The sequence below is a fragment of the Gossypium hirsutum genome, chromosome D12 (genome assembly GCF_007990345.1).
Source record: "Gossypium hirsutum isolate 1008001.06 chromosome D12, Gossypium_hirsutum_v2.1, whole genome shotgun sequence".
Taxonomy (NCBI): Eukaryota; Viridiplantae; Streptophyta; class Magnoliopsida; order Malvales; family Malvaceae; genus Gossypium; species Gossypium hirsutum.
Window position 1 is genome coordinate 57,873,181 of NC_053448.1, and position 72,089 is coordinate 57,945,269.

The 72,089-nt window shown below is 34.7% G+C and overlaps 4 protein-coding genes across 4 annotated transcripts; 1 reads left to right on the top strand and 3 right to left on the bottom strand.

Annotated features, from left to right (window-relative positions):
- Positions 1 to 12,643: 12,643 nt before the first annotated feature.
- Positions 12,644 to 13,345, top strand: LOC107946937 (14 kDa proline-rich protein DC2.15). The gene has a single exon (XM_016881447.2). It carries the CDS (start codon positions 12,745 to 12,747, stop codon positions 13,156 to 13,158), a length of 414 nt encoding a protein of 137 aa, XP_016736936.1. The 5' UTR covers positions 12,644 to 12,744; the 3' UTR covers positions 13,159 to 13,345.
- Positions 13,346 to 15,759: 2,414 nt separating this feature from the next.
- On the bottom strand, positions 15,760 to 16,755 carry LOC107946938 (36.4 kDa proline-rich protein). Its single transcript, XM_016881448.2, has one exon. The coding sequence runs from the start codon at positions 16,701 to 16,703 to the stop codon at positions 16,026 to 16,028; it is 678 nt and encodes a 225-aa protein (XP_016736937.1). The 5' UTR covers positions 16,704 to 16,755; the 3' UTR covers positions 15,760 to 16,025.
- A 3,737-nt stretch (positions 16,756 to 20,492) lies between these two features.
- On the bottom strand, positions 20,493 to 22,783 carry LOC107886105 (NADH dehydrogenase [ubiquinone] 1 beta subcomplex subunit 8, mitochondrial). The gene is made up of 4 exons (XM_016809942.2): positions 22,509 to 22,783; positions 22,319 to 22,405; positions 22,083 to 22,178; positions 20,493 to 20,823 (listed from the first exon to the last, which is right to left on the bottom strand). The coding sequence occupies exons 1-4, from the start codon at positions 22,644 to 22,646 to the stop codon at positions 20,767 to 20,769; spliced, it is 378 nt and encodes a 125-aa protein (XP_016665431.1). The 5' UTR covers positions 22,647 to 22,783; the 3' UTR covers positions 20,493 to 20,766.
- Positions 22,784 to 53,825: 31,042 nt separating this feature from the next.
- On the bottom strand, positions 53,826 to 55,669 carry LOC107946940 (L-lactate dehydrogenase B). Its single transcript, XM_016881450.2, has 2 exons — positions 54,804 to 55,669; positions 53,826 to 54,457 (listed from the first exon to the last, which is right to left on the bottom strand). Exons 1-2 carry the CDS (start codon positions 55,410 to 55,412, stop codon positions 54,014 to 54,016), a joined length of 1,053 nt encoding a protein of 350 aa, XP_016736939.2. The 5' UTR covers positions 55,413 to 55,669; the 3' UTR covers positions 53,826 to 54,013.
- Positions 55,670 to 72,089: the final 16,420 nt, after the last annotated feature.

The following is a 72,089-nucleotide window of genomic DNA, read 5'->3' on the forward strand; positions in this document are numbered from 1 at the left end:
AAAGCTTAAGCATCATTTTATGGCCACTAATTTAAAAACTAAACTCTTGTCATATATGACGCTAAAGCCAAAACCTAAAAAATTCCAAAACTTTACTGTAAAAAAAAAACATTGAATTTAATGCTTTGGACTGGGGTGGGCTTGTAAATTAATAAGAATATTTTAAAAAATCCAATGGGTGATTGAACCGATCAAGTCATCAATTCGTTGGTTCAATTGATTGAATCAATTCAACTAAAAATAAATAATGTAACTTTTGACTCTTAAATTTGACAACCAGGTTCAATTTGATACTTGTATATATATTTTTTGTTTGCTTTAGTACTTGAACTTGACAATTAGGTCTATTTTGATCCATGAACTTGAAAAATCTAACACTTTAATGATATGACACTCTGAGTTTAAATTTTTTTTAAAAATTAGATGATGTGGTACAATCTCAGAGTGTTATATTCAGTATTTTAATAATTGTACTGAATATAAAACTCTGAGATTCTACCACATTATCATCTAAATTTTTTAAATTTTCAAACTCAAAGTCATATTATCAAAGTTTTAGATTTTTCAAGTTTAGGGATCAAAATGGACTTAATTGTCAAGTTCAAGAACTAAAATGAACCAAAAAAAAGTAGATGTATCAAAGTGAACCTAGTTGTCAACTTCAGGGACCAACGTGGACGTACTTGTTAAGTTTAAGGGCCAAAAGTTACATTATCCCCATTGTTTTCACAATCATTAACACAATGGGCTTAAATGAATAACAATTTTTTAATTATATATGACTTCAATGGTAAAATGTGTATTTACTAGCGAATAATTAAAACGAACATGAAAGAATTTTAAAAAAAATTTGATAAAACCTTCTCTTCATGGATTATAAACTATTTTATAATGTTATTTTTATCAAGAAAAGTCAACCAAAATATGATCATGAACGAGAGTTTTACCTAAATATTATAAAAAAATAAAAAATAACTAAAATATTATACATTTTTTATTATTTACCAAAATAATACAAAAAAAATAGAAAACCGGATGGGATTGGTGGCACCAAAGGTGTCTTTCCCATAGGCGGCACCACTGGTGTTATAAACACCAGATCCGTCCAGCTAAAGGAGAAAAATAAGAAGAAAAAAAAGAGAAAGAGGAGGTGCTGCTGGAAAAAGAGAGAAAAAGAGAGAAAGAGAAGAGAAAAAAAGGTATTTTTTTAAAAATAATTGATTATCTTGTTGTTATGTTTTTTTGTATAATTTTTATTATTTTTTATTGTTAGTTTAGTTATTAAGATTAATAAAAACTCAAATTGATAGTTTTAGTTAATATTATTATTATTAGTTTTTAGGGTTTAGATGTTACTTAGTATTATTGTTAGTAAAAAACTAGTATTATTATTATGGTTAGTTATTATTTTTAGTAAAACACTAATTATTATTTTTAGTTAGTATTATTTTGAGTATAAATCTATTGTTATTGTTATTGTTATTGTGTTAGTTATTAGGGTTAGTGGTTAAACGTTGTTCATGTACAAAATGATAACTGAAAAAGTATGAGCTTAAGGATGAAAAATTGCATATTGAAACATTAATTTTTTTATTTAAGTAATTTATTTACCGTTGGAGATATTTTTTGAGATTTTGTTTATTTTTTGACAGACTGAATATTGAAGATGGATAATAAGTTTTTTGTATGTGTTTATTTCGATGGAGTCATCTTGACAACAAGTGTTGGATGTGTATTTGAATGTCGGCAACAAATAGCAATGAGATTTAATAGAAATGTCTCGTTGGATGAAATGAAGGCAAGGATTAATGCAAAAATTCTTAGACGTTGTAAGAGAAAGATATCAAAAATTTTCTACAAGTTTCCAGTTTCGACAAATCCGGTCAAATTCACCAAAATGGAACTTGTAGACGACGAAGACGTGGAGACAATGGTCGCTCTTTACTGTGGGAATGGGAGTAACAAGAATGCACCGATTCACTTACTTGCTGATTTAGCCGGTATGGAGCAAAATGAATATGTCAATGCATCTGATGAAGAACACGGAGCTCAAGAACCGTGGATGGTGGCTCCAATATCATACGTTGATAGTGAATCGACTATGGGTGAGATCGGTATCGATCTGAATATTACACCCGATATTGATGTGGTTGGTGGTGAAGAAGAAGGTGGTAGCGATCATTGGGATGAAGAGGCCGATAGTGACGGTGATCCCGATGTGGACAATGTACCTGACGATAGTGACGCTGAAGATGTCAACAACGATGGAAACATTAACGCTTCTTCGGTCGGGGACCAGATGCGACGTATTTTGATACACAATAATCCTGGGCCACACATGTCGCTCATAGACCCCGACGCAGCGTATGTAGCTGAGTTTCCGGAGTACCCTGAAATAGTTCATCCTCATGGGCTGGCCGTAAATTCTGATCATGATGAGTTATTCATAGGCCAGAGATTCAACTGTAAAGAATAGTACGTATTTGCTATTAAACGGTACAGCATGAACATATCAGTGGATTACAAAGTCGCAGTGTCTACTCCGACAATATATATTGGGGAGTGTTGGAAGGTAGCGAAAGGCTACAATTGGCAGGTACGAGTTGCATTCATTAAAAGTTCTCAGATGTGGGAGATACGAAAATTTGTTGGTCCTCATACATACACATCAACACGTATGACAGAAGATAAAAAAAAACTTGATTCGAAAACTATCTATAACTGTATCATGCCAATGGTGAAGGCCATACAGACCATTAAAGTTTTGGTACTGATTACTGAGATGCAAGCACGATTCTAGTATCGAGTATCATATCAAAAGGCATGGACAGCTAAACAGATAGCAATGGAGCAACTGTATGGGGATTACGATTCGTCGTATAACGAGCTATAAGGATGGATAGCTGCTATGTGGGAGTACATACCGGGGACTATGATTGAGTTGCAGACAATGCCTTATTAGGGCCCGGACGACCAGTTACAGTCGGCAAAAAGGATTTTCCATCGGATGTTCTGGACGTTTGATCTATGTGTGCGGGCATTTCCCCACTGCAAGCTATTTGTGCAAGTGGATGGGACCTGGCTATATGGAAAATATACACATATCCTACTTCTTGCGGTTGCTCAAGACGACAATAGAAATGTGCTCCCGATAGCATTTGCCATCGTAATTAAAGAGAACTTGGAGTCTTGGGAATTCTTCCTCACTAACCTGCGGAGGTATGTTTTTAGCAACGATAACATTTGCATCATCTCCGACAGAGGAAAAGGTTTAATTACAGCAATTAGGCATCCTGGTGTGCCATGGTGGTCCATTTACTACATCCATCACATTGCGGCTAACTTACACAAAGATTATAAGAATGCAGACTGGAAGAGACAAGTCGTGGCAATGGGTAAATGATAACCTTATATTTTCAATATAAGTTGTAATGTTTTATGTTATCGAGTTACTAGAACTTATTTTTTCTTAATACGTATGCAGCGTACGAGTTAGAGCCACATATTTTCCGCCAAAGAATGATCCGACTTGAGAGTGACTTGGAGGGGCAGAAGAACACATCTTTCCGACAATTGTTGGGCACAATAGAGCCGTGGCAATGGGCTCAAAATTTTGACGAGGGCTTTCGTTATGGCCAAATGACAAACTTAGTCGAGGCGATCAACGCTATCTTGCTGAAAACACGTCATCTTCCGATTGCATCTGTCTTTTCTGCTACATTCTACGGGCTAGCTACATTGATGCTAAGAATGGGTCAGCAACAAGTCGACCAAATGGAGGCGGGACATGTGTTTGACGAACATGTAAGGGATGTAATGTTGGCAAACCGTCGGATGGCGAGGTCAATGAATGTAGAAATATATTCACAACGACTGGAAATGTTTCGAGTTACTAAGACCATCAGTCGTCGACCTGGTATACCAACTAGGTCCTATGGAGTTGATCTCCGGAACAGACAGTGCAAGTGCAGGAAGTTCGAAACACTTCATTATCCATGTGCGCATGTCGTGACAGCGTGTGATAAAGTCAACCTTAATGTTGAAAAATATGTCGATGATGTGTACACGATCGAGCTCACATTGCGTGTCTGGGAAAATGTATTGAACAATCTGTCGATGATGTGTACTCGATCGAGCTCACGATCGAGCTTCTCCCAGACAGAGGGCTACGCAGGAATCTAAGAGGTCATCCGCAATCAAGCAGAATCCGTAATGAAATGGACATTAGGGAGAAATCAGACGGTAAGCGTTGTGGACTATGCAAATTAAGTGGTCATAGTCAGAATAAATGCCCTCGGCGAAACTTTCATGTTGGACAGTCGTCTGGATCGGGTCGGAATTGACCTAATGCTGTCAAATTATTACGTGTAATGTTATAAAAAGTATAATTCATTTGAAATAATTAAAATTATTCAGCTTATGCTTATGCTTAAATTGTCCTTAAATTAAGTTATAAAATAGTATATGGCATTTGGAATTATTAAAATTATATCGAAAATGGAGCCATTTAACCTTAAATTCAGCTTTAATATAATGCAAAATTAGAATAATTAAATTTATACAAAACAGTTCCGTAGTAAGCATACCTAAAATTAAAATAATTAAATTTATACAAAACATACAAACTTTGTAATGTACAAAAAGTGCAATAAACCCCTAAAATTGATGGTTCGATGGTGTGGTCCTAAGGGTATACTTATTCGGAGGTCGACGGTCACGTTCTGGGTGTTCGCGACGATCAACATCATCATTCGGCACAGGTAGGGGTGTGACAAACATAGAGGAAAAATCCTGTGGCTCGTTCGGCATCAACGAACTTGAACCAGAAGGAGTCCCATGATGTTGCGGATATGGGCCGGACGGGCCGGGCATGCCGTACTGCGGCGGGTAGGATCCAAAGAGTTCAAACTCGTATCCATATTCGCCCCCTAAGAAGCTCGGAATATAGTCACTACCCGCAAAATCTGGATGATAGCTATCTGAATCCACATGTGAATGTGATTGTTTGGGATCTGGTTAGGGCTCCTGCTCGGGCTCTGCTTCCGGAGCATAATATGCCACAGGCTCCGCCTCCATCGGGGTCATTGGGTACGATCCCCCAGGTTGCTGCATGTGCTGAGGGACTAGAGTCGACTGGCCTCCAATGATATATAGCTTCCCGCAACTATAGTACCATTGTATGTAATCTAATGATGGTTGCGAATCGGAAGCCATAACCATTTGAGGTCTTCAACGCATCCAATCGTTCCACAGCGAAACAAATTTTCGGTGCTTAATGCGCCATCCAACTGCGGTTTTCCTCTCTTATTCATGCTGTGAACCACCCCCACCTCGCATGGCGGATCTGGGATATGTTGGATGCAGCCAAACTGTTGTAGCACTCAATCCCCGTGATACCACTCGACTACATTGAAATTTATAATTAGTGCGTTATTGCACCATATTTCAGAATGAACGTATACAGACGAGGGTACCACATCTGTAATTTCGGTCCTACAGTATGGCATCCATATAAACTGCATGATTAATGACATGGTTATAATTAGCCATAACGTGTGAGTAAGATATAGAAAGTAAGATGTCATGAATATTAGAATAGTAGCTTACCCCTTCCCCAGTATGCTGTTCGATCATGAGTGGTATATCGAGACAGTGTGCGATCTCCCAATACCCAGATAAAGACTCTACCTATAAAAAACAAATATAGGGTTTAGGGTTGGTAACATTAGTCAATATACTATGACTAGAAATAATGACAAGTTATATTTTATCACCTGTTTACTAGTGGATAAACATACGGTTGGTGACTAATCGATGCCAAAAATGGCATTCGATAGAGCACCCAGGACTGCAGTAATGTGAGGTATCTGCCCATGTCTACAACATCTGGGTTTGTCGCCCGACAAAGCTCCCGGTATAACACTGCTAGAACGGCGGAGCCCAGCTATACGAGCGGACATTGGACAAATCAGCTAATAAGGGAAAGTACATCATATGCACATTGTTGTTGTTTGCATCGGGCATCAGTACTCCCCCTAGGATATGCATGATGTACACTCGAGTAGCGCACATTAGCTCGCCTTCAGTGGCATTTGCTGATAACTGTCCAAATTTGGCTTTCAGCTATGTAAATTTTAAGCTCGTAAAATTTGACTCTTCGTCATCTGGCGAGTCTCCAAGTAGCTGATAACAAAGTGCAGCCGGATCGGTAAATGAAGATACTCCCGTTACGAGAGTCCCGTGGATTGGGAGCCCAAGCTGCATCGTAACATCCTCCAAGGTCACCCTGCACTCCCCACACGGAAAATGAAAAGTGTGGGTCTTAGGACGTCACCGCTCCACTAGCGCAGATAATAAATCATAGCGCAAGTCGAAGGTCAGGATCGATGCTGCTGACCCAAATCCAGCTTGCTCCAAGTACAGCATCAATCGTGCATCCGGAGCTTTCTTTAAACCATTCACACGGCCCCTTATTACTCGGTACGAGTCCTGATATTGTTAAATTACAAAAAAAAATATTATGATAACATGATATATTTCTATATATTACGTATATCCTTTTTAAATAGAACTCGTGATTAACAAATAATAAACATACAGCGTTATTAGCCGCATCAGATATGTGTATACCCTTTTGAATCAATGGAGCCATTGCCATGCCTGCAAGTTCAAAAAAAAGTTAGTTATTTCTTTCAATAAAAATATATTATTTTCATATTTTATTATTTTACATTATTTTAGTACATTATGTTTGAAGTGTATTAGTTATTTCTTTTTTTCTAAAAAAATTTAGTAAAAAACTCTTATTTCGGCCATTTGTTCGTATTTTTTCCCGAATTTTATTACTTTCAATAAAAATATATTATTTCTGTATTTTTAAAAATTATTTCTGAATTTTATTACTTTCAAAATAAATTTTTAAAAATTTAGTGTAAAAATAAACTCTTATTCCCACCCTTTGCTCGTATAATTTTCCCGAATTTTATTACTTTCAATAAAAATATAATCTTTTCGTATTTTATTATTTTATATTATTTCAGCATATTTTGTTTGAAATATTTGTATTCATTATTTCTGAATTTTTAAAAAATTTAGTAAAGGACTCTTACTTCGGCCCTTTATTCGTATTTTTTTCTCCGCATTTTATTACTTTAAAAAATATCATAATTTCTAATTTTATAATTTTACATTTTTTCAGTATATTATGTTTGAAATTTATTAATTTAGTGTGTTTTTTAAATTAATGTAGTGTAAAAAAAAACCCTTATTCCTGCCTTTTGCTCGTATTATTTTCTCGAATTTTATTACTTTCAATGAAAATATATTATTTTCGTATTTTATTATTTTATATTATTTTAGTACATTTTGTTTGAAATATTTGTATTCATTATTTCTGAATTTTTAAAAAAATTAGTAAAAGACTCTTACTTCGGCCCTTTGTTCGTATTTTTTCTCCGCATTTTATTACTTTCAAAAATATTATAATTTCTAATTTTATAATTTTACATTATTTCAGTGCATGATGTTTGAAATTTATTAATTTAGTGTGTTTTTTAAATTAATTTAGTGTAAAACAAATTCTTATTCCTACCCTTTGCTCGTATTATTTTCCCGAATTTTATTACTTTCATTAAAATTATATTATTTTCGTATTTTATTATTTTATATTATTTCAGTACATTTTGTTTGAAATATTTGTATTAATTATTTCTGAATTTTTAAAAAATTTAGTAAAACACTCTTATTTCGGCCATTTGTTCGTATTTTTTTCTCCACATTTTATTACTTTAAAAAACCATAATTTTTAATTTTATTATTTTACATTATTTTACTACATTATGTTTGAAATTTATTAATTTAGTGTGTTTTTTAAATATACCATTTTTTTGGATTTTATTACTTTCGGTGAATATACAATTTCCGTTTTTTTCTTTTTGTATTTTATGTTTTCTTAAACATATTTTTTATCATTTTATTTTTAATGCTATTTTTCTAAAAAAAACTAAATACAACATCCTAAATAAATTTCATAAAAAAATTCCTAATCAACATACAATGTACATAATATGAATTTTTCATGCTAAATAAATTTCATAATATATATATGCTAAATAAAATAATAAAATATATACAATGTACATAACATAAATTTTTTACACAAATATTACAAAAAATTTAAATTAATAAAACAAAAATTACTTTTCCTTCTTTCTTTTCCTTGCCTCTTCTTCTTCTTTCTTTTTTTTTTCTTCTCCTTTCCTTTTCTTTCCTTCTTTTTCTTTCTTCCCTCTCCTTTCCTTTTCTTTCTTTTTCTTTCTTTCTTTCTTCTTCTTTCCCTCTCCTTCTCTTCCCCCCCCACCACCAGCCGAATGGGGACCATTATAGGGCCAGTGCCGCCTCTGCCAGAGGCACAACCGGTGCCGCCTCTAACAGCTCCTCCTCCAGTGTCCCGTCACATCAATCACAGTCTTTTTTTCTGTTTTTTTTGTATTATTTTGGTAAACAATAAAAAATGTATAATATTTTGGTAATTTTTTATTTTTTTATAATATTTTAGTAAAAAACCCGATCATGAACCATAAAGGTGATTAATGCAATCATATATTTCATAAATGGAAGGCATATATATCTACCGATAACTACAAATGAGCTTTATAGTTTATACCGTATAATTAATTTCATTCGTTAACAAGCAAATGAATAGCCTCACATTGTCAACCCAAGAAAGGAAAGAAAAGGTCACAAATGGATAACAATTATGGTATAATATGTATTATTAAGGATGGTGTGTAGACTAGAATAAAGAATACATTTCATGTATTCCTTGGAGTTCTCCAAGAGCCAATGCATCTACTATAGTAGACAAGATATGAACAAGTGGCTGTGTCATAGGCTCTTTATTAACTTCAAAAATGGAATAGATGAGAGAGAATCAATTAATCCAGTTGTAACATTATGATTGGGTGCTGCACCATAGAAGAAAAATAAATAGGGAGGGTCCCCAGTTGAAAACATGCTAGTGGTTTTACCCTAAAAAAAAAAAAAGCGTGCTACTGGTTTTGAATGATAATTTATATCCTAATTCGTGGATGGACGGCACAATCTCTTATAGGTCAAACAAACTGATTATCAATTAGCAGTTTTGGGTTAGTCTTTATATTTTAATATGTTCTTTTTTTAGGCTCTATAATTTTTACACTTTAGTCGCGTTATTAAATTTGTGAAGTTATGTTATTAATTTTAAAATTTCATATGATTAATATATTATTAGAAAAAATTTAATTAATAGGTTTAACAACTATCGTTTGTATCAATATTGAAAATTTGAAAAGTATAATATAATTAGAAAGCAAAGTCTAAATCTATAGCTTTACAAATAGTATGCGACTAATATAGTGAAATTTAATCAAACAAATTTAATTGTTATTTTTTGAATCTGAATTGAAATTTTAAAATTCGAAAAATAAAATAATTAAAATTAATCAAATTAATATGTATAAATTAAATTCATAATTTATGCTGACTAACCATAGAATTTGACCTATAAAAAATTAATTGGAGACTATAAATTACAAGAAAAAACTATCATTATTAAGACAATATTGGGACCCTAATTAACCAAAAAATAAAAAGAACAATATTAGGACTTAATTAGGGTAACCAAAGATTTCATCGTCCACCACGCATTAATATTTTTGAAACCAACACGAAGTCATATTTGATGTGGCAATTAAACCGACATGTTTATCGTATCCTTTGGTACATTGTTTGATTTGATTATGAGATGACACACTAACTCAGATACGTGGTCAAGACCAACATTATGGCTTGACATATAGTTAAGTTAGTTATTAGGGATCTAGCTATTTTTAATTCCTTAATGATATAGGTTTTGGAATATAATGAGATAATCAAGATTAAATTTATAGTGTTATTTAAGCTTTGTTTGTTTCATTGAAATTAGATTTTGAAAAAAAAAAAATTTTTGCATTTTTTTGTGTTTGTTTCATAAAAAACAGCTTGATCAACAAAAAATGACTTATAGATCAAAAAAAAAAAACAAGTCGTTTGTGTTATTTAGTTCCTGTACTTTTATTTTCTAGAATTTAGTCCATCTACTTTTCAGATTTGAAAACCAAATCCTATTGTAAGCATTGTTAGATTTTTTTGTTAATTTTGTTAATGTCACATTTTTAAATAAAAAAATATTCGATATTCATGCAACTAAAAAAATGATGTTATAATGAACATGACTTTAACAAAATATTTTTAATAATGCAAACAGCTAAACCTGAATTTTGATATCTATAAAGTAAGAATAATCCAAAAATAAAAGTACATGAACTAAATTCCAAATTTAACCTAATATAAAAATAAGAATATTTTAATTATATAAATATGAGTATTTGTTTAAATAATGCTTAGCTTTATTTATCCCTTATAACTCTAATGTGTCAATATATACTCTCATATAATTTAAATTAAGTTTTAATTAAGTATTATTTATTATTAGGTTTATATATGACATTGATTATTACAAGATATTTTTTTATTATAAAATAAATTTTGATTGTTAAAAGGAAATTGCACTATAATATTTTATAACAAATATATTTATGTCATATTTGTTTTACAAAGAACAATATAAAATATAAATTTATATATATAATAAACTCAATTAAATCATGAAAATTCAATAGAATCTTAAATGTATGTTTGTTTTATTGAAAACAACTTTTATGAAATATTTTTAAGAAATCTGTCAAACAACCGAAAATATTTTACATGGATTCATCCAAACACCACAAAATATTAGCTTTTTCAAAAAAGCAAGTCATTTTTCAGAAGCCATTTTCAGTGAAATATTGAAATCATAAACGGGCAAAACCTTTTTTTTAAGAGGTCAAAACTAAATTATATTTTTTTGAGAGTTAAAATGTAATTTCGTCATTGTATTAACTTAAATATTTATAATTTTTCAAATGATTAAATAAATTATTTTATCAATTTTTTGGAAGGCCTGAGTGCAATCTTACCATGGATAACATTGTTGAATGTTTTTCTCTCCCTTCTTTAGATGGTAAAGTTACGTATTTATATGATATGGTTACTGTTCATTAATGTGATATCCGAGTAGGTTTCATGCATGTCAACACGTACCCTATTCTAGGTTTAACACGCGTTTATACGATGGGAATTCGCCTATGTGATAGTGTGCGATGTCACATTGTGCGATCTTACGTGCAGGTGTGTAGAAGTCAACCCGGACCCAATCAAATTATGGGTCGATAATAGTGAATATCATAACAAACATATAATTTTATAAATTTTAAAGCGTGATTTTTGCATTTTAAAGAGTCAGAGCTCTTATGTCACCCATTTTCTGGAAAAAAAAGAAGAAGAAGAGAGTATATCTACAATTATTGATAATCACAAGTGCTAAGAGAAAATATATAAGGAAAAAAGAGGAAGATGTAGATTCCAGGAAGCTGAGTTGAGAGATGCAAGGAAGGAGTTTGATTATGTAATAATTAGAGCAATGGAAGATAGTAATTAAGCTAATACCTAAGGAAGTCCACAACTGGGGGAAGTCACAATAATTGGGTGGACGCCATTCGCCAACAACAATTTTATTTTTCTCTTCACAGCCATTAATATTAAAGGGTGGGAGAGAAAAAAAAGAAAAAAAGATTAAAGTAATTACAAGTCTCGAGTTTCGCTTCTCGGGCATGAATGGGATGTTAATTAAAGAGTAAAAAAAGAGAGAAAGCACTCTAGTTTGGCTCCACAATGCAAGTTAAAGACACTGATGAAATGATCGAAGGAAAATGAAAGAAGTTCCAAGTCAGTCGAGTTTTCGCTCCACAGATATGGCCAACACCTCATCTGGCCTTCATGTATGGATGTCATACTTATCAAACATAGAAGATGAAAAACCCTCGTGTTTTCACTTCATAGTCATGGCATCAAATATTAAATATTACTATTTGTCCTAAAAATGTTTAGTGTTCTATCTCTACATCTTTGACCCATAAGAGTTATCACTCGTGTCATATTTTATGTTGCTATTATATTTACATAAAATTCAATGCATGGTATGAATTCAAATCTTATTATTTACATTCCTACTCTTAACATTGTATAAAAAGAAAATATGTTGCATTCGTGTTATTTCTATAATGTTCAAAAGTAGAATTCTACGATGGTGATGAAATCTCTCACTTGGGCAAATTATGGGGTCTTATAAGATAGTTTTGCCTTTGTTAGTTCATTGATTAGGGCTTTGATCCAATTAACTTAGAGGAGCCAATGCAAAGATAGGTGGTGTATATTTGGGCTCTCATATGAGATTGGGTTTGGGAGACCCCGAATAATGGGCCTTTTTCAGCAGAGATTGAATGATTGACGTAACATGGCAATTTGCTCCCCCACCATACAATCACAAACATCCAAACTTACACCAAAAATTCTTATTCTTGTGCCAGCTAAAATCATAATTTTATGTCGGCCGTTGTTTGTTAATATAATAAAATCCCAATAACTTCAAATATATGCATTCACATTTTACTATGTATATTAATTAGCTATCGTCAAAATCAACCGACTTACCCTCCTTTTCCGTCACTATAAAACCCCCCCAACCTTTACTCTAGATTCTCCATCCTATGCTACACTCTCTCTCCTATACTCAACTTCTTCCACTTAAAAGCAAGTTAGCTAGCTAGGGTTTTGTGAGCCAGAGAGATGGGTTCAAAAAGAACGGCATCACTAGCCCTCTTCTTTGCACTCAACATCCTCTTCTTTTCCCTGGTGAGTGCTTGTGGTTCCTGCCCTTCCCCCAACCCCAAACCTAAACCTAAACCAAAGCCAAACCCCACTCCCTCCCCATCTTCTTCTGGCAAGTGCCCTAGAGATGCTCTTAAACTCGGTGTATGTGCTGATTTGCTCGGTGGCTTGCTCAACGTCACCATTGGTACGCCTCCTGTTCAACCCTGCTGCTCTCTCATCCAAGGTCTTGCTGATCTTGAAGCTGCCGTTTGCCTTTGCACGGCAATCAAAGCTAATATTTTGGGCATCAACCTTAATGTCCCACTTTCCCTCAGCTTGCTTCTTAATGTCTGCTCAAAGAAAGTACCCTCTGGCTTCCAATGTCGCTAAATCAGTTCTCTAAATTCTTTCTCTTCTTAGTGCTGCGTGGTTTTGATGTTCTTAAGGTCTAGTTTGCAGTGATCAATGTTTTCTTGGTAACTGGTTGTTTAATTTACGTTGTTGTAGTGTTGTTTCCTTTTGGATTGATACTGAATAAATGTAACACTATATGAAAAAGAAGTTTAATTTCTTTGGATTTATGTATCTTCATGGGGAATGAAACATTAGTATAATTCAGCTCTTTTTAAAAAAATATATAATATGCCGACCATCTTTCATCACAGAGTAGAAGCATGTCTAATTTCTCAATGCTCTAATGCTACAGTGTCTGGTCCCGTGGCCGTGACTCTAGTGGCAAAAACATTTTGTATATAGGAAGCATTCATTTCTTTTGTTTATTTTATACTCTACAGGTTGAAATCACCTGGTTTGTCTCCTATATTATCCTTTCTATTTTGTTACTTGTCAGTATCTTAGTGCAAGCCGCATGTAACCAGCTTGTTATTATTTCAATTAAATAACATGATATTTAAAACCTCCTGTGGCCATGAAGAATTATAAAGTACCAGAATTATTAAACCTCGTGAAGGTTAAGGCAATAGTGTGGAATATGTCGTGTAATAAAAGAAGCAAAAGAGAGGGGGAACATGCTCGCAGCTGGGGCATGTTTCACTAACAGGGCCCGACAAGTGTAAACAACTAGGACGAGATGTTTCAATCGTTCCTACGGTTCTCATCTCGTTTATTGCTTGGAGTGGGAGAGATAATTGAAAGTACCATTCAGCCAAGTAGTATGAGTAAGATTACGTTTTGTTTTCATTAAAATTTTGAGTAAATTAATTTTGGAATGTTAAATTAAAAAATAAATTAATTTTCTGTTAAATTTTTTTATTTTTATTGTTAAAAATGGATACATATACACGTTAACATGAGGTAATAGTGACGTGTTATGTGTTACTGTTTGATTATTCCATTAATAACACCAATTTTTAATAGTATAAGTTGATGAACTTTTTAACATAATAAATTAGTTTGCTCTTTAATCCAATATATAAAAATTATTAATTTACCTAATTTTTAAATGAGGCAAAATACAATTTAACTCTTAATAACATAATTGTAATATTTTTAATATTCATTTTACGTTTGATAGTTTGTCTACCTTTAAAAATATAATATATTTTATGGGTACATAATATAGTAATAAACTTTTCTAGTAAGTACTAAGTGGTTTCAAGAAAGTAATTAAATGAGAGTGGTATGGGTCATGGCTCATGGTTTTGAGAGCCGGTAGAACCGCCCACTGAAGCACAGTTTGGAGCCCGTGACTAATATGAACGCGTTCTCAAACGAGGAAAAAGAAAAAGGAAATGATGAAAAAGAAGGTTCATTTCACCTCAGCCTCCCTCACTGCACCAAAAGAAAGGCAAAAGATTCCTTTGGCCTTCCCGTTCTATTTCCACTTACTGCAATATCCAGAGATTTGAAGACAATTAATGATGGTCTTTTATTTCATTTAGTTAAGCATTTTTTATATTCTTAAATACTAATTGTTTTAAGAATGTAATATATCACATCACTACCTTGTTATTATTATTTTTATGGTAAGTTTCTGGTCATAATGCAATACCTGAAAGGATTAAATTATTAAGAAAAAAAGCATGAACGACAACTAGATTTTAAACATCAATAGGAAATTGGAAAATTATGATTATTGTCAAAGTCGTATTCATTACCATTAACCTTTAATTTCTTGCATTAAGATTCTTTAGCCAATAACCCTCCCAATCCCATTCTTACACCTATCAAATCTTAGTGATAAAAAACGAGATTCCATCTGCTTAACACCTATAACATAATTAGAAATATATATAAAAAAGATTTAAAATAAAATATAACCTAAAAAAGGATTATAAAGCAAGACCCGTGAACTGATTTTTGTCGCCTATTATAACCATCATAATCCAATAATTAAGTTTTCATAATCTCCTCGATACATGCATGTGGATATTGATTTTTGAGAGCTGAGATGGATATCCAACTCATCCTGATTACTTGAGATTTAGGTTGAACTTTGATGCGTTGGAAATTTGATTAGTTAATGCTAAAAATGAAACTATTTTCGTCTTCGTTCGAAGGAAAATGACGTCCACAAGCAACGAAGTTCTATTTAGATAATGTCCATGAATTGCTATTCTAACGATAATAGTGGCATTATGAGTTTGAAGATAATAATGTTCTCTGTAAGTGCAATTATTACAATAGATTCTTCCATAAATAGTTTGCCTGTCCATAACTATAAGTAGTTGAAGAATATATATGTTATCTACCATGATGTCTAATTACGTTAATTTTTCTTGCAAAGCCGATTACGTTAATTATTATTACTATATTAACCCAAGGGGAAAAATATGTATAGACTTCTCTAATATCTAACATAAATACCGTAAAATTTTTGAAAAATTAGCTGTAAATCATAATATAAAAGAAGCGAGTGAATGCATTTAGGTCTCTTCTAAGTTAAGTACCACCCAAGATTATTAATTCATTTTAGTTGAGTTAAATCATGATACTTTTAAATGCAAGTTCTATAAGTTCCAGCCCTGAAGATTAAAGGAAAAAACGCTAAATCAATTGAAAATACAACAACAATGGTGAAATCATAAAACGACCCCAACTCAAACCTAATGACGGAAAAGTACAGATTTTCTTTTCACAATTTCAACGGGTTTTTTGGTAGTTAATGGAACAGTTAAGAATAGGTGACCAAGTTGGCAACCCTGCCTAAAAGCTGAACTGACTATCTGACTGTCTTTTTACTTGTGCGTCGGGAGAGAAAGTGTGACGGATAGCCTAATAAGTAATGAATGTGGCGCTTAAAGAGGAGGACAAATGAAACCAGGTGGAGGGTTTTTCCCACAAGTTATTAAAGCTTGAAGAGCAAGGGGAATGAAGATGTTAAGGTTTAGGAGCTTAAGCCTTATGGCTGTGCAAAGACAAACGGCTGCTTCGAGCTCTAGTAGACCTCCCAGCACTGGGCAGCAAGCATTCTCAACAGGGTCTCCTAACCCAATATGCACCAATCCTCCAAGCACATCCACGCACAGTCCTAGCTTAAGTGCATTAACCGGGCATGTTGGTTGGGTAGTTGGTGGAGCAGGAGTGCTACCCCCACCACCACCACCACCACCACCACCACCACCTCCACCTCCACCTCCACCACCGCCACCGCCACCTCCTCCACCGCCGCCTCCACCAGAAGGTGGGTAAGGAGAAGAAGGTGGTGGGTTTGTAACAGGAGGGTTGGTAATGGGAGGGTTTGGTATTGGTGGGACAATAACTGGTGGCCTTGGCGGCTTTTTGGATGGTGGTTCTACCTGTGGGGCGCCTCCATGTTTTGGTGGGTGCTTAGGTTTAGGGTGACCCGGGTGTTTTGGGCGGTGGTATGAGGGGGGGTGTGGACTTGTACAAGGAGCACAAGCATAAATGGGTGGCAATGATACAAACATGAAAATCAACAAGATGAAAAACATGGCCGTAAGCTTCCAACCCATGACTTAGGGTTCCAAGATATTCCCCCCGTTTGAGTTTTGATAGGATTGGATGAAATTGAAAGGAAACTATATATAGCTCAACTTTAACGTGTCAGTGTAACCCGTGACTATGGCTAAGAGTTTCAAAACAGCGAGACCCCTAAGAAGGTACCTGAAAGAAAAAACATGGAGGATACGGTTCCCAAGAGACGAAATTGAAAAACAAATTGAAGATTTTGGAAGGTTGTAAGTTGTTTGCAAACTACAATGTCCTGTCCGTGACTGTTGAACAGATGAGTTTGAATCCGTGAACAAGTGATTGATTTCTGAGCCGGAACAGTAGAGGTTCAGTTTCGCAGATTTCTATGACCTGCTTATTTGTTTGTTTCGTACACTAGTTACTTCATTTCCTTTAACATCGTTTTGAAAACCTTTGCTAGGGTTACTTCTGCAATTTCTTATTTTATTCTCATCAGATTCTGCAATTTCGTTGTGATATCTTATTAAGAAATGTTGTTGTTGGAAGAAGGAAGAGAAATAATTTCTATAAAAGATTTTGGTGGAGGAAGAGTACTTATGAATATCTTTTTTTTGTTCTTTAAAACATTCAACTAGTATCATTTCACTACTATACAGAGGTATTTATAAAAGCTTGGAACATCCCCCAAGCATAAATAACTTAAGAAGGGTTAAGTACATTCCCTATTCATATCTAAAGCCAATTAATAAATACTTACATGATCTAAAATAATTTGAAATTACAATCTCCACCAGCTTTTGCATCTTTCGAAAAGGAAAAATAAAATGTTCTTGTAATATATAAATTTTCGACCTGAATAGTTACGGCCAAGCATCCTCTATTATTTATGCTGTGCTTACTTGTAAGATCAGTAGATGGTACGGCCTAAGTAATGTATCAGAGCAGCAGTCATTCGTGAGCTAGCTAAGGATTTGCACTTTGCACTTGCTGTGCTTTCAATAATTGAACATGTGAAAGCTCGTCTTTTGTTTTCAATTTTTTTATTAATTAGATTCTGTAGATGGTACTCGCGTCCTACTTGTTATAATATTAACAGCATTAACTAAATTAAGGTTAAACATTGTTTAAATAAGTTGCATTGAAAAGAAAAACTTTAATTAAACAACTAAAATAAGTTCAAGTGTTGAGACTTAAAGTGTTCAAATTTGAGTCCCAGTGTATGTGATTCTCTTTTAATTTTATAATAAATTCTTAAAAATATAAATATTTTTAACATAGCAGTGAACATGATCAAATCTACGTCTAGACATAGATGATTACCTAAGGTGGGTATGGGATACTACACGACAATTCTCCGTTCAGTTCGCCTATATAAAGTGATTACCAAAGAAAGCTTTGACACCATTGATAAAGTTTCGTATGGCTACTCAGCAATGGTAAAATTATGACGAATGCGAAAAGGGTTTACTGACACGTGAAAATGAATGGGGAGTGCCCGTTTTGCTTGAATATAATGGAGGATGCAAACAATGTTATGAGAATTTGTAGTGCTGTTGTTGTTACTTGGGCATTGGTTGTGATACCTCAAAATATGAATGAATTTTTGTCGATGGAAATTAAGGGTTGGGTCTTTGTTAATTTGTGATTTCCGGATTGTTTTGCCAATGATGCTATGGATCGGGATGTGCTCTTTGAAGCCATTTGCCGGAACTTATGGCAAAGATGTAATAGGTTAATCTTTGATGAAGATTTCTGTGATATGGAAAGTGTTCTGCAAAGGAGGAGCCAAAGGCTGAATTTAGAGGTCATTAGGAGTCGGGGTAGTGAGGGGATGGAGTTGGATGGAGCTAACCAATGTAATCATCGACCTAAGGGTGGAGAAGACCGCCTGAAGGTTGGTGGAAAGTGAACATTGATGGGCCAGCATGACAGAATGATAATGTAGCAGTAGCCGGGGGTAATTAAAGGAGTTTTTCTAGGTTTTGGCAAATTTACGTTTCAAAATTTTAAGCCAATTTTTTTGTCTTCTTTTTGGTTGAAGTCATTAATTAAGATGAATAAGAGCCTAAATCGAAGTTGTAAAAACTGATTAAAAATCAATTTTAAATTCATTTTTTCCCGATAATTTTAATTAATCCATGAAAAATAAAATATGAGATAAAAAGATAATTAAAAATATAAATAGTACAATTCAAAAGGGATATTATTATAAATAAATTTAGTCAATTAATTTTTTAGATATTTTTATTTTGATCACGTACAATTTAATCTGAAAACATTTTAATTATCCAATCATTAATTCACTAACGGAGTTTGGTCATGTCCACATAAGCAGTAATTTTACGCAATAAAAAAATGGGTTGAAATAATGTGCTTAGGGGAATAAGAAAACTTCGAAGAAAAACAGAGGAGCATTGCCCCTCCATCTTTGGTGAGGATCCATTGAAGCATGAAGATGTTGATCTTATATCAAGTTGGTATAGCCAAGCTGAGACAAATGCTTCTATAAATCTGACTAGCAATCCAAGTGAATATGGACATTTTCGCTCTCAGATAGATCTGGGTTCCAATTTAGTAAATGGCGATAATAATTTTGATGACTACTCCTGGGAATTTAAAGGAGAAAACCAGAATTCTTCACTCAGTTGTGGAGATTCATATGAAAAGTAGACTATCAAAACAGAGTTAAATGATTATTTAGGGAAAACGATTTTTATAGAAAAATGATTAGAGGGTTTGGGGACAATACTGAAACATAGATGATGGGCATGTTTGGGAAATAATAGGATTAAAAAAACATCACCCATAAATGGTAATGAAACAAACCCCATCCCACTATGTTAAAAGTACCATTGTAATGCTAAGCAATCAAAATTGTTTGTATTTTAGTGATTTCATTTTAAAACATATGTGCGTATTTTTAAAATATTTGTATGGGTATGCCCTCATTTCTTCTAATTTTATTTTAAATATATAAAATTGTAATGATGATGTTTCTACACTACCATTACCCATCAAATTAATTTTAAAATTCGAATTAAATACTATAAAAATTAATAATTTTTGTCAAATACAAGTACTCAACTGGATCAAAAAATAATACAAAATGTCAAACTCAAACATCAAATAATACAATTTTTTATAATACTTTCTGCCAAGTTTTTTATTTATTTAAATCTATCCTAAAAACACATTACATTTTTTTATATTTTATTTTACCACACTAATGATCTTAACCCAACTTTATATCTGATTTCCAGTTTCTGGTTACAGCCCCAGATTTGGATTTGGATCCCTGGATTCTGTAAAACCCCGCTGGGTTTTCAACTTGGCTGGCTTAACAAAAATAGAACAATCATTGAATAATGTGGACACAACATCTGCATAGAAATATAATTATGATATTCCCATCAAAAGTAAACCTATTGGTTGAAGTAATTTCATCTATGGCGATATTAAAATTAGATCTGTAGGCTTATTTGTGTGGTAACATAACATATGCATTGTATAAAAAAAAGTCCTTAATTGTTTTCCATCTTTATGATCAAGTCCCTAGCATGATACACTCTTAAGGTACACCACATAGTTACTGTACAATCGCTACTTTGATTTTGCAAGTTCATAGCTAATACAGAAATGGTGCAATGCTATTTGTAATTTTGTTTAATGCCTGCTATATATATTTAGCTAATTCAAACAATGATTCCATTTAATCAACACATAGTATGTAATTTTGAAATGGTTCCGCATTGAGACGTGGGAATGGACAAGTCATATTATAAATTTATAATATGTGGGAAAACAGATTTCATTGGAAAAAGGAAAGCAGAGAAAGGAATTTCACCCTTTGTTTGCCCTTCATTGATGAACATAAAAATGGCTTAGCACCAATAATCACACACACACACACACCACATTCTGATTCTCTCATGATTTAGCACCAATCCTAAAATGACGAGGAGGAAATGCATATTTGTTCAAAATGTTTGCTTCAGCAACAAACCCACAATCCATTATTCAACTGTTCAGAGTTCCAGAAGTAAAATGAAACACATGGGGAGACAAGTGACAACAAGAACCGTACAATTGCTCATACAGATCTACCTATGGTTCTCCACCAAGCTCCACTCGCAGGTTGTCATATGGATATACTTTAGGTGCCTGGTTAACAGTTGGAAAAAAAAAAAAAAACAGTATAAGTATCAAAATATGTTCCCAACAAATAACACAACTCTAGGGGCGTGCTTTGTTGCAGAGAAAAGTAAAACAATGGATGGAAAAAGGAAGTGAAAAACTGAAAACAAAATAATTTGAATGTACTTGATACAAAAGAAAAGTGAGAGGAAAGAAAATAAAAAAACATTTACTATTTTCAATCCAAATGCATAAAAATAAATCATTCCAAACTGGAATGAAAGAGGGGGGAAATGAGAAAATCTAAGTTAAGTATACGCATATTTACCAGATTAAACGTTTTTTTTTTTTAAATTCCTCTAATTTTTCGATTCTACCAAGGAATGAATGGAAGAAAATTAATTTTCCTTTCCATTTCTCCATTTTTCTTGCCAAGCACACTAATGGAAAGAAAAATATATTTTTTCTATATTTCTACCCTTCAATTTTTCATCTTTCCTTTCCTTTCAACCTTACCAAGCAAAGCCAAAGATTATAACAAACTAATTAGTCCTTGCAAGCAAATACAATATTAAACCAAATTTAACAAATGCATATCAAATATACTGCTGTCCAGAGCAATGTCATGCTGAGTACCTCTCCAGAGAGCTTATGTTCTGCTATTTATCAAACAAACCACTTGAGATATCCAAGGTGGTGAGATGGTAAGTACTTTCGAATCCCTCATGTATAGGAATAAAAGGAAACTATCCTACAAGGGTTTTTTTGCAAACCCCAAAATACATTGTCAACTTTGCTAACTCAACATTTGATGAAGGCAGACAGCCAAAAGCAGTCTCCATTCCAAAGGCAAGGGTTCATTAGAAAAAGAAGCTAGGAGAACCAAAGACATGGATCTTAAATCATAAACTTGAGCAAAGTTCTTAGAGCTATAAAAGATTGTTGAAAACAGGCTAGAGTCCTGAATCGTCTACAAAGAAAGATATTCTGTTCTAACGTGTGTAGTTAGTATAATTCAGATAACCGATCCCCAATCCTCTGATCGCCACTGACTTGAGCATGAGATTCAGTTTTTCTAAGCAGACAAACAGAGCGACACTATGGTACCATGGCATTTGATTCAATAATATCCTCTATTTCTACTTTTTCCAATTTGGGATATACCAAAAATCGTCACCAAAGCTACAAAATGATATCACCCGCATAAAGAAACTTAAGAGCTATAAGGAAAATTGAACTGAACCAAGGCAAAATCAAACAATCAAGCCATTGTTTTTTTTACTTACAAATGGAATCTTAGAGGCTTTATCATTCCACCAAGCTAAGAATCCCAACGATGCAAAGAAGCTCAAACCACCACACATCCAAGCCAATGCCTCATACTATTCTCAGAGACATAAAATAAAAAATCAAACATAAGAATAAACAAGGGAGGGAAACAGAATCTCAATTTCTTTAATTAATCCAAAATCCCGCAACGATAATCACAAAATGGACCTTAAAAATTCGAAAAATTTATTACCTTTCCGACAGTATCAGCGATTCGATCTATGCAAGGTTCTGGGAAGGCAGTTCCATTGTCCCAAATTAGCTCGTCATTTACAGGAAGCTGAAGCGTCAAAAACAATGTGAAACTATTTTAGGGTTTTGGGTGAATTGTTTTAATATAGTCAAGGAATAAATCAGGAAAACAATAGATTGATTAAGCTTACAGGCTTGTCGGGCACAATATGTTTGCCAACAGGGAGACCCATGCCGGAACGGAGACGGAGAGAGGAGGCAGCGGAGCGTGAAACGATGCCGTTTCCGCCCATGATCTTTGATGCTACATTGCTCAATCTTCCTGCCATTTTTTTTTTCTTCGCTTTCTCCAGAACCGAACGGTAGTTTCCTTTTGGGTTAATGTATGGTAGTGTTGGGTCTTGATATCACCCAACCCGATAGGCCCATCAGTGGTATTAGGGAATAAACAAAATGGAACGGGCTCGTTGTCCTTCAATATGGACCTGTTTATGTACAAGAGATCATAATCATACTACAACAATAGTTGTATAAAAAATTAATGGTCGACTTGAGATTATGAAATAAGAGGAGCACTGAGCCATCATAAAATCGATTAAAAATATATTTGAATCAGATTTAAAATTTTAATTTTAATTTTATAAATTATAAAATAAATCTTTATACTTATATTATTTATTTTTCTTATTTTCTTATTTTTTATGATTTTTTAAATATTTACAACATTTAAAAAAATTAATTTTATAATTGTTGATTTGAGAATTGATAGTTTAACCAAAATCAGTTGTATAATGACATATGACATTCAACATGTCATCCATGAAAGCAAATAAAATTTAAAGAGATATACATTTTAACATCCATTTGTTGACAAAGTAATGAAAAAAAGAATTGACAAAAATGGACCGAAGTCCACTACCTCAATTAAAATGAATTAAGAATTATACAATTATAAATATCGTTTGGACACTCCATACCGAAAGACAAGTTACACTCATTATTCATGGTAAGCTTACAAAGGTTATTCCCCATTTTATTTCTATCGCGCCCAATTCACTTAACATCGGCTTTGACGAAGAGCTCAATCATGCCTCTAGTTTCTTTGATCCGATGGCCCAAGACTGTAATATCCTCATGGTGTTTTCGAAAATTGTTGACTAAGCTCGCACAATCAGACTTGAAGATAAACCTTATTGAAGTTAAACGGGCGGGCCAAGGTGATGCCCTCACTTAGCTCCGCCCACTTTGTAGTCATATGATCCCTTTATAACTTGCATTGCCACCAAAAGCGAAACCATTATTATCACGAATAATAGCCCCAAATGAAAAAGATAAAGTTAGCAGGGTAGATTAGCACACGATAGACATCAAATTGAACAATTTTTTTTATATAGATACCACATTATAAATTGGGTACAAATTCAGGATCAAATATGAAACTATAACCCACCATCTTTTAATGCTTGTTGAAATAACCAGCTTTATCTCATCATCTAATTTCCAAGATTATTAGAATAAAAAAAAGGTTAAAAAACCAAATACTAGTAATAAAATAAAAGGTCATTTTACAATCTAGTTAATTAAGTGATCGCATCTTTTTTTTCTTAATTATCGGATAATTTAATTGAAAATGTAATTAAGAGGACACTAATTAGTCGATTATCCGATCTTAAAATGAAAGAAACAATTTAGTGATATAATATTCCAAGAATAGTCTCCCAAATCATATTCATTAGGAATTGCAAATCTAATGAAGATATTTGCAATTTTTAGATTTATATCTAAATATCATCCAAAATGAGAAAAAAAGCTGATCACAGACAAAGTCGTATGCAAAGGTATCGTGAGATGCACAGATTGAAATAATTATATCCATAACATTTTATTTCATGGTCATAAATGAAAAAAAAAATCTCTGATTACATAAATAACCAGAATCGCGAAATTGGAAAGGAAGGTGATAACCATTAGCCATCTCGTCCATAAAAACATTATTCGCACAAACGATGATTCATGCATGACAAAAAAGACCTAGACTAGACAGTTTGCCCAAGCAGATAAACGAGGAGATAATGACAAGAATAGTGAGAGCGGTTTCGTTAGCAGTAGTAGGTTCTGGTTGGCCGACATCCACAGCCATTGAGCAGTAGCTCCAGTTGAACGGTAGGGTCGGCTTCAACGAGACCCAAGTTATTGGCCTTGACGATAGCGCAAAGGCAAAGCGCCGCTTTAAGAGCTACCAAATGTTGAATGTGGGTGCAGCATGGGCTATCTTTGGCAAGAATTCCCCCGGGCCTCAACACGTTGACGCAAACATTCACGTTATTCTTTGGGCATTCGGAATGTTTAACAATGTTAGCGTTGGCCACTGAGAAAAAGAGCAGGTTAAGGGAGAGAAGTAGGATTGCTGAAACCTTGAAAGCCATTTATCAAAGGAAACACAAATTGAACTTAATTAGTGCAAAGGTTGGTCTAGCTGAAGAAAAACGTTGAGTTCAGAGAGGCTTTTTATAGATGGGAGGTAGGGAACAGTTTGGGTTTTGAAAAAACAAATACAAAATGGTGTCCTAATATAGCCAATTTCGAATCACGATCTTCGATAGGCTTTAGATGCTTTGATTTTCGTTTTTTTATAATTTCCCTAGGTTTTGTTTTAGGTTAAGCTAAGTGTAAGACCCAAATTTTGCCCGGGCCCAGACCATAAAACCCAAATAGACCAAGACTAATAAAGAATTAACAGACCATTACAACAAAATTAACCCAAAAACAGACCCAATCCAAATGCCCAATAATGATAAAAACCTTAGAGGCCCGAATGGCCCAAAACTATACTAGTTTTCAGCCAAACAAAAAAAACCTAGCCTCATGCTTTGTAGCTGCCGCCGCTTCACCTCCCCTCACGCATGCACGCCTCTGACCGGTCGCCACTCGCACGCCTCAGCCTTGGCCACCACGCCCCACGCGTCTGACACTCCCACCTACTCCACTGTGCCCATCACCTGCAACAAGTAGACGCAACAACAAAGAAAAAATAATGTAAAAAACAAAATAGAGATAAAAGCATTGGTAATCGGGTTATAAAAACCCCAAGCACTACTCATGTATGGGGGGGAAGAATCGAATGTAATGGGGGACTTTTGAAAGAGAAAAATAAAAAAAGAAAGGGTTATGAACACAGAGATTAATCAAAGAAACGTTTTCAAAAGGTTTCATTTTTTCATTTCCTATATTTATCATTTATTTTATGTATTTATTTCGAATCTATATACAAATATATAAAAAGGAAAGATTTTTACCCGTATTTGGCGTTGGTACCCTGGGCATACGCTTCTCTAGTCCGAAAGCCGGCGGATCTCTAGAGATTCGGTTAAAACTTCGACGGAGGAAGCCAAAGGTTGAAGAATCTTTGTGGTTTTAAGAAGTTTGGGGTTTAGTTTTTGGTTTTTCAAGTCCTAAATCTTGTCTACGTGAAAAGGGGGTTCAACGGGGGAAGTTTTGAACTCTCCGACCACCGCGTACGGTGGCGCCGTCGCCGGTGGTCGGCGGTCAGCATGACGGCCGGTAACCGGAGCCCATGGCCGGACATGGGCTGAAAGAGAAGGGAAGGGTGATTTTTGTTTTTTTTTTTGGAAGGAGGAGTTTTGTAAACTAAGTGATGAACCTACAGATTGAAAAGGAAGGAAATTTTTTTTTGTTTTAAATCATTCCAAATGACGTCGTTTGGGAGGGTGGGGTCTGTGCACTTTCCCTAAAAGGGAAATTTATGCGTTTAGTCCTCCTCTTTCGCAACCTCGTTCAATTAACCCCCATTTTCTATCTTCTTTTGTTTTTTTTTAAATTTGGCCCTCAGATCTTGTTTGGTTTTCGTTTTGATCCCTAATTAACTATCCAATATTTATACTTTTATATCCCGAATTGTAATTTGTTTTTGGAAATATCCTAAATCTATTTAATTCATTTATTACCCTTTTTAATGTTTCATTTATATGTTATGTCAAACATTTTATATGTTGTTTATTTACATCTATTCTAACTTATTTTAATGTACTATTTATTCAAATTCTCATTATTTATTTTAACTAACTTTATGTATATATGTCACTTTAATCTATTTTATATGTATTATTTATTTCTTTATTCCTTACCTATTATATATGTATACATATAGTTTATTTCAAGCTTTTTTTTATATATTTATAATTCTTTAAAAATCGTTATATATTTATTTCAAATTATTTTATATTTTAAGTTATTGTATATTATGTATTTCGAATAACTCTCTTTATATTACCTTTGAACTATTAACATTATAAAATATATTTATATTGTCTATTTTTAATTCTTTTACGTATTATATATTTTAAACTTCTTATTTATTACTTTTAAATTAAATTGTATATTATTTATTTTAAAATTATTTTATATACCCTATTTTAGACCCATTCTACTTATTCTATATTTTACACTTTTATTTGTATATATATTATCTATTTTAAAATTATTCATATAAATTTTTTTATTTGCTTTGTATAATATAGATTTTAAAATTCTTCTACATTATTTATTGTAAACTCGCTTTATGTTATTCATTTGAAATTGTTTATCTATTTACTTTAAAATTTATATATATATATTATCAAATTTTAAATTATTATATCCATTTTAAATTGTTTGTTTACTTGTTATTGTATATAATTGATTTTTTATATATTTACTTTTTGTTATTTTTGCTCGTATTATTTTTACTCGCATTATCGTAATTGTTATTTCGTCACATCAATTTTTACCCGAATTCGAAAAAAGGGAAAATTTTGGAAATAAAAGCAATACTCGATACTTGGGATCTTCGAGAGAATTGGGCCCTAACGTGCTGGGTTCTAATTTTCTGTTGAATCTAAATGCTCGAGAATGCTCTTTAATAAAAAAACATAAATAAAAACTCATTATCGGGATTTCAATATGTTGTGTCCTAACGCGTTGGATATGATACGTGGTTTTCTCGATATGAGGATTTTTCGAAAGTAAAGGCAATATTCCGTATTTAAAGAATTCGAGAAAATCGTGCCCTAACTTACTGAGCTTCGATTTTTCTCGTTGATTCTAAGTAATCGAGTATCCTTTTAAAATTAAAATAAATGAGGTTTAAATAAAGAAATGAAAGGCAAGCTTACTCTCAAAAATACGAGGTGTCGTGTCCTAACTTACTGGATGTAATATCTTGTTACTTCGAGATAAGGATGCATTTTCCATTTTGATTTATTCAAGTAATTTTAAAAAATAACACATATAAGGAGGGATCATATTTTTAAAATTCTTTTCGAGTTTTTAATTTTCGACACTAAGACACTGATTAATCAACTAGGTACCAATTTTGGGCGTATCGAGGGTGCTAATCCTTCCTCGTGCGTAACCGACTCCCGAACCCATTTTTCTGAATTTCGTAAAAAAAATCGTTGTTTTGATAAAATCTAAATCGTTTATTAAAAACAACCGTTTTACGAGGTGACCCGATCACACCTCATCAAAAAAGATTGGTGGCGACTCCCATTTTTCGTTTTATTTTCAAAATCCAAGTTGACCCCGTTTTCATAAAAAAAAAATGGTGTCAACAGCTTGGCGACTCCACTGGGGACAATAAGAGAGTCAAGCCACGTGTTGATTATTTCTTGTCTTTTTGTTGAAAGTGGAAAATTCGATTTAAATTTACGATCCTCTCATTGCATCTCTTTTGTTTTGAGTTATATTTTTTTTATCGTGTTCTGTATTTTATTTTATACCTCTACACATTGCATTGCATGACCGCTGGTCATACCCTTTTAAGTGGGAGTGAGAAACTACGCCTTCGTGAGGTTTTCACCTCCGCATGGGATAGTGAATCGCTTCCGGGATACATCCGTACCTATGTCTTCGTGAGATTTTCATCTCCGCATGGCCATAGGGAAATGTATTCCCTTGAACTGAACTCGGTCCATATGAGCCTATAATGGGTGAGGATCGAGGAATCTGCTGGTTCAGGTACCCTTACTTTAGAACCAAACCCCATGTAGTGAACCTTAGGAGCCCACCCTAGGTAGAACCACTTCGAACCCCTAGTATTCACCCAAATAGGTGTTCTATTTATTCTTGCTTGCTTTTGCTTTGTACTAACATGTTTTCTTTTTGTTATGATTGCATTGCATTTTCATCATAAAAAGAGGTGTTGATTCACGTTCAATTGCTAAATAGAGAGCTTGTCATAAGAAGATGGGTTTCTTGATAAAGTGGATAACGATACGGTTGTCCTAATACGGTCCGAGAAGATATAACAAAAGAAGGATGATAGTTCAGTAGAGGACTATACGACTTTGCCTCGTTGCCTGAAGACTCAAGATGATAAAGATTATTCGAGAACCGCTAAACTTTTTAAAGAGAAGCCAACGAGCATCACAAGGATGAATGAGTAACGAGTCGCAGCCCAGATGAAGAAAAAAAGATAGAAGGGATGTCCCTTTTGAAGAGTTCGGGAGATTTATCTTAACGCTCGAATGAAGAAGAGGATCGAATGTCCCCGCCTATGACGGAAAAGCCGTATATATATCTGCTTTATGTAAATAGATTTGTTTTCTATTCCAGTTGTTCTAATAGAATTGAACCAAGAATCAACGTTTCTTTTGGCATTCATTTCATGCATTTGCATTACATTGCATCATATGCATTAGACTTTCACGAAGTGACCCTAACTAGGTAAAATTATTTCAGTTACCCTGGAAACCAACAAAAATCTAATCAAATATCACTACGGTACTCGTCGCCAAACGAAAGCAATGGATCAAAGGTTGGAAAGATTGGAACAGTTGCAACGAGAGATGCAAGATCAGATGCACGAACGACTGGAAAAAATCCAGCAAGACATGTTTGAATCCCAGAACACTGTGATGAACCAAGTAAAGCAATTATTGACTGGAAGGAATGACAAAGGAAAAGGCCCTTTAGTTGATGCTGGGGATGATCACGATGACCCTGCCTATCCTCCAGGTTTCACCCCAACTAACATCCAAGCGCAACCAGAGGTGTACCCGCAGAGGGCACCTGTTACCATTAGATCCCAATACCAGGTCGGTGCCCCAGCATCGATGAACTTTCCAACAGGCTCGGGTTCTAATCCCGGTGATAATCCTACCAACCCCGTGTTTCCTGATCTCGATAATATGGCAGAGATGGAGAAAGCGAAAATAGACTTGTCAAAACAACTTGAGGACCGATGTAGATGGCTAGAGGAGAAATTTAGAGCCATGGAGAACACCGACTACCATTGTGGAGTCGACGCCAAGGACTTGAGTTTGGTACCTGATCTAGTACTCCCTCCCAAATTCAAAATGTCGGAGTTTGAAAAGTACAACGGGACTAGTTGTCCTGAAGCTCATATAACTATGTTCTGTCGAAGAATGACAGGATACATCAACAATGATCAACTGTTGATCCACTGCTTTCAGGACAGTCTGATCGGGTCTGCAGCTAAGTGGTACAACCAGTTAAGCCGCGTCAACATCCATTCATGGAAGGACTTAGCACAGGCTTTCATAAAGCAGTACAACTATGTGACAGATATGACACCCGATAGAATCACATTGCAGAATATGAAAAAGAAGCAAAGTGAGAGCTTTAGGCAATATGCCCAAAGATGGAGAGAGGTCGCGACACAGGTCCAGCCACCTCTTTTAGAGAAAGAAACCACGATGCTTTTCATCAACACTCTGAAAGCACCGTTCATTAACCACATGTTAGGAAGTGCTACCATGAGCTTCTCAGATGTAGTGATGTCTGGTGAAATGATTGAAAATGCAATAAGAAGTGGGAAGATAGATGCGGAAGAATGCATCAAGAGATCAACCCCAAAGCACAAAGACAATGAGGTGAACAACACGAGTACATATAGCAAGGGTTATTCAAAACCAATTACGGTGAATCAGCCAAGAAAAATGGTCGCTAACCAACAAGGCTCATTGAGACAAGAACCTGGAGTGAAACCAGGTACTGAGAACCTCCAGTTCACAACAATTCCAATGTCATATGAAGAGTTGTATCAAAATTTATTCGATGCGCATGTTGTTTCCCCTTCCTACTCAAAACCCCCACAACCTCCATATCCAAAGTGGTATAATGCGAACACACAATGTGACTACCACGCAGGAATTACGGGGCACTCAATAGAGAATTGCATCACCTTCAAGAAACTAGTTGAAAAACTCATCAACATGGGTATTGTCAAGTTGGGTGACTCATCTACGGCAGAAAATCTGCTACCCAATCATGATTGACAATAAGGTGAATGCGATGTATGAAGAGATGTTGGGAAGTGTTCACATCAATGACATGCATGAAGACACAATTGAAGAAGGGACTTTGTTAGATATCGACCCTTATAAACTTGGAAGTGTTCTAAATAAATCAGACTGTAAAAGAAGTCTCTGTAGTATTTAGAACCTACTTAGAGTAATATTCAGAATAAACTTGTTGCTTTTAGCCTGAAGCAATATGAACTCTTTTTGTGAAATAGGCTCATGTCTGAACGTCGTTATTTTAATGAAATGCATCTTTGCGATCATTTTTGAGCTAATATTCTTTCATTCTTTATGAATAATTATTTTTAATCTTTCATTCTTTCTTCCAAATCATTCATTCATTCAAAATCATACTGTACAGATAATTATTCTTAAATTCGTACATTCTTTGTATATTCTTTTGCACCTATAACGGGTCCCTGAATATCAACGACATGAATGACACTGCTACAAACTCAGAACCTCCTTTTGAGTGAGACATGTGTTTAGAGGAATCTCATGACTTCGAAGAGGACATAGATTGTGGCCTATCTCCGTACTTATTGAGGAGGGTAGAACAAGGTGAAAAACAGATTCCACCTCACGAAAATCAATGGAGTCCATGACTTCCCCTATGTGGGGCATGAAGGTTGTTAGGTCAATCTCGTCAAAAGAGTCTAGCGGTCATCAGTTTATCTTCACGGGAAGAAGCTGCTTCATATGCTAATGTCACAAAGTCGACAGTAATTTTTTTTGAAAAAATCACGTCAGCTTGAAAAGTCGAAAAGGATCATATTTGACAATGCACTAAATTTGAACAAGAGCACAATATCAGAAGTTTGCAGTCTGTTCAAGATTAACACCATATCGCCAAAAAAAAACTCTCTCCGGGCAACGCCCCCTTTTTGGGCTTATCGCGGTTTCACCTATTGAGGTCAAGATTTCCTTCTCTTTGAGTTTTTGGATCCAATCCTGGTTGAAGAGGAATGTTCAAAATATCTATCATGGTCAAATGTACCAAAAGCAAATGGTATGAGTTCACCAAAACAAGGTTTGCTCCAGAGAATTCCACAAAGGGGACCCGATATCAAAGAAGATCCTTCCCATACAAAGGGGACTTCAGAAGAAAGTGGATGCCAAGCCAGAAGGACCTTATGTGGAAGGCTTTATCTGGGAGAGTGTAGGTATTGACCAAGATAGATGGCAAGAACTTGCCTAATCTTGAGAATTTTGATTCAAGGAACAAATACTTCACTTAAAAAAAAGATAGAAAATTAATGAAAAAGAAGAAAAGAAAAATGAGTGAAAAAAGGAGAGGTCAAGGTGAAAACCCGCAAAGGGCGCCTTGAGACCAGAGGGGCTTGAGTTGAAAACCAAAAAAAAGGCGACTCAAATTTTGGATCAAATTAGGCATGAGGCGATCAGAGCAGCTCAAATTTTGATCAAATCGGGGCATGTAATGATCTTGCTATACCTGATTCAACAGGAAGGGGTAGGTAGCATCTTGGGGCATCGACAAAGTCTTGTAGATCTCCTAAACACATGTCAAACACAGAATGGTCTTTCAAAGAGTTGGTACAGAGAAGTTCAAGCTACGATATCTGGGACATCTTGTCCTCATACTTTTTTTTTCTTTTTTTTCTTGGAATACTTCATTCTTTTTCAAGATACGTGTTCCCAATTAATTCCCCTTTTATTCTTGCTATCCTTGATAGTTTATCCATTTTGAGCTATGCTCTCAAATCAATTCTATTTTATTTATCGTTATGATCTTTTGCAAGCATGTTGCATTGGAATAATGATTAATGGACTAATAAAATTTTCACGAAGGAAGTTTTGCATATTACTCTGAAAAGTTTCTAAATAATATAGGAGCCTGAAGCAGGACAATTGTTTAGAACACTCCAAATTTAAAGGTTGGAAATTTGGGAAGGAATAGTCTAAATTTAGACTTTCTCTTTGGATTTTTATCGTCAAATGCGTTGATTGACAAGATGCCATGTTGGTGACAAAGCTTGAATAAGCAAGAAAGTGATGATCTTCAGGCAATAGGAAGAGGTTACCTCGGGAAGGAGAGCCCTTGTTTGCGCATGAGTCTTTGGTACGACACCTTGGGAACGATGTAAGGGACCAGAAGGATTTAAATCTTATACCCTTGAATTACGATAGGAGAAGATTGAAAAAAGCCATATCTTTCTACCCTTGGGTTACAGTAGGAGATTGATGGTACAAATTTTATGTCACAATAGATTGAACTACGATGTTCACAGTGGGGGCAATCAGATTACGCGTTTCTTTAGAAATGCCGGCTGGTCAAGAAGGCGTTGCGACACGTTAGTGATAAAGCCTTAATAAGCTTTTGAGCGATGATAACCTAAGCATTAAGGAATTATTTTCATGACATTCTGCATTCATTCAAATACCATTCACGCATGTCTAGTTAGGAGCATTTGATTCATTTTGATCTTGCCATCCTAATCATTAGGCATAATTAGGTTCATTATACAGGTCATGTTCCCTAGAGAACAGATCAGTGAAAATTGAAGATAAACCTTGCCTCTCTCGGTCGTAGCAGAGCTGGTTGAAGTTATCAGATCTTGCCTTCGTGCATTGACAGCGAAGCAGATCGAAGACAAACCTTGCCACTCTCGTTTGTAGTAGAGCTAGTTGAAGATAGCAGATCTTGCCTTCCTGCATTGACAGCGAAGCAGATCGAAGACAAACCTTGCCACTCTCGTTTGTAGTAGAGCTGGTTGAAGATAGCAGATCTTGCCTTCCTGCACTGATAGCGAAGCAGATCGAAGACAAACCTTGCCTCTCTCGTTTGTAGCAGAGCTAGTTGAAGATATCAGATCTTGCTTTCCTGTATTTGGCAGCGAAGCAGATCGAAGATGGCAGATTTTACCTCCCTGACAACAGTGGAGTACATTGAAGCCGATAACTCTATCTCCCTGTATCTGGCAGTGGAATAGATTGAAGATATCAGATCTTGCTTTCCTGTATTTGGCAGCGAAGCAGATCAAAGATGGCAGATTTTACCTCCATGTGACTACAGTGGAGTACATTGAAGCCGATAACTCTATCTCCCTGTATTGGCAGTGGAATAGATTGAAGATTGCAGATCTTGCCTTCCTGTATTTGGCAGCGAAGCAGATCAAAGATGGCAGATTTTACCTCCATGTGACTACAGTGGAGTACATTGAAGCCGATAACTCTATCTCCCTGTATTTGGCAGTGGAATAGATTTAAGATTGCAGATCTTGCCTTCCTGTATTTGGCAGCGAAGCAGATCAAAGATGACAGATTTTACCTCCATGTGACTACAGTGGAGTACATTGAAGCCGATAACTCTATCTCCCTGTATTTGGCAGTGGAATAGATTAAAGATTGCAGATCTTGCCTTCCTGTATTTGGCAGCGAAGCAGATCAAAGATGGCAGATTTTACCTCCATGTGACTACAGTGGAGTACATTGAAGCCGATAACTCTATCTCCCTGTATTTGGCAGTGGAATAGATTGAAGATTGCAGATCTTGCCTTCCTGTATTTGGCAGCGAAGCAGATCAAAGATGGCAGATTTTACCTCCATGTGACTACAGTGGAGTACATTGAAGCCGATAACTCTATCTCCCTGTATTTGGCAGTGGAATAGATTTAAGATTGCAGATCTTGCCTTCCTGTATTTGGCAGCGAAGCAGATCAAAGATGGCAGATTTTACCTCCATGTGACTACAGTGGAGTACATTGAAGCCGATAACTCTATCTCCCTGTATTTGGCAGTGGAATAGATTAAAGATTGCAGATCTTGCCTTCCTGTATTTGGCAGCGAAGCAGATCAAAGATGGCAGATTTTACCTCCATGTGACTACAGTGGAGTACATTGAAGCCGATAACTCTATCTCCCTGTATTTGGCAGTGGAATAGATTGAAGATTGCAGATCTTGCCTTCCTGTATTTGGCAGCGAAGCAGATCAAAGATGGCAGATTTTACCTCCATGTGACTACAGTGGAGTACATTGAAGCCGATAACTCTATCTCCCTGTATTTGGCAGTGGAATAGATTGAAGATTGCAGATCTTGCCTTCCTGTATTTGGCAGCGAAGCAGATCAAAGATGGCAGATTTTACCTCCATGTGACTACAGTGGAGTACATTGAAGCCGATAACTCTATCTCCCTGTATTTGGCAGTGGAATAGATTGAAGATTGCAGATCTTGCCTTCCTGTATTTGGCAGCGAAGCAGATCAAAGATGGCAGATTTTACCTCCATGTGACTACAGTGGAGTACATTGATGTCGATAACTCTATCTCCCTGTATTTGGCAGTGGAATAGATTTAAGATTGCAGATCTTGCCTTCCTGTATTTGGCAGCGAAGCAGATCAAAGATGGCAGATTTTACCTCCATGTGACTACAGTGGAGTACATTGAAGCCGATAACTCTATCTCCCTGTATTTGGCAGTGGAATAGATTTAAGATTGCAGATCTTGCCTTCCTGTATTTGGCAGCGAAGCAGATCAAAGATGGCAGATTTTACCTCCATGTGACTACAGTGGAGTACATTGAAGCCGATAACTCTATCTCTCTGTATTTGGCAGTGGAATAGATTAAAGATTGCAGATCTTGCCTTCCTGTATTTGGCAGCGAAGCAGATCAAAGATGGCAGATTTTACCTCCATGTGACTACAGTGGAGTACATTGAAGCCGATAACTCTATCTCCCTGTATTTGGCAGTGGAATAGATTTAAGATTGCAGATCTTGCCTTCCTGTATTTGGCAGCGAAGCAGATCAAAGATGGCAGATTTTACCTCCATGTGACTACAGTGGAGTACATTGAAGCCGATAACTCTATCTCCCTGTATTTGGCAGTGGAATAGATTGAAGATTGCAGATCTTGCCTTCCTGTATTTGGCAGCGAAGCAGATCAAAGATGGCAGATTTTACCTCCATGTGACTACAGTGGAGTACATTGAAGCCGATAACTCTATCTCCCTGTATTTGGCAGTGGAATAGATTGAAGATTGCAGATCTTGCCTTCCTGTATTTGGCAGCGAAGCAGATCAAAGATGGCAGATTTTACCTCCATGTGACTACAGTGGAGTACATTGATGTCGATAACTCTATCTCCCTGTATTTGGCAGTGGAATAGATTTAAGATTGCAGATATTGCCTTCCTGTATTTGGCAGCGAAGCAGATCAAAGATGGCAGATTTTACCTCACTGACTACAGTGGAGTACATTAAAGCCGATAACTCTATCTCTCTGCATTTGGCAGTGGAATAGATTGAAGATCAAAGATGGCAGATTTTACTTCCCTGACTACATGGGAGTACATTGAAGCCGATAACTCTATCTCCCTGTATTTGGCAGTGGAATAGATTGAAGATTGTAGATCTTGCCTTCCTGTATTTGGCAGCAAAGGAGATCAAAGATGGCAGATTTTACCTCCCTGATTACAGTGGAGTACATTGAAGCTGATAGTTCTATCTCCCGGGGCAAGAAGTAGATCAAAGATAGCTGATCCTATCTTCCTATATTGGTAGGAAGTGGATCGACGACGCAGATCTTGTCTTCCCATATTGGTGGCGAAGCAGATCGCAGAAAGCAGATCTTGTCTTCATGTATTGGCGTGAAGTAGATCGAAGATAGCAGGTCCTATCTTCCTATATTGATAGGAAGTGGATCCAAGATACAGATCTTGTCTTTCTATATTGGTGGCGAAGCAGATCGCAGAAAGCAGATCTTGTCTTCATGTATTGGCGTGAAGTAGATCGAAGATAGCAGGTCCTATCTTCCTATATTGATAGGAAGTGGATCCAAGATACAGATCTTGTCTTCCCATATTGGTGGCGAAGTAGATCGAAGAAAGTAGATCTTGTCTCATGTATTGGCATGAAGTAGATTGAAGATTACAGATCTTATCTCCCTAAGCAGTAGTGGAGCAGATCACATTCAGTCTTATCTCCCTAAGCAGTAGTGGAGCAGACGAAGAAAACAACAAATCTCATCCCCATGGAGTTGCAGCAAAATAGATTTAAGTCATGTTTCTCTGGAGCGCAGTGAAGTGGATTGAAGCAACGAGACACAGCAGAACAGAACGAGGCTACTTGAAGAAGAAAAGCACCAAAAGAAGCCAAGGCTCGGCAAGCCCGGGCAAAATTGGCCCTTTTGATGTCTTTGCTCTATTCTCGTTACACGAAAATGAGCAAAGAGGGGCAGCTGTAAGACCCAAATTTTGCCCGGGCCCAGACCATAAAACCCAAATAGACCAAGACCAATAAAGAATTAACAGACCATTACAACAAAATTAACCCAAAAACAGACCCAATCCAAATGCCCAATAATGATAAAAACCTTAGAGGCCCGAATGGCCCAAAACTATACTAGTTTTCAGCCAAACAAAAAAACCCTAGCCTCATGCTTTGTAGCTGCCGCCGCTTCACCTCCCCTCACGCATGCACGCCTCTGACCGGTCGCTACTCGCACGCCTCAGCCTTGGCCACCACGCCCCACGCATCTGACACTCCCACCTACTCCACTGTGCCCATCACCTGCAACAAGTAGACGCAACAACAAAGAAAAAATAATGTAAAAAACAAAATAGAGATAAAAGCATTGGTAATCGGGTTATAAAAACCCCAAGCACTACTCATGTATGGGGGGGAAGAATCGAATGTAATGGGGGACTTTTGAAAGAGAGAAAAATAAAAAAAAAAAAGAAAGGGTTATGAACACAGAGATTAATCAAAGAAACGTTTTCAAAAGGTTTCATTTTTTCATTTCCTATATTTATCATTTATTTTATGTATTTATTTCGAATCTATATACAAATATATAAAAAGGAAAGATTTTTACCCGTATTTGGCGTTGGTACCCTGGGCATACGCTTCTCTAGTCCGAAAGCCGGCGGATCTCTAGAGATTCGGTTAAAACTTCGACGGAGGAAGCCAAAGGTTGAAGAATCTTTGTGGTTTTAAGAAGTTTGGGGTTTAGTTTTTGGTTTTTCAAGTCCTAAATCTTGTCTACGTGAAAAGGGGGTTCAACGGGGGAAGTTTTGAACTCTCCGACCACCGCGTACGGTGGCGCCGTCGCCGGTGGTCGGCGGTCAGCATGACGGCCGGTAACCGGAGCCCATGGCCGGACATGGGCTGAAAGAGAAGGGAAGGGTGATTTTTGTTTTTTTTTTTGGAAGGAGGAGTTTTGTAAACTAAGTGATGAACCTACAGATTGAAAAGGAAGGAAATTTTTTTTTGTTTTAAATCATTCCAAATGACGTCGTTTGGGAGGGTGGGGTCTGTGCACTTTCCCTAAAAGGGAAATTTATGCGTTTAGTCCTCCTCTTTCGCAACCTCGTTCAATTAACCCCCATTTTCTATCTTCTTTTGTTTTTTTTTAAATTTGGCCCTCAGATCTTGTTTGGTTTTCGTTTTGATCCCTAATTAACTATCCAATATTTATACTTTTATACCCCGAATTGTAATTTGTTTTTGGAAATATCCTAAATCTATTTAATTCATTTATTACCCTTTTTAATGTTTCATTTATATGTTATGTCAAACATTTTATATGTTGTTTATTTACATCTATTCTAACTTATTTTAATGTACTATTTATTCAAATTCTCATTATTTATTTTAACTAACTTTATGTATATATGTCACTTTAATCTATTTTATATGTATTATTTATTTCTTTATTCCTTACCTATTATATATGTATACATATAGTTTATTTCAAGCTTTTTTTTATATATTTATAATTCTTTAAAAATCGTTATATATTTATTTCAAATTATTTTATATTTTAAGTTATTGTATATTATGTATTTCGAATAACTCTCTTTATATTACCTTTGAACTATTAACATTATAAAATATATTTATATTGTCTATTTTTAATTCTTTTACATATTATATATTTTAAACTTCTTATTTATTACTTTTAAATTAAATTGTATATTATTTATTTTAAAATTATTTTATATACCTTATTTTAGACCCATTCTACTTATTCCATATTTTACACTTTTATTTGTATATATATTATCTATTTTAAAATTATTCATATAAATTTTTTATTTGCTTTGTATAATATAGATTTTAAAATTCTTCTACATTATTTATTGTAAACTCGCTTTATGTATTATTCATTTAAAATTGTTTATCTATTTACTTTAAAATTTATATATATATTATCAAATTTTAAATTATTATATCCATTTTAAATTGTTTGTTTACTTGTTATTGTATATAATTGATTTTTTATATATTTACTTTTTGTTATTTTTGCTCGTATTATTTTTACTCGCATTATCGTAATTGTTATTCCGTCACATCAATTTTTACCCGAATTCGAAAAAAAGGGAAAATTTTGGAAATAAAAGCAATACTCGATACTTGGGATCTTCGAGAGAATTGGGCCCTAACGTGCTGGGTTCTAATTTTCTGTTGAATCTAAATGCTCGAGAATGCTCTTTAATAAAAAACATAAATAAAAACTCATTATCGGGATTTCAATATGTTGTGTCCTAACGCGTTGGATATGATACGTGGTTTTCTCGATATGAGGATTTTTCGAAAGTAAAGGCAATATTTCGTATTTAAAGAATTCGAGAAAATCGTGCCCTAACTTACTGAGCTTCGATTTTTCTCGTTGATTCTAAGTAATCGAGTATCCTTTTAAAATTAAAATAAATGAGGTTTAAATAAAGAAATGAAAGGCAAGCTTACTCTCAAAAATACGAGGTGTCGTGTCCTAACTTACTGGATGTAATATCTTGTTACTTCGAGATAAGGATGCATTTTCCATTTTGATTTATTCAAGTAATTTTAAAAAATAACACATATAAGGAGGGATCATATTTTTAAAATTCTTTTCGAGTTTTTAATTTTCGACACTAAGACACTGATTAATCAACTAGGTACCAATTTTGGGCGTATCGAGGGTGCTAATCCTTCCTCGTGCGTAACCGACACCCGAACCCATTTTTCTGAATTTCGTAAAAAAAAAATCGTTGTTTTGATAAAATCTAAATCGTTTATTAAAAACAACCGTTTTACGAGGTGACCCGATCACACCTCATCAAAAAAGATTGGTGGCGACTCCCATTTTTCGTTTTATTTTCAAAATCCAAGTTGACCCCGTTTTCATAAAAAAAATGGTGTCAAGACTAAGATCATGCATTATTTTAGGATGAAAGCATTTGCATTGCTAAACTTACGGCTAAACCTATGCTTTACGCCCAACTCCTGATGGTCAGCAGAACCAGCGAGGAAAGTGTATACTAGGTTGTTAAAAAAGAGATGACCATCACTGGACCTAGCTAGTTGAAGTCAGGTATAAAACTATTTAAATTAATATGCCTGTCAATTAAATTAGAGCTAACCTATACAATACATGTATAAATTTACTTGAGCAGTAAAACCAGATGTTATGAAAATTAGATAAGTGTTGTATTTGCGTCTAATTTATGTGAAAAGCCTAACATCTACTTTCACTAGATTATTATGAGTTCATTGATCTTTTGTGGGACCATATAAAAGTATGGCGACTAGTGAGGGAAAAAAAAACATAATGGTGTGTATATGAGTAAAATATATATGTATATATAGGTTAGATACGTTTACCAATTTGCTTAGTGAGTGTTTTATGTTTATATATAATATCAGTTAAAACACATTTTTAAATAAAAGGTGTCGAGTAATGAAAGAGAACATCGGCAGCAGAGTACCTGACATGATATTCATCTCTGATTACAAAAGTTTAGATAGGTTAGATCTTTACACACCATCGAGCATCTGCAGAAGAATATGCCTTGTGGCAACACGTCGGTCGATCCTTTGTCGACTCAGATTCGATGTTATTAAAAGCAACGTGATGGTAAGCATAGGTGTAGCCGTAAAATTTGTAATGCAAATGCTTTCGTCCTCCTAAATCTGTGCTTTGTCGTTAGCGAAATCTAACATTGTCTGTCACCATGCTTAAAAAAACTCGAATATCGTGATCCGAGCCAACAACTCGTTTGACTTGGGTACATAAAAATCCCCATTAGCACCCCAGATTGGCCATTTCGACCACATTTTGGTATTTTTAATACCCAAACTGTTCCTTACCTCCCATCTATAAAAGCCTGTTTGAAGTCAACGGTTTTTCATTCACTCAGCATTTGTAATTAATGTTTTGACTCGAATCTCCACACAAGTTAACTCCAATTTGTGTTTCCTTTGACAAATGGCTTCCATGGCTCAGCAGCAACTGCCCTACTTGTCTCCCTCAACCTGCTGTTTTTCTCAATGGCCAACGCAGATATTACTACACTAACCCAATCACCAAACTATAACGTGAATGTTTGCGTTGACGTGTTGAGGCTCGGGGCGATTCGTACTAAAGATGGCCCAACGTTGCAGCCTCATTAAAAATTCGGTTGCTCTTGATGCAGAGCTTTGCCTTTGCGCTATCGTCAAGGTCAATACCTTGGGTCTTGTCGACGTCGACGCTACCGCTCAACTGGAGCTACTGCTTAATGCCTGTGGATGGCACCCAACCAGAACCTACATCTGTTAATCAAACCGTTTTTGCTACTAATAATTGCTGCCCCTATTATCTACTCTTTTTCTGTTTGGGCAATGGTGTAGGTCTTGGTTGTCATGGATGAAAAATCGTTTCTACGAAGGGTTGAGGTTTTGGTTATATATGTAATCAGAATTTTTTTCATCTATGAGTACTAAATAAATCAAATATAATTGTTCCAAACAACCTTTCCATAGTGATCACTTTTCTTCCCCATTTTGGATGATATTTGGTTGATACCTATGCACCAATGCTTTGAAAAAACTGTAAAAATTGCATCTTAATGTTGTATTAGATGTTTTGAATCAACTAAGATCGTATATACTACATCTCTGATAAACTGAAGTGATAACAAACAAGACTAACATGTGAATACAATAAACCAGAACCTGATCACTAAGAATCAAACTTAAAGTCAACTTGAATATAAAAATTATAAATAATTCAAACTTTAAACAATATGATACTAGATTCAGGCCGTTCTTAACATTTTTTTGGCCCTAGCTAAAACAATTAATTAGGCCCTTTTTTCTTTTAAAATTACAAAATGTAATATAATAAAAGTTAAAAAAAATTTTGAGATCTTAGGAGATGAAGTATTTATGGTGAAAATTTGGAAGCTTTAGTCATTTAATTAATTTATTTTAGTCTAAATTTTTTTCCCACATTAAAAGCTGAAAAAATATTCTTTTTGAACCCATTTCGACCCTAAGCCCTAGGCGGCTGCACTCTCAAATAACCACAAAGTCGGGCCTGACTAGACTTAAAACATTTTAGTGAAATTGGTGTATTTCGAGGTTTTTTGTTGTGAAAAATAAATACAGCTCAGATAATCAACATTAACATGATTGAAGTCATCTAGATGAAATCTTCTATTAGCCGTAAACCAATTCTTTTGTCTCATACCGCCTTAACGATCTTGTCTGGGAGTTTATTATCTTCTCGAGAAATATAATGAAGATTCCATTGTCTTAGAAACTTCAATAATGTATGGATCCTCCTTACCAAAGTAGAATTGAAATTTCTGCTTATCCCATCCTAAATTATGTTAATCTGTTTGAATCAAAACTCTCTCAAACCCCTGATGTAACACAATTTTCAACCCATTGAAGATATCTCAGAGTTTATTTTATCATATAAAAAATTAATATCAATTTTCAAAAAAAATTATATTTCTTACGGAGTATAAAGGAAGTTAAGAGACGTAATAATATTTTACCTAAATGGAGTGTTGTAGAGATGGGAACAGAAATCGTAACAGACTCTAAAAAATAAATATAATTTGATTTCTTTATAATAAGCTGTTAATGCAATTTGATGTAATTTTGTAGCTAATCATTGCTTCTTTAAGTAATACAATCGAACAATTATTTAAAAAAAACTTATAAAAAATATCATCAATAAAAGAAAGGATATTATTTTCACAAAAAAAAATATTATGGATAGTAGAAGTAAAAACTCAACAAACATATCAATAAACAGAGTTAAAATTTATGATATATTAATAGCGAATGTTGTAGTCTCATTCAGGGTTTAGTTTATTTGAAAAGGGATACTTGTAGAATCGAAAACTAACTAAATCAAGATATTTAGATAGTTTACGAAATATAAATTATTGGGTTTTTAGTATGTTTATTTCATATTTTGTTCGAACGAGAACAATTTTTTTTGTTTGGGCCACCAGGAGCATTTGGTCTCTTTGATGTTAATTATTTGTGGCCTATAAGATTCTGACTTATTTAACATAACAACAATTTGGTTAACTAGGACTCTCAAGTGTTTTAATCAATTCTTGTAATGACCATGAATTTATTGAATAATGATTGAGTTATTATTCTGATCTTTTAGAGCATTTTTGGAGAACTTGTGACGACCATGCTTGTAGTGTCACTTAAGTGTTTTTTTAGTGTTTTTGTCGACAACTTTGTTGTTTTGTTTTGGTTATTTTGTGATTTGTTTAGGCATTATTTGGAGAGGTTTATTAATTGTATTGTGGGGTATTTAGGTGAGTGATTTGTGACAATTGGAGTCGGTGTTGGAGCTGCAATTACTTTTTGTGTAAGGGTAGATTGGCCTCAAGCCAATAGGTGATCCGAACAATTCTTGAATAAAATTATTCACTGCACGAGGCTCCGCCAATGTAAGATCATTGTGACTGAATTACATGATTAAATGCTAAAATTACATATTTTATGTAATTAAATTGGTTAATTTATGAGAGTGCACCACTGATTTTTCCATGTTTATATTGAATTTTGTGCAGGGATACAATTTGGGGTCAAATAGACGAAAAAGGAAACAATTGGGCTAGATTGAAGAAAGGAGCAAAGAAGGCGGGCCAAAGCAGAATTTTTCCAAGATGTAATTAGTTGAAATTTTATGTTGACTTAGTGGGAGATTATGTAGGGATTTTTATATCATGGAATATTTTATTTCCTTGATTTTCTATGATTAGTGGCTCTTAATTTAGCAAGGCCACTAGTATAAATAGGGGGCTACATTGTTCATTTATTCATCAAGTCATTCATTAAGTCATTCATTAAGTGTTTTTTTTCATCAAGTCTTTCATCAAGTGTTTTTCATCAAGTTATTAATCAAGTTTTTAATTACCAAATTTTCTTTTATTAAGTTTTGCATCAAGTTCTTTTTAAGCTTTTCATCAAGTTTCCCATCAAGTTTTTAATAATTAAGTTTTTCAATTAAGCTTTTATCTCTTGCAATTCAATCTTTTCTTTCCTTTTTGCAAATTTAGTTGCTGACATTAATTCCTTATATTTTTCCATCTATTAGTTTCCAACCTTGCGTCACCTTCACCCACCGACTTACTTTCATCTCTTTTTCATTTATTCAACCTTCTCCAATTTATTCAACTCTATCATGCCCCAAACCTTAGTTAACTAAATCCATTTTCAGCTTTAGGTCGGAGTTAGTCTCGTCAAGATCCGTGAGTTACGAACTCAAGCAATTTAACTCCTAAAATCTAGTACTTATTATTTCTCCAGATTAAGAGTATGATTTTGTCAACTCACAAAGTCAAATCAACACTAAGTCAAAAAAGACGTCGTTTGATTTAGTGTGGTTAGACGTACAGTTAGAATTCCGAAAGAATCGATTATCTAATCGGTTTTCTGTGAACACATTGGCGTGCCAAGTGGAGATTGTTGTTTGATTCCGTCAAGGGAAGTAGTAATCGGATTTAAATATCCCACGCAGTTGAGGACATTGGTTTGAGCTAGGCTCTTCTAGAACGCAAAGCTGCCGGAGTTCTAAATCACGAACGTTTCATTGGTTGTTCGATCGGTAAGAGTTAGTTATAGGATGTTCCATAACTAATTTACACAAGGAATAGTTGGTGTCCGAGGCGTCCTTGGTAGCTATAACTAGCCTATTGGAAAAGAGGAGTTCATCTCATTTCGATGATCGATTCAAAGACAAGAAAAACCTGTGCCTAAAGCTGAGCTTAGTTTAATTAATTTTTCTTCAGATTTATTTAACTGTTTTTTATTAATTTATTTTCAGCTTTTACTTTTCACAAATTTTTTTTCCTGTTTATTTCAAGTTCCAGGTTTTTAATTTTATCCTCCCCCAAATTTCTTGAGCACGACAACTGCCTAGACACGAATCTAGTCAAGAAAGAGAAACAATTTTTAGTAAACCCAGTCTCTGAAGGATCGACCCTACTCCCTATACTACTTTAATTGCAAATTAGGTGTAGGTTTATATTGGTGGACTCGACACCCATCAGTTTTGGTGTCGTTGCCGGGGACTGGCAACACTCATAATTGTTTAAATCGTCTTCATGACTAGATCTTCATCCAGAGATCTCAAATACGACCTAGAGATTGAGAAATCGGCACGAGCACGACGAAAAGAGACAGAAGCTCTTAAACGTGCAAGTAAAGCAGAAGTTGAGCAAGGACAAGAGATCCTAGAATCCGACGTTTAAAAGTTGAGCCAACCAATTCGTACAGAGGCAATTCGACATGGGAAACAAGTCGAAGTGGTTGAACCTGAGGCTGAACCACTTCTTGAAACAAAAGAAGTAGAAGACAACCTTGGTGAGCTAGAAAGGATGGAAAACCGAATCATTCGTCGACTAACCGCTGCTCTCAACAAGCAAACACCGTTATGCATCAACTATCTAATCAGAGGAACCCCGTTCGAGTTAAAATCAGGACTGATTCACCTTTTGCCCACTTTTCGAGGCTTGAAAAACGAAAATCCACACACTCACTTGAGAGAATTCCACATGGTCTGCTCAAGCATGAAACCTCAGGGAGTAACCGAAGATGATATTAAACTTCGGGCCTTTCCTTTTTCTTTAGTTGATACAGTAAGAGAATGGTTATTTTACTTACCTCCCGGTTCTATTACAACATGGGATGACTTATCTCGTGTATTCCTTGACAGATTCTTTTCAGCATCGCGAGCTGCTGAACTTAGGAGAGACATAGTTGGAATTTGCCAATTGGAAAGTGAATCGCTCTATGACTATTGGGAGCGGTACAAAAAACTGTGTGCAAGTTGTCTTCAACATGATTTGACCGAACAATCACTTCTTCAATATTTCTAAGAGGGTTTACTCCCTATGGAAATGAAGATGATTGACGCTGCTAGTGGAGGGGCGCTTGTCAATATGACTCCTCAGAAGGCAAGAGAACTGATATCCACCATGACGGAAAATTCTCAACATTATCGGCTAAATTCAGAACCCACAAGAAGGGTTAATGGGGTAAACGTTTCATTCTTAGAAGATAAATTGGATAAGCTTACTAATATTGTTCAATCTATGCTTACAGAAAAGAAGAATCTGACCTAACTGTGTAGAATTTGTACTACGTCTGAACATCTGACGGATTTGTGCCCAATCCTTAACGACAATTCAATGACACATGTTGATGCTGCCGGAGGTTTTCCAAGACCCATGCCAAGATGCTATGATCCTTTCTCCAACACCTACAATCCCGGGTGGAAGGATCATCCCAACTTGAATTACGGAGCTAATCCTCGATATAATCCATCTTACCAAACGAGACCTCTGCAACCACCGCCACAACAACCCAAGCCGAGCGCATCTCTAGAAGCTGTTATGGAAAGACTTGCCGTCGATGCTGCAAAATATCAACAGAGGACAGACGCATCAATACAAGAGTTAACTAATCAAGTTAGTAAACTCTCAATGGCAGTTAATAGTTTAGAACCTCTGGTAAATTACCTTCTTAGACAGAGCCGAATCCTAGGCAAAATGTAAGTGCAATAACTCTTCGTAGCGCAAAGGTTCTGGAAACAGTTCTAGACAAAAGTCATGGGCAAGACAAGGAATGAGAAAAGCAAATCTCTGATCTAAAAGTTAGACTGGAATCAGAAATTCAGAAACCAGTCGTGATTCCACTTCCTTTTCCAGGGAGGCTCGCAAAGGATAAGAAAGAAAAGGAGGAAAAAGAAATCCTCGAAACATTCAGGAAGGTGGAGGTAAATATCCCTTTGCTCGATGCTATCAAACAAATCCCTCGTTATGCCAAATTCCTCAAGGAATTGTGTACTAGTAAGAGGAGGCTAATAGGTAACGAAATAGTAAATGTAGGAGAAAATGTTTCTGCAGTACTGCAAAAGAAAATTTCGTCCAAACACAAGGACCAATGTATGTTTGCTATTTCTTGTGAGATAGGTAATGTAGGCATTAAGAAAGTCATATGTGATTTAGGGGCTTCCATTAATGTTATGTCTTATTCTATTTATAAGTTGATTAATGCGGGTCCTTTAAAAGAGACAGGAGTAATAATCCAGTTGGCGGACAGGTCAGTCGTCTACCCCAAAGGGTTGCTTGAAGACGTCCTTGTTAAAGTTAACGAATTAGTTTTCCCTACAGATTTCTACATTATTAATATGGAGGATGATAACTCAACTAGGTCATCTGACATTTTGCTTGGAAGGTCGTTCCTAAGTACAGTAAGTGCAAAAATTGACGTGAAAAGCGGAACACTGACAATGGAGTTTGATGGCAAAATCGTGAAATTCAATGTCTACGAAGCTATGGGTCATCCTAACTCACTATTAAATATTTCTAGTATCGATATTATAGATTGTTTAACTCAAACTTATTCTGAATATCATGACTTTGATAAGTTAGAAACTGTCCTTTACAAAAGTATTGACATGGATGTTTTAAATCATCTCGAGGAATTAACAATTATAGAAGATTCGTTGCGAGAAATTGTCAAACACTTGGACATGCAACCATCGTTGATGAATCGAGGTAACCAATTTGAACCATTACCTTCCTATACTAAAATGTTACCTTCGGTTTTGCAGCCACCAACTTTGGAGCTTAAAGCATTACCAGACTACATTAAGTACATCTTTTTGGGAGAGAAAGACATTTTACCGGTGATAGTGTCAAATAAACTAACCAAAGACGAGAAGGAAAGTTTAGTTCGAGTTTTGAGAGATTATAAGGAAGCTATTAGTTGCACAATAGTCGATATAAAAGGGCTAAGTTCATCCAATTTTATGCACAAAATTTCTATTAAAGGTAACACGAAACCAAAGAGAGATGCTCAGAAGCGCCTTAATCCACCAATGTTGGAGGTAGTAAAGAAGGAGATCCAGAAACTGTTAGATGCTGGAATGATATACCCGATCTCTGATAATTATTGGGTTAGCCGGGTTCATGTCGTGCCCAAGAAAACTGGCGTGACAGTGGTGAAAAGCTCGTCGGGAGAGCTGGTCCCTACTCGAGTCCAAAATAGATGGAGGGTTTGCATTGATTACAGAAAATTGAATGCAGCTACCCGGAAAGACCATTTCCACTTTATTTCATCGATCAAATACTCGAACGGTTAGCTGGTAAGACCCATTATTATTGTCTCGATGGGTACTCAGGATTTTTCCAAATTTCGGTAGCGCCGGAGGATCAAGACAAAATAACTTTTACATGCCTCTTTGGAACGTTTGTGTATAGACGAATGTCGTTTGGACTCTGTAATGCTCCGACCACTTTTCAGAGATGCATGGTGAGCATATTCTCAGATTATGTTGAGAAAATCATTGAAGTCTTTATGGATGACTTAACGGTATACAGTAACTCTTTTAACGAATGTCTCAATAATCTTACTAAAATATTATAAAGATGCCTAGAATTTAATTTTGTTTTAAATTATGAAAAATGCCACTTCATGGTTGACAAAGGATTAATTTTAGGTCATATAGTTTCCAAAGAAGGAATTGAGGTCGATAAGGCAAAAACGGATATTATTAACTCGCTACCTTACCCCACATCTGTGAGGGAGGTTCGTTCATTTCTTAGCCATGCAGGATTTTACAAATGATTCATAAAAGGCTTTTCGAAAATCGTTCAACCGCTTTGCAGTTGTTACAAAAGGATAAAGAATTTAAATTTGACCAGACTTGTAAAGACGCATTTGACGTACTGAAGTAGAAATTGGTCTCTGCTCCTATAGTGCAACCACCAAATTGGAACTTCCCATTCGAAATCATGTGTGATGCAAGTGACTGAAGTGTGGGAGCTGTTCTTGGCCAAAGAATAGGGAAAGAGCCTCATGTTATCTACTATGCTTCGAAGACTTTGGATGCTACCCAAAGCAATTACACAACCACTGAGAAAGAATTATTAGCTGTTATGTTTGCTTTAGATAAATTTAGATCTTACCTATTGGGAACTAAAGTGATTATAATTTCTGATCATGTAGCTTTGAAATATTTAATAGGGAAGAAGGAAGCAAAACCTCGACTGATTAGGTGGATTCTGCTCCTACAAGAGTTCAATTTTAAAATCTGGGATAAAAAGGGATGCGAAAACTTGGTAGTTGACCATCTGAGTCGATTATCGATTCTAGTGGATGACACACCATTGAAAGACAACTTCCCAGATGAAAACCTGTTTTCAGCAAATGCAATTCATCATTAGTACGTATACATAGTAAATTATCTTGTTACAAGTACTATTCTTTCGGAATTACCAAGGTGAAAAAAGATAAGATAAAAAAGAATGCTCGGTATTACATCTGGGACGATCCTTACCTTTGGAAATATTACTCCAATAAGGTAATTCAACAATGTGTAGTAGAAACAGAGGTACAGTCTATCTTAACTTTTTGCCATTCTTATGCATGTGGAAGACACTTTGGACCTAAATGCACCACACATAAAATTCTCGAATGTGGACTATTTTGGCCAAACATATTTCGTGATGCCTTTTTATTTTGAAAAACTTGTGAAAGGTGCCAAAAAGTCGACAACCTTAGTTGTCGAAATGAGATGCCCCTTACTCATATTCATATTTGCGAAATTTTCGATGTGTGGGGCATCGATTTTATGGGTCTTTTCATTTTTTCTTTCGGTAATTTTTATATACTCTTACTTGTTGATTACATTTCTAAGTGGATAGAGGCGAAAGCCACTCGCAATGATAATGCTAAAACTGTGGTTGACTTTCTTAAAAGCTTTATCTTTTCCAAGTATGGCACTCCACGAGCATTAATCAGTGACAAAGGAACTCATTTTTTCAATAAGCTCGTAAGTGCACTTATGGAGAAATATGGAGTGACTCAACGAATTGCCACTGCTTACCATCCACAGACAAACGGGCAAGCTGAAGTGTCTAATCGAGAAATCTAGTTCTTTCTGGAAAAAAACTGTTAAGGCTAACAGAAAGGATTGGAGTTTGAGACTAAATGATACTTTTTGGGCTTATAGGACAGCTTACAATGGACCAATAGACATGTCACATTACCGACTCGTTTTCAGTAAACCGTGCCATTTCCCGGTCGAATTAGAGCACAAGGCATTTTGGGCAGTTAAGCAGTGTAATATGGAGATGGAGTCTGCAGGAAAGTCTCGAAAGTTGGACATCCAGAAACTCGAGGAAATTAGAAATGATGCATATGAAAATACTCGAGTTTATAAATAAAATATGAAGGCGTTTCATGTCAAGCTAATCACTAAGAAGCTGTTTTCAATAGGACAAAAAGTTCTCCTATACGACTCCACCTTAAAAATTTTCGCTGGTAAGCTTCAATCCAAATGGATAAGTCCATTCATTATAACTAATTTATTCTCGAATGGTGCAGTGGAAATTCAAAGTGAAAAAACCCGGAAGTTCTTTAAGGTGAATGGTTAAAGACTGAAACCCTTTTACGGGAATTTTCAAACACATACAGTTAAGGAGATTGTTCTCGAGGAGTCCAGAACTTGAATAACAGGTCGTCGAGCTAACGACGTTAAACAAAGCGCTGTTGGGAGGCAACCCAAATTTTTCCTTTATGCAAATAAAATTTTTAGGAAGGTAAAACAGAAAGTGAAAATGCATTTCGAGGATCAGTTCTGTCTAAGGAAAGACTTGGTACTTAAGAATGTCCATTGTGACTCACCTCTCTTTCATGGGAACTTACCTAGTGCATTTAACATGACTATTTTACTAAATCCCATAATCTTGGTTTTTAATAATTTATTTCTTAAATATTTAAGCATAGCATTAGCTAAGTTATAAATTCGAGAAATAAAAATTGCACATTTTTTTCTTCTTCTTCCTTCTATTTTATTTTATTTTATAGGTAGACCTTCCAAGACAAAATTTAAGCTCTCATTGCAGCCCACAAAATTCCTTTAATTTCAGCCAAGTCCCAATCCACCCTCCACGATGTTGAAATACATGGGGAGTTTCTTTTTCTCTCTTTTTCCTACTTGTCTTTTACTTTTTATCCTTTATATAATTACATTATGACAATGTAAAATAAGTAGGGGAAGGGGTATAAATATCGGTTCGGTTCTATTTTGCTTATCTGTCGTCGCTGTTTTTGCATGTTTTCGGTGAAAGGTAAAATTTTTCTTTTGATAAGTTGGGATGGTCCACTTATGGTTTGACCTATTTAGCTATTTATTTCTTTACACATAAAACTTTTCAATAACCTAGACTTAGTGGGTAAGGAATTTTTGGGAATTATGAGTTTGCTTGACTGCCTACCTTATATCACATGTCAATTTTCTTCCTTCTCATCTTTGAAAAAAAAAGAAATGAATAAATAATAATACTCCTCTGATACGAATGTTAAGAGTGAAAAATTGGGGTTGTACATAGGGCTGAGTAACCGGAACGTGGTGCTTGGGTTGCCATCACATCTCGCGTAAAAAGGTTCATGTGGCTGTCCAATTGCTTTGCACTCACTCTGCTAACAAGCTATCACGAGTAGGGCGAAATAACCCGCCTAGAGACATCCAAATCGAGTAACTGGAACATGGTGCTTGGGTTGTCATCACGTCTCGCATCAAAAAATTCGAAAATGTCCTAAGTACAAAAATAATAAAATGAAGGGTAAGTCTATCAAGCTCTAATAAATTCTGAAATATATTTACTTACTTTTTAGGCTAGGTTATTTGAGATGTTAATGTGCTAGGATGAAATTGTTAAATTGTGCAAACCATGGGGGTCAAGTCCTATTTTGGAGAAAATTTTTCCTTTTGCAGATACATACAAAATGCTCGAGGACTAGCATAAGCTAAGTAGGGGGATTTGATTAAATGCTAAAATTACATATTTTATGTAAGTAAATTGGTTAATTTATGAGAGTGCACCACTGATTTTTCCATGTTTATATTGAATTTTGTGCAGGGGTACAATTTAGGGTCAAATAGACGAAAAAAGAAACAATTGGGCTAGATTGAAGAAAGGAGCAAAGAAGGCGGACCAAAGCAGAATTTTTCCAAGATGTAATTAGCTGAAATTTTATGTTGACTTAGTGGGAAATTATGTAGGGATTTTTATATCATGGAATATTTTATTTCCTTGATTTTCTATAATTAGTGGCTCTTAATTTAGCAAGGCCACTAATATAAATAGGGGGCTACATTGTTCATTTATTCATCAAGTCATTCATTAAGTCATTCATTAAGTGTTTTTTTTTCATCAAGTCTTTCATCAAGTGTTTTTCATCAAGTTTTTAATCAAGTTTTTAATTACCAAGTTTTCTTTTATTAAGTTTTGCATCAAGTTCTTTTTAAGCTTTTCATCAAGTTTTTAATCATTAAGTTTTTCAATTAAGCTTTTATCTCTTGCAATTCAATCTTTTCTTTTCTTTTTGGAAATTTAGTTGCTGACATTAATTCCTTATATTTTTCCATCTATTAGTTTCCAACCTTGCGTCACCTTTACCCACTTACTTTCATCTCTTTTTCATTTATTCAACTTTCTCCAATTTATCCAACTCCAACATGCCCCAAACCTTAGTTAACTAAATCTATTTTCAGCTTTAGGTCGGAGTTAGCCTCGTCAAGATCTGTGAGTTACGAACCCGAGCAATTTAACTCCTAAAATCCAGTACTTATTATTTCTCTAGATTAAGAGTATGAATTTGTTAACTCGCAAAGTCAAATCAACACTAAGTCAAAAAATGCGTCGTTTGATTTAGTGTGGTTAGTCGTACAGTTGGAATTCCGAAAGAATCGATTGTCTAATCGGTTTTCTGTGAACACATTGGCGTGTCAAGTGGAAATTGTTGTTTGGTTCCGTCAAGGGGAGTAGTAACCGGATTTAAATGTCCCACGCTGTTGAGGACATTGGTTCGAGCTAGGCTCTTCTAGAACGTAAAGCTGCTGGAGTTCTAAATCACGAACGTTTCGTTGGTTGTTCGATCGGTAAGGGTTAGTTATAGGACGTTCCATAACTAATTTACACAATGAAGAGTTGGTGTCCGAGGTGTCCTTGGTAGCTATAACTAGCTATTGGAAAAGAGGAGTTTATCTAATTTCGAGGATCGGTTGAAAGACGAGAAAAACTTGTGCCTAAAGCTGAACTTAGTTTAATTAATTTTTCTTTAGATTTATTTAACTGCTTTTTATTAATTTATTTTCTGCTTTTACTTTTCACACATTTTTTTCCTGTTTATTTCAGGTTCCAGGTTTTTAATTTTATCCTCCCCCAAATTTCTTGGGCACGACAACTGCCCAGACACGAATCTGGTCGAGAAAGAGAAACAATTTTCAGTAAACTCAGTCTCTGAGGGATCGACCCTACTCCCTATACTGCTTTAATTGCAAATTAGGTGTAGGTTTCTATTGGTGGACTCGACACCCATCACTACAATAACAAATATTGTGTGTTAATTCTCTCATTACTTTTCTCTTTACGTTACTTTGTGTTTAACCTTTCTATTCGTTTCGTTACAAACAACAAAATTATTTTTCAAGTGCAAACCAAGTAACTTCTTCACAAGTTAAAAAACCAAGACTACCCAAATTGAATTAAAATCTATTTTTTTATCTAATTCATAATAATAACGTCATTATAGGTTTTTATCATATCTCTTCTTTTTGATACAATACTTAGAATTACTCATAGCTCCTCCCTAACCCTCAAATGGGAGAGTAATGTGTTTTCGTCGTATTTTTTATTTGATCTTTAGTGCAATGGAGGTTTTCATCTACATGGTGAGATTAAATGTTTTAAGCATAATAACATTTAAGAAAGACATTATATACCAATTTTAATTTTGAGAAATCCCTCTACAATAACATCGAGGTTAATTAATAAAACATTAAAGTAACCTTAAATCTGCAACATTTACAACAACATCAATAATAGCTAAGCTAATAGCACATCTTTGTTAAAGATTAATTCCTCGGTCTCATGATGAAATTAGTTAAAGACTATATTATTCCGAAAAATGGAAGGCAAAGATATTGATAAGGCAATACAAAGAGAAAACGAGGCCTTACCAATAATATAACAAAAAAACCCAAATTATATTAAACCGAAGAATAGACTAGAGATCACTTATGGCAGTGTTAATTAAACTTAAAAGGGCCTTTTTGTTGCTTACATTCCCAACTGGCTCTGAACTTCAAGAATAGTTTTAGCTGATTCCCTAAGCCTCTCCATCTCTTCATCCGTCAAATGGATATTGGTGACACCTAATACTCCTCCCCTGCCCAGCTGCGTCGGCAAGCTCAAGAAAACGTCACCACCATCGATGCCGTAAAAACCCTTTGCAAGGACCGAAACTGGGTGGATTTTCCTCTGGTCTCTAAGCAGGCTCCTAGCCAAGTTAGCGACCGAGTAGCCAATTGCCCATGACGTATACCCTTTCAGGCTAATCACCTCATATGCACTCTCAATAACTGCCTTGTGGATGTTCTCAAGCGTCTCTTTTTCGTAGGCAATTTGTTGTTTCTCTAGGAAGCTCAACACCGGCACTCCACCAATACTAATGGTAGACCACAGTGCAACCGAGCTGTCACCATGCTCACCAACTATGTAGGCCTGCAATTATTTTATAATGCTCACTAACTATTACATTAAATTTTAACTTTTAAAGTTTCGATTGAAAACGCAATAAAAAAGGTTCAACAACATATGAATATCACGATCACGATAGCCTTCGAATGCCTTGAAAATTTTATGATATTTGAGAATTGAGAGTAATGGCTGCTTAAGAAATAATAAAATAAACTAAAGTTAGTGGCGTTATAGTGATTAATCTTTAAAAAAAAAAATCACCCCACTAACAGAACAGGTATTACGTCTTTGGCATATTCCAAATGCCTTACTTTATAGTAGCCAGGAAAAAGACTTAATATTCTAAAAAAAAATTTAATATCAAACTGACCTGCACATCCTGAGCATTGACGTCCAAGTGATCAGCGATCAAGAACCGAAACCGGGACGAGTCCAAGTTCGTACCCGAACCGATAACCCGATTCGATGGGAATCCAGACATCTTCCAGGACACGTAAGTTAGCACATCCACGGGATTCGAAACAATCAAGAGAATCGAATCTGGTGAGTACTTTGCTAATGGAGGTATAATGTGCGAAAACAAAGCAACGTTCCTCTGCAGCAGGTTCAGCCTAGACTCGCCAGGGTTCTGACGGGCTCCTGCAGTGACGATACAAAGATCCGATCCAACGGTGACGGCATAATCAACGGAAGCAACAATCTTGGTACGTGGGAGGAAGGCAGCGGCGTGTTGGAGATCGAGCATTTCGCCACGGAGCTTGTCAGCCTTGGCGTCGATGAGGGCGAGTTCGTCGGCTAAGTCCTGAGTGAGGATGGTTTGGGCGATTGCCATGCCGACATTCCCAACTCCGATGACGGATACCTTGGTATGGCGCTTGGTGGAGGAAGGTGAGGCGGTATTTTGTATGGGCTTGAAGAAAGCCTGAGACAAGTCTAGACCGCCTGGACCCAAAGAAGAAGCTGAAGCACTGTGATGCATTGTAAATAATTGAAGATGCAATAAGTAAATTTGTTTATGGACTCCTTTCAGCCGTGCCAGTCAAGGATTTATAGATGGAAAAAGAAAAAAGGGGTTGAGTGGAGAAGAAGAATGTGAACAGCCTTATTTTCTGTAAGACGGTCCAATGACTTTCCCTTCTTTCTTTCTTGCGCATTTTTATTCCGTTTAATTCAACCTTCAATTCTCTTTAACCTAGTGTCGACGCGCTATTCCTTATCGAAGGTTCCATGCAACGCAAACCAGAATTCACAATCCTCCTCCACGTTTATATTTTGACTGTTGACTAGAAGTTTTTTCAGTTTTTAATTATTTGTTAAATGTACACCTAAAATTCTGAATTTCATTTTTCAACCATTGTATTTTGACCGTTGCGTTCTTACTGTTCGATAAATGGAAAAATTAAATATTAAAACATTATTAAATATTAAATATAAAATATATTTGGTATTCTACTTAAAATTAAGTACAAAATGTAACTAAATTTTTGGTTAAATAATAATTTTTTTGAGCAATCTCATTATAAGTCTTGGGCTTTTTTTTACATAAATTTAAGACTAAACATAGACCCTCCCCAACCTATAAATAAGAGGATAATACACTTCAGCACACATTTTTCTACATTGACAATAATGTTTATGTCAATTGAGCTAAGACCCAATTAACTATTAAATAATAATTTTAAAAGTAAAATGCTTAACGAATAATGTTAAAAGAATAAAAAATGAAAAAAAAATATTTTTAACTCTTTTTCGATTTCATTTTTTCAATGAGTTATCAAATAAGTCCTTATTTTTAGAGTATTCTTATTTTTCTATAATTTAATTTCACATTTAAATTGTACTAATTATTTTTTATTTTATATCTACCTATTTCATTACCTGTGTTAAATAATTTTGTTCTCTAATATTATTAGATAGTATAAATGTTATTTTATTATCCCCAAATTTATAAAGTCTTTAAAATTTCTCAACTAAAACACGAGGTTTAATTGCGAGTGAAATTGATATTCTCTAAATTACAGGGACTGATGGTGCAGGCAAAGATAGACGGGTATCCTCCTACGATGATGATCATGATGGAACCAACACATGGCGTCTTGAATGTTGTTATAGTCGGTGCATGTCGCGTCACGTGGTGCGGGCTCCTGCTACCGTACTAAATTTCATTCCCTCCAAAATCCGTGGGCAGTGAGAATGAACGAATCTGCTTTTGATATTTTATTATATTTTGCTTAAACGAATCCCGGTGTAAACGCATGAAAATAACGCTAATCTCAACTTTTTAGACTACATTTAAATTTAAATTTTGATTTGAAAATAATCAGTGGTGAATATTTAATTGAGTCAAGTTAAATCGAGTCAATTGTTTTTTGAATTAATTAAGTTGACGAATCTTATTTTAGCAATTAAACTCAATATAAAATTTTTCCCAAATTGAATCAAACCGAGTCAAATCAAGTCGAGTTAACAAATCATATTATTTATCCTTAATGTTACATTTACATGAGCCGATTATTTAACTAGTAGATGAAGTATAAGATTATTAACTACATAAATAATATAATGGTTTTGCTTTTTAATTTAATGGGTAAACATTCATCAAAACGAAGTAATTTTGCATTTTCTTATTCGGATTTTTGAATAACTCGAATTGTATAATTCATATTTGAGTTAAACCGAAAAATTTAATTTTTTATTTGAGTTGATCCGAATAAATCGAATAACTTAAACTATTTAATTCAAAATTTAAATTTTTTATCAAATTTTCTTAATCAAATCGAGTTTTGCTCACCCCTAATCAATATTAGGGCAAATCAATCTGAATTACTAAAAGCAGTTTAGTGAGTCTTTAACAAGGACAAAATGTGTGCTAATGTCGTAATTTTTAGGTACTAATTACCACAATATTTCATTTCCTATTCTTACGGCTTTTTGTAACATTGGAAGAAAGTTCAAACCACCCTGTTTGGCAACCTAATTTGAGTTCTAGATAACTAATTACGTACCACGAAATTGCATTTAAGACATTGAAGTTTTCAAATATTATTTAGTTTCGATAAAAATTAACCATTTGTGGGCAATAGAAATTTCCCAGGATATTCGTAATAGAGGACTTTCAACTGCTCCCCATTTCTACAACATCATCATATTTTCTTGGTGGACAAGCCTAACTTTTGCCAACCAACTGGTCTTAGAACATGAAAAAACTAGGGGCTCTTCTCATTTTCAACTATCCCGAGATGTATTCTCTATCACTTTATAAGGAGAAAAATCGTCTGCCTTCCTTTTCTTCTGTTTCATTTTAATAAAAGGGAAGAGCAAAAAGTTTATGATGATTAGTTAAAGTATTTAATCTCTATATTCAGCCTAAATTAATATTGTAAATTTTAGTTTTTGTATTTTTTGAATTTTGAGATTTTAGCCTTCATTTAAATGATAGTAGTTAAATTTTTATATTAATAATGAATTATAGATTTATTTTATATTTTTCAATCGAATCATTCTAATCCCTATATTTTTTTAATTTCAACATTTAATATATTCAAATAGTAAATTAACATAACAATATATATACAATAATATGTTTGTCACATTAGATTTTAGAGATAACAAAATTTAATAACAATAGTTTGGTCATAACAGACAACAAAACTTTTTTTTCAACCCTTTTCAAGGATTGGCTCATGCAAACCTTTAGGGAGACTGTGGTGTTACATTTTCAAGTGCCATGGAGTATGTTATTTACTGCTATATTATGGGTTTGTAGAAAGATAGAAATGACAATTTCTAATGTCAGATTGTTACTCGCGGTCAATATATTAGAGTATGCTCTCTCTTTTGCTAAGGATATTCGTAAGGCAATGTTCTCAAATGTTTCTCGCATCTTACAAGGACCACGTTGGGTTTAGTGGAAAAAGCTACCTGCCAAGGTTTGTATTTTAAACACGGATGAGGTTCTTAAAGGTCGATCCAAATTGGCTTCGGTGGGGGATAGTACGTAAACAAATGGGCAGCTGGATTAAGGGCTTTATGCTGAAAATTGGGACATCAAACAACAAACAAGTTTAGTTCTGGGGCGTTCATTAAGGACTACGGCTCTCGAAAAATTTGGGCATCTCCAAACTAATAGTTGAACTAGATGCTTCACTTGTGGTACGTTTCTTGACTAGGCCACTTGATGACGATCACTGTATGACACCTTGATTACAGATTGTGTGAAGTTCATAAAGGAGGGGTGGATGCTCGAAGTGAGACATGTACTAAGGAAGGGAAACATGTGCGTCGACCACCTAGCCAATTTAGCACAGGACATAGCAGTTAGGGTGGTTCTTCTAGGCTCTCCACCCGCAAGCATTTACCTTTTTATACTAGCTGATGCTTGTGGAAGAGGAATAGTCGGAACTTAGTTTGTCTTCTATTTCACTTTGTACAAAAAAAAAACAGTTTCACTCATTACTAAAATTTAAAATTTTAAAAAGTATTAATACTAAAACTGACCAACTTAACTTATGCATAGTACATGGATTATGTAACAGCCTGCTTAGTGTAGACCGTATCGAAATGTTGTTTGGTGAATTACCCGTTAAAAGTTTAGGTGGTGTATTGTGTGGATTTGACAATATGCTCGATTGCGGAATGCCTCGTTGGAATTAGCCATTTGAAAAACTCTAGGTTTTGGCTGACTCTTTTGTGAGATCATCCTCCAACTCCGATACTTTGGGCAAACTTGTTAGTTCGTGGATCGATAGACTTGTTTTCCGTGTTTTAGCGTGAAAATGATGGCTCGATGAGTATCGTCAGAATTTAGTTGAGACCTAGTTGGAATTGCACTAGAGTAGTGTAGATGACAGTTTGATGTGTTTAGGTAGCTGAATGACTTGTTTAGTTACCTTGTCTAGTGAACAAGCAACATTTCACAACTTATAAGGTTGTTTAGTGGTAGTAGTTGTGTTTGATAGAAAAGATTGTCGATAAAAGTAATGTATAGTTATGATAATGGGTAGGAAAATTAGTTTCTTTTTCATTTCTTGCTAGCACGTTTGTAAGCAAACTCTTAAGTTCTCTATTTTTCATTAAGAAAACAATGAAGGTTTTTGGTAGCTAGCTAATATTCCATTGTTAAGTACCAACTTGCTGGTAATTTCTGGAAAACAATTAGGTTGCTATCGAAGGGGAATTTACGTTTTGCATTAGTGTATGTATAGATTTTTAGAACTGGTTCGAGAGGAAGGAGACTTCCTGATTAGGGATTGCATGCAACCAATTCATGCATGCATGATTACATTTTTTAATAGAGAAATGGTTTGATGTTTATAATTGTTTCTTATTTATCTCAACAAGCTAGTAAATGCCCGAGCAATTGAGGCAAATGACCAGTAGAGTAGATTTTGTTTTAGAGTTATTGGTGAGTTCCTTTTTACTTCCTTTGAATTATGAAACTTCCATGATATGTGGTTTTGTACGGTAAGTTGTCTCTATTGTAAATGAGTTGATATGTTGTGTTTGGACGTATGTGTAATAAATCAGTATTGTATGTGTGAGCATGGTCATTGTCGATGTAAAAACACCCTCCTTGTTGCACGAGCCCAGTACCAGACAAGTTGTGATATATGAAAATATGGAAAAGTGATATGTTTGTGATGCCTCTAATAGGGCAGTTAAATTGCAAACCAGACTGACAGATCATGACTCGACCTTGTAGGAGAACACGTGTTCAACTTAACAAGGATGTTACGAGGAGTTATGGTCGAATATGAATATGAAAATGAACATGGTTGATATGTGATTTGGATTTCTAAAACACGGGTCCGGCACAATGATGGGTTGTTGATAAGCATGCATATTTGTGACTAAGGGGTGTTACAAACTAGAAGCAAAATTTTATCTCATATATATACTAGTCTGGTTCCAACTCACTCTTTGATTTGATTGATTGTTTTTTTTTTGGACAAATTATAAAGTTAAAATTTGATGGTTAAAATATGTTTCACATCTTTATATACTTTGTACATTTAGAATTTAATCCCATTACTTTTATTTTTTAAAAAATTATTCTCTCTACTTTTCAAAATTAAAAATTCAGATCCACTTGACAGCTAAAATTGTTTTGTTAACAATGTTAACAATTGAACTTACATTTTAAAAACTGAAAAGTATAGGGATTAAATTCTAGATAGGAAAGTAGAGGGGCTAAAATCCAAAAGTACAAAAAACATAGGGACTTGGAGCATGTTTAACCAAAATTTCGAATAAAATTTGTTAAATTATATCTTTTTTTTTACAACGATGGTTTGAACCCAAACTATTTCAAAATATTTGTTATAGAATACCTAATTTGAATTTAAAATAAATGAGTGTTGCAGACAAATGGTAACATTTGTTATGTAATGGCCTAATTTGAATATAAGAACTCAATTAAAACATTTTAAAGTTTATAGACTAATTTAAAAATGAACCCATACTTTGAAGACATTGATGGAAATTAACCCATAACAAAAATAAAGAAAAACAAGTAGAATGAAATTTCTAAAATATATATTTAACAGGTTTTTTACTTAATTAGGATAGAAAAAAAAATTACTGAAATAGTATGTCAGAAAAAAAAATTACCAAAATAGGTTACTTTTTCATTGGAGCCTATTAGATAGGCGCCAATGAATAAAATAATAAAAAAAATTATTAAAATATAATTTTATATTTTTTTAATATTTTTTTAAAAAAATACGGGTCAAAATACGGTCGGGTCGGGTCGGGTCGGGTGGCGCCTATCAAGTAGGCGCCAATGAAGGAGCCTGGTAGCCAGGCGCCAATGGCTCTGCCCCCCCCCCCCCATGGTCTGTTGTTGCTGCCATGCCATTGAAATGTCCCTTCAAAACAATTTTATTTTTGCTATAAGTAATAGCAAATGAACCAAGCTCCAGACGGTAGAGAAAAAAAAAAGAGAGAAAGGAGAAGAGGAGAAGGAGAAGAAGAAGAAGAAGAAAGTTTATAAAAAAGGTAATGTATTTTTTTAATAAATAATTTTGTTTATAATTTAATAAGTTTATAGTTTGTGAATTTTTTAGTATATATTTTAGAAAATATTGTGAATTTTATGTTATTAATTATTAATTATAAATTATCTATATTTAGTGTTTATAGTTTAGATTAGAATTTTGTATGAATATTTTAAATTTTTTGTATGAATATTATAATTTTTTTATGAATATTGTAATGTTGTATGAATATTGTAATTATTTTATAATTAAATTTGTATTTATAGTTTTGGATTAGTAATTTTTTGTATGAATATTGTAATTTTGTATGAATATTATAAATATTTTGTATGAATATTGTAATAATATTATAGTTTTGTATGAATATTGCAATTTTTTGTATGAATATTGTAATTTTGTAATTTTGTATGAATATTATATTTTTTTTGTATGAATGTTGTAATATTATAATTTTGTATGAATATTGCAATTTTTTTGTATGAATATTGTAATATTGTAATTTTGCATGAATATTGTAATGTGAGGATATATTGTAATATTGCAATTTTTTGTATGAATATTGTAATTAGTTTATAAATAATTTGTTAGTAATTTGGGAAAAATTCACAATATCTTGTGTTTGTAATTATTTAAAATTTAATTTATTAGTAATTTAGGATTAAGCTATAAGTTGTTGTGTTTAGTTTAGTATTTGGTGACTTTAACATATAAAGTTTATAAAAAAATTAAAAATCATTTCATTAAAAGTTTAATTATAAAAAAATTAAAAATTATTTTACTAAAAGTTTGGGTTTTTTACACCAATAATATAGAAAAAAAATACTGAAATAGGATGTCAGAAAAAAAATTTACCAAAAAATAACTGACTTTTTTAATCATATACTTGTTGTTAACTTATTTAATTTTTATATAATGTAACTTTTATATAATTAAATTTTATTTGATTTTGTATTTATTTAACAGTAATTATTGATTTTTTGAAACAAATTAACTGAATTCATTTTTTTATTGCAGATTTGCAGGAAATGTGTTCTCTAATTAATAATAATAATCACATATCAAGTACTATTAATGAGATGGTAATAAAATTTATTTTTGATAATCATGTTATTTGTTAAATTAAATTATATTGTATTAACTATTTTGCTAATTTAATAATGTCAGGGTCCGTACCGCGCATTGAGGGGCCGTGTTAATAGTGTAGGGTTTCAGCCAGATGAACGCCTAATACCATACTTAGAGTTAGCCGGGTTCGGATCAGCGGCATTGATTCGGACTTTTGATCTGCGATACGACTTGATTTCCGCTTTAGTCAAGCGATGGCGTCCGGAGACCCACACATTTCATCTGCCGTGCGGAGAGTGTACTGTCACTCTATAGGATGTTGCAGTACAGCTCGGGCTTCCCATAGACGGGAATGCGATCACGGGCATAAGTTCAATCTCTAGGCCGGCTACCCTTTGCAATGAATTACTTGGACGCTCGCCAAGTCAGGGGAAATTTACCAGTTTGAGATTTTCATGGCTACATGCCAATTTTGAGCATTTGCCAAGTACTGCTAATGAACGGGAGGTGATGCAGGCTGTTCGAGCTTATATTATGCACCTTATAGGGGGTGTACTCATGCCGGATGCAAACGACAGTAAGGTCCACTTGATGTACTTACCCTTATTATCCAATTTGCATAACACTCGTTCATACAGTTTGGGGTCCGCAGTTTTAGCCATTCTGTATCGCGAACTTTGTCGGACAACAAATCCTTCTGCGGCTGACATTGGCGGATGCCTCATACTGCTGCAGTCGTGGGCACTTTACCGGATGCCATTCTTGGCATCCATTAGTCATCAATCATATGTATTTCCACTTGTTAATAGGTGATGAATTTTTACTCATTATAATAATTAGTTGACTTTTTTATAATATATTATTCTAACAATTTGTTTTCGTAGGTGGAGAAGTAATCTGGGGATCGGGAGGTCACCGTCGGTTCCGATATATCGTTTAATGATTGAGAATCATGTTGGAGAGGGGGTACGTTTTTCGAATATAAACTTAATTTTATTATTTTATCTCACTCGACCTGCGTTAATATAACAACGTTATTAATTGTGCAGTTCATTTGGATGCCGTATTCTGCTCCAGAAATTATGGCAGTTATGCCATCATCGGCCCGCGTCCACTCAAACCTATGGTGTATTAGCGCACCCATTATCAATTTTAACGTAGTAGAGTGGTATCATGGCAATCGAGTACTCCGACAGTTCGGTTGCATACAGTATATCTCAAAACTGCCAGTACAATTGGGGGAGATCCATGGGATGAGCAAGAAGGGGAGGTATGGAGATAATTGGGAAGAAGTGCACGAAGAGTATATCACGATATGGAACAACCGGTTCGGGATGGTACCTCAGATGGATCGTGCTCCGGATTTGCAGCCCTCGTTAGAGTATATACAGTGGTACTGTGAGACAGGGAAACCATTTCTGTTTGGTGGGCGGTCGATTGTAGTCCCTCCGTATAGGACACGAATTATGCAACCCCTTGGAGATCTGCATCATGCACCAGAGCCAGAGCCAGGGCCAGAGCCAGAGCCAGAACTACATTCTAGGGATAGTTATTATCATCCAGAATTAGGGGGCGATGACTATTTTGTGGCCTCGTATCCACCTCAGTACTCTGCTCCTTCTGGCCAATATCCGCCGTCGTACTCCTCTCCTCCCGGATCAAGTTCATCGATGGCATTTGAGACATATGATTATTCGTCTATGTTTCACACACCCCAACATACTGTTGAGGAGAATGTTGATAACCGTAATCGCCCACAACGTCAGCGTCGAGCTCCATAAAAATATACCCCTAGAACCACACCATCAAACCATCAATTTTAGGGGTTTTGTAATAAACACCCGTATATTTATGTAATGATAGTTCTTATCTAAATAAAATTACAATGGTTTAAAAATGTCTCCATAACTGCAACAAATTGTAGACAATTTTGTGATTCAAACCATATCTATGTAATGAAGTACATATCAATTTCTACTCGATTGAGACGATTGTCCAACATGGTAGTTTCGGAGAGGGCATTTACTTCGATTATGACCGGGTAATCTGCATACGCCACACAAATTCCCGTCAGATTTCTCCTTAATGTCCATTTCGTTATGGATTCTGGATGATTGCAGACGACCTTTCAGGTTTCTACGCAACCTTATGTCTAGGACTAGCTCGAAGGTCGCCGGAGGTACCTCCCAAGTAGATAGGTCAGGAAGCACGGGGAACTCGTTTTCCCATACACGCAACGTGCGTTTGATGGTGTACACTTCATCTATAAATTGTTCTACATTGAGCCCAACTTTAGCACAAGCTGCCACGACGTGTGCACATGGAAAATGAAGTGTTTGAAACCTTCTACAATCGTACCGTCTATTTCGGAGATCAACTCCGTAGGACCTAGGTGGTATACTAGGTCGACGACCGATGGTCTCTGTAACTCAAAACGTTTCATTATGTCGTGAATATACTTCTACTGTCATCGACCTCGCCATTCGACGGTTTACAACCATTGCATCCCTAATGCCTTCGACAAAGACATGGCCCGCCTCCATCTGGTTCACTTGTTGCTGACCCATTCTTGGCATCAAGGTAGCCAACCTGAAGAACGTTGCCGAGAAGACAGATGAAATTGGAAGATGCCGTGTTTTTAATAACACAGCGTTGATCCCCTCCACTAAGTTTGTAGTCATTTGACCATAACGAAAGCCCTCGTCAAAACTTTGAGCCCATTGCCACGGCTCCATGGTACCCAGCCACTGCCGGAAAGATGTATTGGTTTGACCGTCCATGTCACTCTCAAGTCGGGCCATTCTTTGGCGAAAAATGTGTGGCTCTAACTCGTACGCTGCATATATATTGAAAAAAATTTAAGTTACAGTATTGCTCTAAAACATTAAAACTTATATTTAAAAGATAAGGTAATTCTTTACCCATTCTCACAACTTGTCCCTTCCAGTCTGCATTCTTATAATCTCGCTGGAAGTTAGTCGCGATGTGCCGGATACAGTAAACAGATCGCCATGGTACACCAGAACGCCTAATGGCTGCAATTAATCCTTTTCCTCTATCGGAAATGATGCAAATATTATCATTGCTAATCACATACCTCCGCAGGTTGGTAAGAAAGAACTCCCACGATTCCATGTTCTCCTTATCGAAGATGGCAAATGCTATCGAGAGTACGTTCCTGTTGCCGTCTTGAGCAACCGCAAGAAGTAAGATCTGTGTGTATTTTCCATATAGCCAGGTTCCATCTACTTGCACAAATGGTTTGCAGTGGGGAAATGCGCGCACACATTGATCAAAAGTCCAGAACATCCGATGGAAAATTCTTTTTCTCGATTGTAGTTGGTCATTTGGACCGTCATAAGATCGTGTCTGCAACTCAATTACATTCCCCGGTACGTGTTCCCTCATGGCGGCTATCCATCCCTGTAATTCATTGTACGATGCATCGAAATCTCCGTACAATTGCTCCATTGCCATCTGTTTAGCTATCCATGCCTTCCGGTATGATACTCGATACTGGAATCGTGCTTGTATTTCAGCAATCAGTACCGAAACTTTAATGGTCGGCATGTCTTTCACCATTGGCATGATGCATGTACAAATAGTTTTGGAGTCAAGTTTTCGATGATCTTCTGTCAGACGTGTTGAAGTGCATGTGTTGGGCTCCACAAATGTTCGTATTTCCCACATCTGCGACTTCTGTATAAATGCAGCTCGTACCCGCCAATTTCAGCCTTCTGCCGACCTCCAACACTCTCCAATATATAATGTTGGTTTAGACTCGATGACTTTGTAATCTACTGATATATTCATGCTATACCGCTTAATCGCAAACATACATTCTTCCTTACTTTCAAATCTCTAGCCCACGCGTAACTCATCTGGATCATAATATACGTCCATTCGGTAACCATGTGGTATTTCAGGGTACTCCGGAAACTCAGCTACCCGTGCCGCATCGGGGTCTATCCGAGACATGTGTGCCCCAGGATTATTGTGTATTACAATACGATGAATCTGGTTTCCGATTGAAGACGCATTAACATTTCCATCCTCATTCACCCTTCGTCGTCAATATCATCCGGGACCTCGTCTGCGTCGGGATCACTCTCACTATCCACTTCGTAATCAACAGGATCACTACTATAGTATACATCATCACCAACCACATCAGTCTCGGCTGCAGCATTAAGATCAATATTTATCCCATGTATAGGTGATTGACTATCAACATACGATACCGGAACCACCATACACGGCGCTTCAACTCCATCTTCTTCACCTAATGGAGTGGGATCTTCAGTTGCCTCCACACTGGCTAACTCAGCAAATAACTGAATCGGTGCATTTTTGTTACTCGAAGTCCCACAATAAAGAGCGACCATTGTTTCCACGTCTTCATCGTCTACAAGTTCCATTTCGGTAAATTTTATTGGATCTGTTGATATTGGAAACTTGTAGAAAACTTTTGATATCCTTCTCCCACAACGTCTATAAATTTTTTCACTAATTTTTTCCTTCATATCATCAAACGAGATATTTCTATCAAATCTCATTGCTACTTGTTTGAGACATTCAAATATACATCCCACAGTTGTTAAAATTTCTCCATCGAAATAAACGCATACAAAAAACTGATTCTCCATTTTCAATACTAGATCTGTAAAAAAAGAATTTCAAATTTCTTAAAACTGTTTCAAAATGTAAACAAAATACATAAAAATTGCAAAATTACAATATTACAATATTCATACAAAAAAATTTCAATATTCATACAAAATTATAATATTACAACATTCATACAAAAAAATATAATATTCATACAAAATTACAAAATTACAATATTCATACAAAAAAATTGCAATATTCATACAAAACCATAATATTATTACAATATTCATACAAAAAATTTATAATATTCATACAAAATTACAATATTCATACAAAAAATTACTAATCCAAAACTATAAATACAAATTTAATTATAAAATAATTACAATATTCATACAACATTACAATATTCATAAAAAAATTATAATATTCATACAAAAAATTTAAAATATTCATACAAAATTCTAATCTAAACTATAAACACTAAATATAGATAATTTATAATTAATAATTAATAACATAAAATTCACAATATTTTCTAAAATATATACTAAAAAATTCACAAACTATAAACTTATTAAATTATAAACAAAATTATTTATTAAAAAAATACATTACCTTTTTTATAAACTTTCTTCTTCTTCTTCTTCTTCTTCTTCTCCTTCACCTCTTCTCCTTTCTCTCTTTTTTTTTTCTCTACCGTGTGGAGCTTGGTTCATTTGCTATTACTTATAGCAAAAATAAAATTGTTTTGAAGGGACATTTCAATGGCATGGCAGCAGCAGCAGACCATGGGGGGGCAGAGCCTGGCTACTAGGCTCCTTCATTGGCGCCTACTTGATAGGCGCCACCCGACCCGACCCGACCCGACCTGACCCGACCCGACCGTATTTTGACCCGTATTTTTTTAAAAAAAATATTAAAAAAATATAAAATTATATTTTAATAAAATTTATTATTATTATTATTATTTTATTCATTGGCGCCTATCTAATAGGCTCCAATGAAAAAGTAACCTATTTTGGTAAATTTTTTTCTGACATACTATTTCAGTAATTTTTTTTCTATCCTAATTAGGTAAAAAACCCTATATTTAACCCTTTTTTAACAAAAAAACATGCGCTAGCTGCATGGGGAAGAGGAAGAGTAGTGTCACACTTCTGGGTTGAAGAAACACCACCAAAAATTGAGGCCATCATAACCAGAGAATATAGGAAAACTGACTAAAAAGAAATGTTTATTGCGAGAGAAGGTTGAGTTCGAAGAAGGGAAAGGGTCATAAGAAATCTGAGGAACTCAGAAATGGATGGATCGAAGCAGTAAAGATACAATGCAGATTGCAAATCTAAAAGCTAAAATCCATCAGGGAAGAAAAGCACAGTGACATAAAAATTAAAGAGGGAACGTTTTTTAAGGTTTTGTTTTTCTGTTTATTTTCTTCGTTTTTTTTGTTTCTATCTGACCATTGGAATGTGAAAACCCAGGGGTAGTGCCCATGGTTTTTTACGGTTAGATTTCTTTTTTGTTTCTCCATTTTCTTAGGAACTTTTTCTCCCTTTTTCAATAAAAGTGGCTAGCTTTTAATTTCAAAAAAAGAAGAAGCTAGGCTAAAAGTAAACCTGATCATGGGCCAGGTTTAGGCCGAATCGATGCAAAATTTTAGGCTCAGATCCGACCTAAAAAATAGGCCTAAAATTTTACCCAAGCCCGACCCAAATAAAAATGCTAAACCTGAGCCTGGCCCAGCCCATCCATATTAATTTTTTAGATTATTTTTTATACAAAAATAAATTTAAAAAATATAATACATCAAAACATTAAAATAAATGTAACAGCCTGTTTTTAGTAAAAATCGAAACAGTGGTTTCGGGACCACAAATCCGAGCCCGAAAAGAAAATTATTTTAATATTATTTCATAGTCTGCATTATGATTGAAATATCATATGAAAAATTCGTAAAGAAATTTTACCAATTACATGTTTAATTTAATAGAAATGACCAAATTGCATAAAGTGCAAAAGTTGGATTCTAGTAGCTATATGTATCAAATAGCTATGGAATTCAAAATTTGAGGTCCTTATATGGTAAGTATACCAATTAGTTAAGTTAGTAGATAAGTGCGATGATTCTATCATTGGAAATTTAAGAAAAGAAAAGGACTAAATTAGAAAGAGAAATAATTAAAGATGATAAAAATCTAATATCATCTCATTTCATCATCTTTTCCAAATCAAAATATATGGAAACCCTAGCCATGGAATTTGGGTTTTGAGCAAACTTATTTGGCTCAATTAGGTATGTTTCTTGTCCCGTTTTTAGTAATTTTTATATTTTCGAGATCGAAATAGCTTAATCTAGCTATCTCGGGGATTAATTTGTAAAGTTATCAAAGTACTAGGGCTTTGCCATGGATGAACATGGTTGAATTATGAAGTTTTATGGTAGAAAATGAAAGGTTGTTGATAGATAAAACAACTTTTGTAAAGGGAATTTTGATGAAATTGTGATTTAGGGATTAAATTGTAAAGATGTAAAATTCATGGAAAAAATTCTGAATTTTATAAAATACATGGGCTATTAATGTTACATGTAAAAATCATCTAGTCTTGGAATAAGGATTAAATTGCATGAATTTCATTTTTCGAGCTTAGGGACGAAATTATAATTAATCAAAAGTATAGGGGCAAAATAATATTTTTGCCTAAGGTGTGAATTGGATTGAATTGAGTATGAATTATATTAAATTAATTTTAAATTCATTTGTATAGATTCGGATAGACCAAATACGGGGTTAGATCGAGAAAAAAAAATGTTGAATTAGTAGATTTTGCATACACGAACAATTATCGAGGTAAGTTCGTGTAACTAACTTGTGTATGTTTATATGTTTAAATTGAATATTGTGTTTTTGAAATGTATAAATGTCATATATATGAAATTGATCACATATCCAAAAATGTCCGATAAATAACAAGTCCCTTTTGGATAAATGAGATTCGGTGGATACAGGGTTTGTAACACCATTAACCCGTGTGCCAAGCCGTGTGAAAAATACTGAGCATTCTATTTTGAATTTTAAGATGCAAGGGACACACGGCCAGAACATACGGCCATGTGCTAGGCCGTGTGTCACACACGGCTGAGACACACGCCCGTGAGGACAAAATAAGGCCATTTCTAAGCCTTATTTCTTACCCATTTGATCATCCACCTACACAAACATTTTAACACATCCAAAAGCCAATCTGAAACATTTAAATCATGTCAAACTCAAGTCTCATACATACCATATCACCTCATAAATCCATGTTTGTGAATTTATCTACTTGACCATATTTACTTAATATCACACTAATATTCATAAACCAAATTAAGCACTTATATCAAACTTGAAATTAACTCATATGTTAATATACCAAAACACATTCATCATGTAACAACTCAGTTTTGACCCTAATCAGAATAGTGGTTTCGGGACCACAAATCCGATTCAGAAAAATATTTTAATATTATTTTTAGTGTCTATTATATGTTAAGTTATAGGTGTGAAAAATTCGTGTGGAAATTTAATTGTTTGAAGGTTCAATTCGATAAAAATGGTTTAATTGCGTAAAATAAAAATTTAGGGGTTAAATCTAAAAATATCTAATTGTTGTTGTCTTTTAAAAATGGGGGTCTTAAATGACAATTACACCATTTAAATGATAGTGGGTGGCTATGGACAACTATATCCTTATGTTATATGAAATATAAATTATTTATTAAAGGTTAATAAGGTAAATAAATAAAATACTAATATATGTTAATTAAAAATAAAGTAAAATTCAATTGTTATCATCCTTGTTTAGCCGAAACTAGAGAAAAGAAAGAAGAGAAAAACACAAGCATAGGTTCGGCCATACTCAAGCTTGATTTAAGGTTCGTTTTAGCTCGGTTTTTGATAATTTTTACGTTTTTGAGATCGTTGCTTTAAATACTTCAAAACCCATGTCTTAATTTTGTGAATTGTTGATGATTTTGAAATGTGCCATTGATGAATGCTTGAACTTTGTGATAGTTGATGATGAAAAATGAAAGATATGTGATAGATTAACATGTTTTGTCTTTGAATTTTTAGTGAATTTGAGTAATTAGAGCTAAATTATGAAAATAAATTTTTGAGGGACTAAAATGTGAAATAAATGAAATGTGTGGACTTATATGAAGACAAGAAACATTTGGCCCTAGCTTAGTGTGGGCAAATTTTGTGTATTTTGTGTTTTGTGCAAAAAGGACTAAATTGCAAAAAGTGTAAAATGCCAGGGGCAAAATGGTAATTTTCCCATTTATGTATTTTTGGATTTAATTGAATGTTTTGATGAATAAAAAGGTTAAATTTGAATATGTTTAGATCAAGAAACGAAGAAAACGGAATTGGATCGGGAGAAAACGAAAGTAGTTGAATAGTCGATCGTGTCCGCTGATATCCGAGGTAAGTTTATTAGCTATTTAATTTTATTAAATCAGTTTATATGTATGAATATCAAATGTATTTATGTTGAATTAAAATTAAAAGTATATAAATCGAATGAAAAGTATGAAAATTATGTATATATATATGTTAGGTTCGAATGAGTATGAATATACAAATATATATACATCAATGTCCTTGTAAATAATTTAGGTATGGAACTATAGGTATGTATATATGTCAATAAAGTTTGAATTTAGTTAATGTTGTTTGTTTCATATGTTTACATGATGTTTGAATAGATATATATAAAGATATATATATGTGTATCAAATATTTGTATAAGTTGGATTGAATAAGCATATATATATATATATGAATAAATAATTATATTGAGTATAAGTATGAAATTATATTTATATATATATGTTAATTTCGAATATGTATGTGTATAATGTATAAAGGTACAAGTTCTTGTTTCGAAAATAAGTATAGAAATATATATTTGTTCGATTCGAATAAGTATACATGTGT

What these genes read in the sequence shown, in the direction of transcription:
- LOC107946937 (XM_016881447.2), top strand. Translation starts at nt 12,745, where the DNA reads ATGGGTTCAAAAAGAACGGCATCACTAGCCCTCTTCTTTGCACTCAAC.
- LOC107946938 (XM_016881448.2), bottom strand. Translation starts at nt 16,703, where the DNA reads ATGGGTTGGAAGCTTACGGCCATGTTTTTCATCTTGTTGATTTTCATG.
- LOC107886105 (XM_016809942.2), bottom strand. Translation starts at nt 22,646, where the DNA reads ATGGCAGGAAGATTGAGCAATGTAGCATCAAAGATCATGGGCGGAAAC. An exon ending in ATATTGTGCCCGACAAGCCT is followed by an intron (nt 22,406 to 22,508) that starts GTAAGCTTAATC and finishes TTGACGCTTCAG; the next exon opens with CTTCCTGTAAATGACGAGCT. An exon ending in TCGCTGATACTGTCGGAAAG is followed by an intron (nt 22,179 to 22,318) that starts GTAATAAATTTT and finishes CTCTGAGAATAG; the next exon opens with TATGAGGCATTGGCTTGGAT.
- LOC107946940 (XM_016881450.2), bottom strand. Translation starts at nt 55,412, where the DNA reads ATGCATCACAGTGCTTCAGCTTCTTCTTTGGGTCCAGGCGGTCTAGAC. An exon ending in TCAATGCTCAGGATGTGCAG is followed by an intron (nt 54,458 to 54,803) that starts GTCAGTTTGATA and finishes AAATAATTGCAG; the next exon opens with GCCTACATAGTTGGTGAGCA.